At 43.6% G+C, this 71,021-nt stretch overlaps 5 protein-coding genes across 10 annotated transcripts in view; 1 reads left to right on the top strand and 4 right to left on the bottom strand.

Annotated features, from left to right (window-relative positions):
- Positions 1-23,208: 23,208 nt before the first annotated feature.
- On the bottom strand, positions 23,209-34,536 carry LOC112573588 (ankyrin repeat and KH domain-containing protein mask-like). Of its 4 annotated transcripts, XM_025254097.1 has the most exons (3): positions 29,315-29,814; positions 25,338-26,440; positions 23,209-25,301 (listed from the first exon to the last, which is right to left on the bottom strand). In XM_025254097.1, exons 2-3 carry the CDS (start codon positions 26,010-26,012, stop codon positions 24,648-24,650), a joined length of 1,329 nt encoding a protein of 442 aa, XP_025109882.1. In that variant the 5' UTR covers positions 26,013-26,440; positions 29,315-29,814; the 3' UTR covers positions 23,209-24,647. The 4 variants fall into 4 exon arrangements, with proteins under 4 accessions (XP_025109882.1, XP_025109880.1, XP_025109881.1 ...); XM_025254095.1 differs by lacking the exon at positions 29,315-29,814 and adding an exon at positions 34,324-34,536 and having other exon boundaries at positions 23,209-26,440; XM_025254096.1 differs by lacking the exon at positions 29,315-29,814 and adding an exon at positions 29,821-29,942 and having other exon boundaries at positions 23,209-26,440.
- A 238-nt stretch (positions 34,537-34,774) lies between these two features.
- LOC112573751 lies at positions 34,775-49,478 on the top strand. Its single transcript, XM_025254340.1, has 15 exons — positions 34,775-34,839; positions 38,257-39,899; positions 40,276-40,424; positions 40,546-40,617; positions 41,096-41,202; positions 41,862-42,033; positions 42,615-42,666; positions 42,963-43,047; positions 44,298-44,366; positions 45,078-45,137; positions 45,499-45,546; positions 46,240-46,359; positions 46,805-46,906; positions 47,387-47,481; positions 47,828-49,478. Exons 2-15 carry the CDS (start codon positions 38,296-38,298, stop codon positions 47,994-47,996), a joined length of 2,904 nt encoding a protein of 967 aa, XP_025110125.1. The 5' UTR covers positions 34,775-34,839; positions 38,257-38,295; the 3' UTR covers positions 47,997-49,478.
- Positions 49,479-53,821: 4,343 nt separating this feature from the next.
- On the bottom strand, positions 53,822-58,394 carry LOC112573472. The gene is made up of 4 exons (XM_025253876.1): positions 57,225-58,394; positions 57,014-57,089; positions 56,671-56,831; positions 53,822-56,510 (listed from the first exon to the last, which is right to left on the bottom strand). The coding sequence occupies exons 1-4, from the start codon at positions 57,243-57,245 to the stop codon at positions 56,412-56,414; spliced, it is 357 nt and encodes a 118-aa protein (XP_025109661.1). The 5' UTR covers positions 57,246-58,394; the 3' UTR covers positions 53,822-56,411.
- Positions 58,395-58,901: 507 nt separating this feature from the next.
- LOC112573471 (glutamine synthetase-like) lies at positions 58,902-61,962 on the bottom strand. The gene is given in 4 exon segments (XM_025253875.1): positions 58,902-60,493; positions 60,496-61,197; positions 61,503-61,698; positions 61,837-61,962. Coding segments are annotated over 3 exon segments (1,386 nt in total). The 5' UTR covers positions 61,684-61,698; positions 61,837-61,962; the 3' UTR covers positions 58,902-59,990.
- Positions 61,963-67,124: 5,162 nt separating this feature from the next.
- The window catches only part of LOC112573470 (choline transporter-like protein 1), a 19,796-nt gene continuing 15,899 nt past the window's right edge, over positions 67,125-71,021 (bottom strand). For all 3 annotated transcript variants that reach the window (XM_025253874.1, XM_025253873.1, XM_025253872.1), the window contains 7 exons: positions 70,747-70,800; positions 70,426-70,512; positions 69,110-69,225; positions 68,296-68,462; positions 68,064-68,156; positions 67,731-67,823; positions 67,125-67,585 (listed from right to left, as the gene is read on the bottom strand). In XM_025253874.1, the coding sequence (XP_025109659.1) occupies positions 67,535-67,585; positions 67,731-67,823; positions 68,064-68,156; positions 68,296-68,462; positions 69,110-69,225; positions 70,426-70,512; positions 70,747-70,800 (661 nt within the window). In that variant the 3' untranslated portion in view covers positions 67,125-67,534. The remainder of the gene's footprint in view (positions 67,586-67,730; positions 67,824-68,063; positions 68,157-68,295; positions 68,463-69,109; positions 69,226-70,425; positions 70,513-70,746; positions 70,801-71,021) is intronic.

The raw sequence follows: 71,021 nt of genomic DNA, 5'->3' as shown, positions 1-71,021 counted from the left end.
GGCCTGAACAGGTATTGACAGGGAGTCCCGGGTGAGCTCGGGTGCTGTGGCCGCGACTCCTTTATCTTGTGGATCAGCTTTCTGAAAGTATCAGAGGTGTTGTGTTGTTTCCAACACCATGTCTGCCAAACACCGAATGCCACAAGTACAGAAAGGGAAATTGTGATAATGAGAATAATGATAATGAGAATGACTGACCCACGGTCAACAGTAGACGCAAAGAAAGTTGAGGACCGGTCACCAGCCATCAATATTTCAGCCAACAAGAGGTCCATTGTATTTTTAGCAAGACAATAAGTACCAAGCATGACGACAGAAGCCATCGCAATCTATTAATCATATTTCTCGGCTGGATTATATGAACGATTGTGTTTTTATATTCAAATAAAAATTCGTTAATGGAACCTTGTAGAGCTTAGGGATATTTTCATGAAAAATGGAACTGTTTGATGGCGACAAAGGAATAAGACATCCCCAAAGTGTTTTCTTCTTTTTTTTGTTTTCAAAAGTGTTTACTACGAGTAAATTAAGCAGAAAATGGAAAATTGTGTGAGGAAAAAATCTGTTTTTCCCAACAATAGTACATGCCCGGTATACAGACAGTTAAAGCCTTTGAAGAAAAGCAGTTCCTCGCTGCTCCTTTCAACCGTCTAGACCATCATCTTCTTTGCTGGGTGATTTCAGAGAAAAAGGTGATCACTAACGTTAAGTTCTATTCACAAAGATTAATCCTCCGCACTCAAATAAAAGCAAAAAAAAAAAAAAACCAAAAACAACAAACAACAACAACGCCAGTTATAGTGCAGTCTATTTTTGTAATTGCTTGTCGAATAATAGTAATGCTAAAGTTCAAATAAATCAAAGGAATGTGCATTGAAGTCTTTGAAAACTTTGATAAAAGCACAGGTGTCGGTGTATGAAACTTGTGAAAAAGTGTTAGAGATCTCACGTTTCTGATGACCAGGTTTTGTTATTTATTTTTCCTTTTTGTTTGTCCAGTACCCATCTCTTCTCCTTCACAGAGTTTTTCTGCCTCAGCCCGTTATAAACCCAGATACCCGTTCCCATCAACAGATCCCGGAAGGGAAGTTCGCTGCCGAACACGGGTTTCGAACCGCACCGCTCCTGGGTTTGGATGCCAGTGCTCTCACCGCTCTGTTATCCACTTTTGGAAGGTTTATTGTAAAGCAAAAAATATTTAAAAAAAGGTGCGAAAGAAAGAAAAGCTAAGAGAGGACACGAACGACAGGGTAGCTAAAACAGCTAACACGACTAAATGAAGCCTCGTAAATATTTCTCCGCTTATCGTCTTGATTGCCTTCCTCAGTGACTCACGACAGCTCGCTTATCTGCTGACGGCGAGTGGCTCACCGGTATCATGGCCGCGCGCTAAATGCGAGTCGGGAGGTTCTAAAAATAGCGCCTCGTGGCCGCCATGTTCTTTTTTGCATCTCCTAGAATACTTCCACCAGACCTTGCTCCAGCCACGTGACCCTGTTCCAGCGGATGTCTTCTGACGATATCGGCGGCCGAGCGTTGAGTGCCCCTGGGTAGGCGTCTACCACGTCAGCCACCGACGCCGAGATGCTCTGCTCTTCTCGCTGTTGCCATCATCGCTTTCACAACGAAAATGTCGTGTACATAAAAAAAAATTATAAAAATAAAACAGCCAAGAAAAGTTGAGAACACGGGAAAGGACATCGCCTCTTTACGCTAACGATGGTCATCCATCAGTCCTTCCATATCTGAACATCTTCGTGGCTGTCTCGGTGTCACCGACAAAAACTGGAAGACTTTGTGAGAACAGAGCGCAACATTTTTCACAGTTTTTTTTCCCAGTCCTTTGCTAGTCAAATACTTGGTGGGAATAGTGACCCACGCGTTCTAGCCTGCTATCCTGGCCTCTGGGCATTTTCGACGGTTGCTATGGCAATATTAATGACAGTTCATTTGAAACGCGACTGCCCTTCAAAGTCACAGCTGCAGCCCCAGGACAGGGACTGAAACTGTCTTGTACTGCGATGTGTAGCCAAGACCATCAGAACCATATATATGAAATATATATATATGTAGCGTGCCTCTTATTAGCTTTCGACTTACCTCTGTCCAGTAGGTGATCCTGCAAATTCCTACAGCTCTCTTGCGGTAAAATTTAAAGGTCAAAGGTCGTCCCCTAACCTTTTCAGGTCGTTAGGGTGTGAGGTGTTAGAGATCTCGCTTGTCTCGGGACCAGCTTTATGTGAAGGCGGTGCCCAGCTCCTGTCCATCCCTGCCCTCCCTGCCTTACCTTCCCCAACCCTCTGTGGACTACCATTGCCGCCAGCTCTCAGTTCGGACGCCAGCTCTCTAACCACTAGACCATCCATTTTTTATAACTTTTAGTTTTATGATGCTTTGAGAGGGTTTCCAAAAGAATCCAGGAATAAAAACACTTCTTGGCTAATACTACGTGAGATTAGTCCTATATGAACACTTTTTGTTGGTGAGCTAATGATCGATTAAGGTCTAGTAAGGTGCATTTATTTTCCTGACTAGGTAAAACTCAAAACTATTTTCACAATTTTTTTCCTTCGTGCTTTTTAGACACACGCCTACAAACCACCATGCACTGCACGAGGTATAAACAAAGATAAACTCAGTTTAGCCGAGAACAACCACGAGTCCATGAGTATTCCGCGTACACACGTGACCTCCCGATTTTGACCGCCTTCTCTTCCTAAGTTTGTAGGAAATATCTTGAGAATGGAATGAGAATGAGAAATATTCACCCAGGCTTGGAAAAGGGTGTTTTGTAGTTATCTTTACCGGGTACTTTAAAGTCTTTCACCGCAGTAGATCTTTAAAGGTGAATATTTTGCACCTGAGGATGGAGGTGCCCGCCATATTGATTGCCACCCACACGGAGGCGGGCATCACACTATGAGCTGTGCACTGCAAGATGCTGACCTGTCCTGACCCTTCAGGTGAGACAAACACAGAGATCGATGTCTGCATGGTGTCTGTGGAATAGTCCTCCTAATGTCCTGATCCAACAGACGACGAGCTAGATGACACTGAAGGAAGGTTTGCAGAATCCCGAACTATTCTCCCTAGTAATTTCTTAAATTCAAATTAAAAAAAATATCTCGAATGTATCCATACTTAATATAATTTGCGTGTTAATGACTTCAGATTAAATCTGTTTAGTGCCACTCTCAAGGTGTGGCGACCAACGGCCACCCACCAGACTCCCGTGTTTTGGAGAAGATATCAGTAGTGGAAGGTCATTCACCGCTCTGATGATTAAAATATTATTAATAGTTTACTGTGAATATTTATTTAAAATTAACTATGAAAATGTACTAAGGTAATAAAATGTTCTTATTGACTTGCCCCTCCCAATGTTACGTTAACAGCAATTACAGATCCAACCAACGATTAAATAGACCACGATGAGTAACTTTTATGCCCTCGGGTGTGATTGTCATCATGAAGCGAGTTAACCCCAATGGGGAAATCGAGGAAAAATCAAATAAAAGATTTTTTCTCTGTACTTACGATGCACCACCCAGACCCCGCGGATATTACTTTATGTTACTGTACCCGAGGGTGTCGTGGACTGATTTATAACTGTGGTACCCGGGTGCAAAGCAACGTGTGGAGTCTTGACACCCGTTTATAGCTGCGGACACACGACGCTTGCCCTTCATTTACCCGGGACGATGACTTACCTTGACTTCGTGAATAAAGCCCCTGATTATCGTCACTCACCTGTGTGAGTAGGCTTAGTAAGACACTATCTTCAGGTGAGGGCGACTTGACGATGATGCTTTACCTCGTGGCGATGACGGTGGTCCACTTGACCCACACTTGCTGGTGGATGACCCCCGGTTATCTCTGTCTCTCTACCCGGGGTGTTGTTGTTGTTGCCACATACAGTACACAATAACAGGTCAGAGGCTAAGTTTAGATGTCGGAGAGGTTTTTATTTAGGGACTGACGTCAAAGATCTTTTGTCAATTTCGGGTAGATGAGGTCAAGACCCGTTTTCACCTGAGATCATGACGATCATGAAACTTATGTTTTGTAATCACTTCTGTGTTGACGCAAGTATTGCCATCAGACTACGATATTGTTTAAACATATTTTTCTTACTTTGAAACTGGGGCAGGTGATTTGCATGAGTATGTGCGTGGGTGTTGTTACGCACCAGTGAAAACATCTTTTCTTGAACTACTCGACCGAGCGTAACGACATTCAAAAGAGGAAAAGATTTTTAAAAAAATAATTAGCAAAGTCAATCGGCCGCCACGTAGGCTGGTGATAAAGTATTCAGTGAAAGTCAAACATTCACATCCTGCTGTGGTTTCCTCATCCACCACAAAGCGCCCCCGACATCCGGGTCACCCGTGACTAACCTCCCGTGGTGAGATCAAAGACGCCGCCAAAGTGACGTGCGCGGCGGTGTTGACACGTGATAAGAAGTTATGGTCATTGTTGTCTTCTCATTGTCGATATCATCGTCATCATGGGACACTTCTGTTGTGCCACTCAAGCGAAACCGGTTAGGAGCAGACGGTGAGGCTCTTTCCGTGTATCAAGTTCGCTTTGAGTGTCGGGTGAGCACTTACTACACAGTTATTTTAACGAGACCACAGCGAGTGTTACACCCGACATCTTGGAAAGCCACCCACCCACACACACACAAGCACATGCACACACATTTTCGTATTTTAACAGAGCTGTGTTCTTTAAACTTTTTTTAACTTACCAGAAGCCGAGCTTAATTTAATGTCTAGCTGGGTATTACTGTAAACTTTATCGGTAATTAAAGTACTTTTCTCATGTTGTCATTGGATTGAGACCCTATGTTAATTAGGCGTATCCATGGAGATTAGTGACATCTCTGTAGGCGTGAATCTCAAGGACGGAAGAGGTTTATTTACTTACAGCTAGATAAATGGTAGGTCAGGTCAGGTCAATCCCATGCCCTGTCCGGGCGTAGGGGGGACCGTCTGGCAGCAGCAACAGACAGAATTTTCCACCCGGTCCTGTCTTGAGCAGATGAGAGCAGGTCTGGCATCTCACGTTCGGTCCATTCTTTGATGTTGGTAACCCAGCTTTTCGGACGACACGAACGACGGCTCCCTTCGAGGTTCCTTGTAGGATCGTCTTGGACAGGGTGTTGTGGCGGGTGACGTGACCGAACCAGGCGAGCTTGCGCCGCTTCACTGTTGCCAGAAGGGTTCTTGTGGGCCACGAGGGAGGTTACGGTGCTCCGTACGTATGCGTTGGTCTTGTGTTCGCGGTACGAGATGCGGAGCAGCTTTCTCAGGCACTTGTTCTCAAAGGCCTGGAGTTTCTTCTCCGTTGCGGCAAGCAGCGTCCAAGTCTCGCAGCCGTAGAGAAGGATTGACACTACGAGGGACTTGTACAGCCTGTGCTTGGTACTGAAGCTGATTGAGTTGCTTCGCCAGATCCTCTCCAGCCTGGACATTGCGGATGTTGCCATACCAATCCTGATACGGATCTCTGCTGTACAGCAACCATCTCTAGTCAGGGTGGCACCCAAGTACTTGAAGCTGTTGACCTCCTCCAGTTTCTGGCCGTTCATGACGATGTTGCTGCTGTTGTCGGTGGTGGAAATAATCATTACTTTGCTTTTTCTGAGCTTATTTCCATGCCATAGGCCCCGCTCGCCTGGAGAGTCTGTCCGTCAATCCTGAAGTTCGTTGTACTGCCTGCCATGAGGTCAATGTCATCTGCAAAGCGTAGGTTGCACAGGGGTGCCACAATGGAGATTGAGGTAAGGTGGTTGTGGAGGGTTTCTTGCATGATTTTTTCAAGGAAGATGTTAAAAAGGATGGAGAGAGTAGGCACCCTTGACGGACCCCGATCGTCATCGCGAAGAACTCGCCTAGCTGGTTGTTGAGTAGCACCGCGCTGGAGGCGTTCTTGTAGAGTGCTGCTACCATCTGGATCAGTCCCTCCTCTATGTGAATGATCTCATGACCTGCCAGAGTCCATCGTGCCAGACACGATCAAAAGCTTTTTTGAAATCGATGAAGTTATGGTATAGTTCACGATGATGCTCCAGGTGTTTTTCTATCATAACACGGCAGTTAAAGATCTGTTCTACCGTGCTTCTTCCAGCCCTGAAGCCAGCCTGTTCTTCTGCCAGCAGTTCCTCTGCAATAGGTTTTAAGCGGTTGAGGATGATTCTGAGCATGACTTTGCTTGGGTGACTTATCAGACTGATGGTTCTGTAGTTCTGGCACTGCTTCAGGTTCCCTTTCTTAGGGAGTGGGATGATGATAGACTGAGCCCATTCTTCTGGCCATTTCTTCTCTTCCATATCTTTTGACACAGTGTGGTGAAGGCCTTGGTTGTTGCGTCTCCTCCATGCTTCAGCAGCTCAGCGGGTACGTTGTCACACCAGGTGACTTTCCTCCCTTCAGACTGTGCATAGCTTCTCTCACCTCATCAGTGAGGACTGCAGGTCTTCAGTCCTCTCTTGTCCCAGTCTGGTGATGCTGGAGAATGCTGTGTCTGGTTCGATCTTGTAGTTGTACAAGTCTTGGCAGTATTCAGTCCAACGGCTCAGTACAGCAGCTTTCTCCGTAAGGAGCTGTCCGGTGCTGTCTTCGATGACTGTGGCTGGTCGCTGCTGAGTCTTGGTGAGGGCCTTCAATGTTTCATATGCCTCTTGCTGTCTCCGCTTGCCCATGCCTATTTCCACGCTGCAACACTGGGTCTTCGATCCAATCTTCTTTTGCCTCCTTCATCCTTGTTCTGATCTGCTGGTTGACAAGTCTGTACTTGTCTGCTGTCGTCGGGTCTCGACCTCTCTCTTTCTTCAAGGCTCTCCTTACGTCGCAAAGTCAAGGATGTCGTCTGTTACCCAGGGTTGTTTGCGCTTCCTCTGCTTCCCAGCACTTCGTCTGCAGTAGAGAGTAGCACTTCTTGATACTTCCAGCAAGGGTGTCTATGTCGCAGTCTATAGTAGCCAGGGCTGCAAATTGCCCCCCACCTGGGCCTGAAGATCCTCTCTGTGTCCGGATCTTTGAGCTTCTCAAGGTTGAACGGATGCGAGGGCTCTTATTGTTGTCACGTCCTCAACTTCAGTTTCAACTTGAGGCTAGTGAGGACGAGGTTGTGGTCGCTGCCTATGTCAGCGCCAGGAAAGGACCTCGTTTGTGCTTTGTTGATGCTTGATTTGAAACGCTGAGGCAGCAAGATGAAGTCAATCTGGTTATGGACCAGACCTCCGGCGAATGCCACGTTACAGTTCTTGACTTCTTGTGCGGGTGGAGGGTATTGGCAATGGTGAGACGGTGACTCTGAGCGAATTCAAGTAGCCGTAGGCCTCTTGCGTTGGTGTTGCCTAGGCCAAACTTGCCGACTGTTCTGCCCATTGTTGGTAAGCGTCAGGGCCGATCGTAGCATTCCAGTCGCCAAGGACAAGCAAGATGTCTTTCTTCGGAGTTTTCTTGATGATGTTGTCCAGCTCCTCGTAGAATTCCTCAACCTCTTCATCTTCGTGTTCTGATGTTGGGCGTACACTTGTATAATGGTGATGTTGTGCGGTCGAGCAGAGATTCGGATGGAGATAAGTCTGCTAGAGACTGGGGTGCAGCTGATGACAGTTCCAGCCACCTCCTTCCTGACAATGAAAGCGACACCACGTTCATGCTTGATTGCGTCTCCGCTGAACCAGAGCTTGTGGCCTTCATCTGTAGTTGACTCCCCGAAACCAGTCCATCGGACTTCTGCAAGTCCCACTATGTCCCAGCGGTAACGCTGTAACTCTTGTGTGAGTTCTTTCACTTTGCCGCACTGATAGAGTGTGCGAACATTCCATGTTCCGATAGTAGTCCCTTGTGTAGGCAGCTTGATTGTAGACTTGGGTGTAGACTTGGTTCCAGTAGCACACTTGTCGCCCCCTCCCTGGAGACCACCAGAGGGGTGCGCGGTCGTTGGTGATCCGGGCCTCGACCGATCCGGCATGTTGTTTCTTGTCTGTTTTGCTACCATAAGTCCTTTCAGTGGGCTTTGGCGGACTTGGTGGCGCCCATCTCCTCTCCAAGTATTTTATTGACGTGCATAAGAACACGTCAGCCCCTCACAGCGTTTGGCCCGCCAGCAGAAGCGGTTGCCGGGGTGTGGCTAGGTTAAGGACCTGGAGCCAGCTGTGAGAGTTGAGTGCCATGTGAGGACCAGTGCTCCCGTCTGTCCCAGGGGACACTGCTGCCGGAAAGTCAAAGGTGCGACCTCTACATGGACACCCCAGACACAGGGGAAGGCATTTCACATATGACATAAAATGACGTAAAATAATGTGACGTCAGAACAAAATGACGGTACTCCAAGTCAAAGGTCAGCGTCTACACGCAATATGAGCACAATCCGTAGGCCAAATTATCAAACATGTCATATAAGCTGGAATGCATTTCATACGAAATATAGCTGCACATAGCACATCCAACAGACGACATCAGCCTACTGAACGACGAATGACCCTAGCACACTCAAAAATTCACCAAACCAACGGACATGATCGAAGCTCACTGAACTGTGCCGCCGATCGCCAAGTCAGAAGGTGGACAAAGAATTACGAAGAATCGCAGTCATCAAAGCGAAGAGGCACTACACTCTACACACACGATGGCAGGCCCATCAAAATCATACACAAGCACAAGTCCGACACCAGGAGGATGTCAGATAAAACAAAAAAGACGACAGAGCTCTTCCCCTTCCAGCCAGTTGGCCAGGGGACATCACATAAATGGTAACTTGTATTAATTAAGTTGACCCCAGTGATAAACAATGCATTCCCGTAGATATTTGTAGTGATGTGGGGTGCACAGTGTTTTAATGACTGGCTAACGATTAGTGCAATTTATATTTTCAGACATAAGGATGAACATCCCTTCTTTCTATCTTCAGATACATGTCTACGAACATCACTTTGCACAGAATGATGGAAAACAGGATGTCACAGTTGTATCTAATGATGTTGACAGCTCACCCACTAAGAGGGTTAAGAAAGCTGTTGAATGAACATCTGAGATATGAATGTTGTTAGTCACAGGACGGAGATTCCGCCACCAACAAAATCTGACCTGACACAGGCTGTGGGGTCAATGACGTCTTTTCCGTTGTACGAGAGTACTTCCGGTGCTGTGATCCTGGATCCTGCACCTCAGCTGTCGAAACCCAAGTTTGAACAACTTTGTTTATCTGCTCAGCGAATACCTTCATGGAATGTTGGCAATCATAGCAAGCAGCTTTCATGGCTGCTAACAATATTTTGCCGATACACATGTAAAGACGCAATTAGAATTATAATTATGATTAATTTAGGAAGATTAATTTCACATGCCGATGATCATGAACAGCAGATCATTGCACTGCTAGCTTCTGGTCCTTGACCCAGCTGTTCATCCGTTTTATCTAGAAGAATCCTGCGCCGCCATTGCGGTCAGGAAATGTGTGGGTGTGTCCGTCTGTCGGCGTGTGTGTCCTTCAGTTTGCATGTCTGTGTGCGTGCCTGCCTGCACGGGTGTTCTTACACGCACCTTTTATATGCATACATGGACACGACCCCAACTTTACACCTTGCAGATGATGATGATGTTGTTGCTGCTGTTGTTGTTGTTGTTGGTGGTGGTCGTGGTGGTGGTGGTCGTCGTCGTTTTCAATCCTAATAGTCGATTTAGGGAGGATGGCTTGGGGAGTGGATAGGGGGAGGGAGTGGATAGTGGGGAGGGAGTGGATAGAGGGAGGGAGTTGAAGAACATCGACAGCCGCTACCTACTTGTCTATCATTATTTTTAAAATCACGGCTTATCGCTCATGTCAGTCCCACGTGAAACATTGCATCAGACGGTTTCAAGTTTTCAGATGTGAAGCAAGTTTATGACATTTAAAAAAGTCCTCTAACATTTTCATTTTATTATCTATCCGGGTCATGACCCAGTCCTCGAATGGCGCTGGCAGCCACGTTGCTGTCACAACAACATCATCAGGTTCCTCCATAAAAGTTGTTTTTTTTTTTCTGGCACTGAAGTACATACCTTGATAAATGAAGTTTGTAGGACTGTGTTCAACAGAAAACGAACAGGATAATGAACTTTCGATAACATGATAGGAGGATATTTAAAGAAGTAATGATCTGTGGTAGAAGCCTTCAGACAGGATCGCAATCAGTCCTCTAGTTCATTAATTACTTTGACAAGCACCGTGGAGCGACTCGTGTTTACATTTTCCTTCACATGTTTGTTGGTATCTTTGTTGTTTTGGATTTCATCAGGCGATTGATAGTTCTTAGTTTCTTGCTGACCAAATGGAAGCCCTGGGTAATTCAGTGCCATAGGATCCAGGGATGCGGGAGATGGACAACCGCCAGCCGCAACCTCAAAAAAGATGCTGAGATGGAAACAATATCTTTTTGCTTGAGATTTGATTCTTCACTAAATATAAAAAAAGGCAGAGGAGCCGAGTGAGAAAAATGACAAATGACAAATCTTTATTTATGATGGTAACAGAAAAGCAAAAGTTATGCGTTTTCATATCTAGCTCTCAGTCTGAAGAAAATAAAAACAAACACTACTACAAAACAAAGACATTAATCAAATAAAACGCAATGGTGAGAAGGGGTCTGGCATATTAATTTGCAAACTTTGAATGTGATTAACATGATTATAAAGTTCATTTGAGTATAATTTCTTGTGATTGCGATAACCCGGTTCATCATTTTTCAATGAGTTTTGTTTGTTGTTGTGTTGCGTTGTTGTTTATCACTGAAAGCAGCAGATGTTGTGATGCTGCCCTCGTGTACCTGACTGCACTCGTGCACCCTTATTGTTTCTGTGATGTGCGAGTGTCACTGTCAGCATAGAATTCCCCTCAGAGCCAGCATCTTTCTACGCCTCCGTAATGAGGGAAAACACTCGTGAACAGAAGTGACAAACATCCAACCGCATCGCCGCAGTGAAGACGGGAAAGCGCGCACACATACACACACGCACGAACTCTCTGCTGCTCGCACGTGAGACATAACACTAACATTATAAAATATAAGCTTTCCTCCTCCTCCTCCTCCTCCTCCTCCTCCTCCTCATCATCATCATCATCATCATCATCATAATCGTCAACAGTAATAATAATTCTGAACAATGATGGCCAAAATATCCGGTCTTGATCCTTCCATCAAACTCCTGTCTTCAGTCGTCTCTTGTCTGGAGGGCGAAAGTCTGAAAGTCCATGGAAGCCATCTTGCAGCTGGCAGACGATAAAACATCAGAAGCTTCGGAGTCTTCCTCTAGTAGGTTGAGTGACTGAAGGCTGGAGGTAGGTTGAGAGCAGAATGAACTTTGAGATAACAAATAATGAACAGCGAATAATTCAAGAGCAGTGACTGTGTGAAGTGGGATAACTCATTTTCTGTCTATGCTTTACGTGCCCTGAACACGGTGAGCCACTTACCAACACTCCTCCATTCCCCTCTTCTTCCACTCCTCTGTTCCCCATATATTCTTCACCTTTATCTAATGCTATGCAATCAGATATCACAAACCAAATGATACTTAAACCAGAGTGTGTCTAAAATTCAAGCCATTTTATTCTTCTCACGCTCCAACTGCTGTAATAAAGTTTGACTACGAACTGTCCTCTTCTCTCTCTCTCTCTCCCTGTAGATGCTTTTCCTTGTTACGACCACAGTTGAGAAGGAAGATAAAAAACTAAGACAGCAAATGTGACACGCATGGCTAGCTGAGGTAATCAGATAATTTTTATGAGCTAGGTGACACTCAGTTATGTTTCGCCACAGGTGAGTAGAGCAGGCACCTGATACCTGCGTGCAAGGTGAGCGATGTGATGTATTATTATCCCTCGGGCTGTTCTACCTGTCCCTCTCATTGTATCCATCCACGGAGCAGTCGTCCTCCAACGACCTAGACAATGTAACTGTGTGACATGACTATATTCCCAGAGAAAATGTTTACATGGTTGTATCCATCCCTGCTTTACCATCTTCCCTTCTCTCGCTCCATCGCATTCGCGCTTTGAAGTTGGGACCTGCCGCCGGAGACACTTTGGTTAGTGCAAAGCTACACAACATCTTCATTGTCTTTCCGAGCGGTAGTAGACATGGATGTGTTGTATTCAAGCTGCAAGAAGATGAAATGGAGATTTTTTTCTCATTGATTTCAAGACGGTTCGATCACGTGACTCAGTATGGCTGGCCGCAGGTATATCACAGCAAACCCACAGTCCTCTCCTCCCTTGCCTGCTACCTTTGCTGGAGGGTGGAAACAGATAACACTTTCTGTCTGTCGGCAGGTGCAAATCCATGTTGCGGAAAGGCTGCCGGCAACGGTAAAAATCGAAAGGGAAAACCGATGTAGTAAAGAGAGAGAAGGAGAGATCGACAGAGTGAGGAAGTGAGAGAGTAGATGAGTGCGTGTTTATGTTTTATGTTTCGTTAAATAGTCATAATACAACCAAATGTTTTACTTCCTTTGCCAAGTCCCCATAGCCCTCATTTTTGCTGTGCTGTTAAATAATATATCCATTTTTTGTCAAATTTCATATAAATTTATTTAATTCAGTCACGAACGTGTTCCCTTGGAGATTGGCATTGACCAACAAGTCTGGACTTCTCTCACCACGAAGTTCCAGTGTCCACCACGTCCAGAACATTCATCACCTATGATCTTCATGTAAGACTTTGCCGAACATGGTCGAATGTTCGACATTTGCCCGTTTAAAAGCAGCCCCTTATAAAGGCCTCTCATGCTCACTGAACCGCCGCAAAGAACTTCACAGTTGACTGCGTTTCACATTGAGGATGGGCTTCCTTGCTTGCTGTGTATAGGGTGTAGCAATGAAATATAAGAATCTGTGTTAGACGAGCTTTTATTATGAAACCTTTTCAAATGAAAAGTCAGTCAGCCAGTAGTGCAGATGTCTTGCAGCCAATCCCTATCCCATGACAATTTTATTTTGCTCGTATGGACGCACACTTTACGGTCAAAGGTTACGGTGTAATCAATCACCATTTGCAGACCCACTTCTCCAAAATGTGATCTCGAATATACTTACTTTGGTGTTGTAGGTAAGATAAATGTAGACTGCCTAAAGTCATCAGAAATCAGGGTACCGACCATCAGGGTGGCAAGTTCATAGTAACTTGTTGCTCGTCTTCACTTACCAAGATCTGGATTTCTTCGGATTTTGAGATGTTTCTGAGTTAATTTTTATTTTGGAATCCATCGTCTGACCTGTTGTGTTCCTAGTGAATGTGCTGGACTGTCGTTTGTGATCGTGATTTTTTCTTTCACGGTTTCAGCTGCTCCATTGAATCCATCGTCTGACCTGTTGTGTTCCTAGTGAATGTGCTGGACTGTCGTTTGTGATCGTGATTTTTTCTTTCACGGTTTCAGCTGCTCCATTGAATAACACTCCTCTCTTCGACGACGGCGTTATTTTGTTGTCCAGATTCTTGTTTGTGCATGTCAACATCGAGAGGACGGAAAAACTGCTTGATGTCTCGAGGCAGCCAAACCTGGCTACAGCTTGTTTGACCCACGGACAGATATCCTGACAATTCCTGATGTGTTCTTTCTTTCTAATGACTTCCCCAACGACATAAACAACTGCCGATCTCAAGTCCTGGAGGGTGAAATGTTTAACCAGGCTGAATAAACAACGCTGGTCGTCCGCTTTCTTCTAACCTGCAGAATGTTTTTACCACAACTTATATATTTATTTTAATTTCATAGACTTGTTGGATAATGGAACACTGTGTTCAGTCAGCTGTTTATCAGATAACACCTCACTTTTTCCCGTCCCACGCTTTATCCCTTTTTCCTTCCTGTCGTTTTGGTTGTTTTTTCAGTTTTATTATTATTTTTTGTAATGATTATTATTTGTAAAGCTCCATGAGCTTGTTCATTGGCTGGCGGAATATAAATGAATATTATTGTTAATGTTTTATTGTCTTGGTTTTGGTTCTGCATCTTCCCCCAACCCTTACCTCCCACACCTCCTCTAATTGGCGCAGCACCAATCCAGGGTGGCAAGCTCACTTCGTCTTCATCCTTCCACGCTCACCCGGCTTCCTTGCATCCAGCCAACGACAAACGTTGAAGATATGAGAATGAACACGGCACTGAGGCCTTCACAGACGGTGAATCACCCCCTCTTGGCCTTATCGCCAGTCTGTTCCTGCACACATTCGAACTCAACCCCCTCCTAAGCACAGTATCCGTTTTTCCCGACTTCATACAACAAGCGAGTTGTGTTCGGAATGCCTCCGCCATCAAGCGTGTGGCTCTAACAGCTTCACGGGGCTGGGAGAGAGAGAGAGTGTTGGGGGAAGGGGAAAGGGGAGGGAAGAGATAGAACCAAGGGAGGCCACTCTTGCCGCATGCTACGTCACGCGGGTGCAGGTTCTGCTTTGTGATATTATCGATTGCTATGGCGAAGGCCGGTGGAGGTGTGTTTGTGGGGAGGTAGGAGGTTTGGACGATGTGAGGAGAGGGTGGAGGAGGGTCTGGACCCTCGATGCGAGGCGCTGTGGTTCCTGGCACTGCAGGTCTCGCGAACCTCTCGACTTTCATTGTTCTCCACCTCTTGTCATTCTTCTCTGAAGAGCAACGTGTGTTGGGGGGGGGACAGCTCTCTCTCTCCTCCCGTCGTCCGTCTGCTTTCAGACCGAACCCTTCGCCGAGGGTGAAAGCCGCTTCCTGGTCGCGCGAATGAACGCTTGAGCGCATGCGCGGACAGTCGTGCACGCCGACACACACACACACGCACGCCGACACACGCACACACACACGCACGCACTGCTAGAGATGCACAGATACAGGGACCTCCGACAGCATCCGCAGGCTTCTGGTGTTCATGTAGGACACAGATAATAAGCACTTGCTAAGTCTCTACACTTCAAGTGCTTTCGCAAAGCTGGCCACATCCTCTGAGACGACAGTCATTTTGCGACTAATTATACGTGCGTTTGTTTGTTTGTTTGAATATTTATTTGTTTGTCCAACAGTCAGATTCTGTTAATTTGTTGTATTTGTCTTCTTCATATATATACAAAGGTTGTGTTGGAATATGACGAATTGAAGCTTTTAATAACAATATGTCAACAAAAGTTCGTGTTTGCTTATTTGTTTGTATGTTTAGTAGTCAGTTTCTGCTAATTCCTTTTAAAAGTCGTTTATATATATATATTAAAATAAGTTTGTGTTGGAGAAATTGAGAAACTCTATGCCATTATTTGAGTCTGTACCTTGTCGGAATGAGCTAACGTGAGTCTTGGAATAAAATAAAGGAAGGCACAGAAGTATCCATTGTCACACCTATCACATTTCTTCCCCAGGTGTGTCACATGAAACAGGAGCTTATGTTCTCAATGTTTTTTTTTTAAATCTGGAAATGCATGTCCTATTGCGAGTTTGTTAGAATATTTGTGTAGACAAGACTCGGTACCTGTACTCAACTATTCTATGAACGACAGTTGACAATGGCAAATACTTGCTGGTGAACCTGACAAATATTGTAAAACATCTTGAGATGAATACTCACACATACAGAGCGCCTTCAGATAAGGGAAAACCCAGATACACACAGGATTGTGTAATGAGACCAACTGATAGACAGAATATACACAGGAGACCAGTCAGATGAAGGACTGGCAGTTGTACAGCATCTTCAGATGGGGGAGGCGCCTGCTCACCGATTGCTTTCAGATGAAGGTGATGCAGTTCTACATCATCTTGAGACGAAACATACAGATAGCAACACAACATTTGTTAGATGAAGTCCACCCATCTTGTGAAGAAGCCTTGAAGAGTGTCTAGTTGAGGATTCCTTTCACATGTAACACAGTGTATTTACTTATTTATTATTTATATGTGCAGACGTCTGGTTTACATGGAAAACGCGTCAAAAAATGTTTTGTTTTTTAAGACAGCCTTGTTTTGTTTTGATGTTGATTGTTTGCTTTGTCACAAAGGCATTTACATTACACGGGAAACATGTTTTGTCTACAAAAAGTTTTTTTTTCTTTGCTTCAGTTGGAGAGGGTCGCACTGATGCGTATTTTGTCGATTTGCCAAGATAACCTTTCTGGCAAAGTGTTTTCTCCACATTTTTTTGAAGTAACTCCAACATTTACTGGCTGACTTATCGTGTGATAATACGATGGTCTATAATGCCTCCATAATTTCGTACTTTTGAAGAAAGTGTTCTTAACTCCATGTTTAAACTCATGTCCCTCTCCTTCAAAGTTCATTGCCTGGGCTCAGTATGTCCATGAAGCCTAGAGCCCACCCGTGCCACGAACTAGGGTATCACTACAGCGATTTACCTGGCCGAGACAACCCTGGTGATATGTGGCTGAAAGTGTGGAGTTATTTTATTTTTATATTATTATTTTTACTGTATGCCAGCCACCAGCACAATTCCCGCTGCTCGAAAGGCAGACAACAATTCAGCCTCCCCCCCCGTGTTTCGTGGAATGATGTGAAGGTAGACAGCACCCTGCTCCTTGGTATTCTGGGAAAATCGGGTAGCAGTCTAGCATCAAAATTAATAATTTCTCTAAACCATCTTCTCTTCGTTGATAGATGCTGGTTTGTTTGCTTTTTTTATTAGGATTTTTGTAATATATACTTTTGTATATTTGGCTCGATTTTCTTCTTCATTTTCTTCTCCGTCCATCACAAAGCCATCTGTTCATTAGTTCTTTGATTAAGAGATCGTTATGGTGCCAAGGGTGTGTAGAAGCACGAGAAAAATAGTCGGGTACAGAGAGATGGAGAGAGGGGGAGATCGAGAGAGGGAGAGATAGGGAGAGGGAGAGATAGAGAGAGGGAGAGATGGAGAGATGGAGAGATGGAGAGAGGGAGAGAGGGAGAGACAGAGAGATGGAGAGAGGGAAAGAGGGAGAGATGGAGAGAAGGAGAGATGGAGAGGGAGAAAGGGTGAGAAAAAGATGAATTCGTCACAAAGCTGAAGGTGGATTGAAGGCTTTGAGCAAAGAGTCTGTATTTTACCACAACAACGTGTGTGTGTGTCGGGGGAGGTCTGCAGAGAAGAGACCCACACCACGGCCAAGACCGCAAGTCGTGGGAAAATGCCTGCCTTGCCTTCAAGTCCCACCGAAGTGAAACAAAGACTTTTTTTCTCTCACCAAAGGAGGGTTGGTTCGTTACAAAATGCTCACTCCCAAAATCTGGGGTGGGTAGGCGGGAAGTGGCAGGAAGAGAAAACAAAAATCCGTTCCGTTTGAAACACAACCGTTGAAACACCGACACACAGACAAACATTAAAACACTTTAAAACATGGATGTGGTTACACTGGGCTACAGTAGAGAGCTCACCAAGTCTGAGTTCTAAAACTGGATGACGAGTTGGACTTTCTGTACTCAGGTGAGATGGTTAGTTATTAAGGACTCCCGATCAGAATATGTGAGAGAGAGAGAGATGGTAAAACTTTTCTAGGGGTGAGAAAGGATTAGATAACAAAAGATAATGTTCTGATTGGTTGAATTGAATTGTAACTCAAATGTCTTCAGGTGTCATACATAACGAGTGCGACGAAAAGGACTAATTGCTCCGATTTTGGAAATTAGTATTTAAACTGATGTAAACTAATATCATAATCTAAACTTATAATGATCTAAGCTAAATTCTTTGGAACAAATCCCTGCAGTGGCCCTTTAAAGCTACCTGCCAGTCGCCGTCGGTCAACAGTCGCTGGTCCTTTATTCTTGCACCCCGAACATCGGACACCTGCTGCACACGGCAACAAGCGGCCAAGCGATTCTCTCCAACATCCATTGCCCACCTCAGACCAGCCAATCGCTACCCGTGTGGCAAACAAGCAGGTGCCTGCCACCCCATCCCCACCCGTAACACACACACACACAGCCTAATGGTGGTTTACCTGGCATGCTTTACCTACTGTCTTGAAATCCACAACCATAGTGATGTAAGTCAGGATTCATGTTGGTGGAAGGGTAGAGGATGGTTAGGGGTGGGATGGGGGAGACAACTTGAAGGGAGGTAAGAGGAAGGCTGGGGTGTTGTTGATTGTTAGGGTTGGGGTGGGGGAGACAACTTGAAGGGAGGTAAGAGGAAGGCTGGGGTGTTGTTGATTGTTAGGGGGGGAGTGGGGGAGACAACTCGAAGGGAGGTAAGAGGGAGGCTGGGGTGTTGTTGGTAAAGGTACTAAATTCAACGCACGACGCGTTGGTGTCTTCACTCGGGTGCTGGCTCAAAGTGCGACTGGCAGGTACACTAACGGTGTTGACTGAAGCCTACAGCCAGCAACATCCATCCAGCCAGCGAGCCTTCCAGCCCCTACCCCAGTGCACCTCGGGAAAATACCGGGCCGCGCATGCGCACAGGCCGTCGTCAAGTAAACGGGGGCCGTGCATGGATGTAAGTACTATTCTATCGTACCTGCGCGTGCAGGCCTTCACCTGCCAACAGGCCAGACTGCAGGAGAGAGCGAGGCTGGAGGTTCCCCGTGGTTGTGGGGTTAGGGTAGGGGAAAGGAGAGCGGGAGGGTTCGGCTGGCTTGAAGAGATGGAAGCTGGGAAACGTGAGAAGCGATGCTGCTGCTCGTCTGCTTCTGGTCGTGACCAGGTCTCCCAGGTAAGGTCGGTTGTACAACATCGTCGTGCGATCCTCCCAGTCCTCGCCGAACGACGGCTGAAACCTCTGATACTGACGAATGTGGTGTTTAACCCCTGCAGGTCACGCCTTTTTTATGCCTGCAAGACAGATGCGCGGTAATTGAGGGAGGATTCCACAGACCTGACGAATCAGGCAGCTACAAGCACATTACATGTGAACTCGTCTCCATTTGATACCTCCATTCTTCCGCCTTCTGCACCTGAGTCTGGCTTCGCTTCTTTCCACAGAGAATCCCCCACGGCAATGGTACAATCCACCTGGAGTTCAGGTGATATTATTCTTATAAAAAGCAAAAATAAAAATAAAAAAATAAATAAATAAAAATAAAAATAAAAAATAAATATAAAATAAATAAAAAATAAAAAAATAAATAAATAAAAATAAATAATAATAAAGTTTACAGCGAGGGTTTACAAATGGAACAGGGTTATGAAGTTAGGGGCAGCATTTAGTGCACCAACAGAAGGTTTTCAATAAGGACTTGTAGAGAGGTGAGGGACGAGTAGCAACTCCAGCGATTGAAAGCTCGACGGTTCGAAACAAAGATGGAGGAGGGAGTCCTTCGTGTGTTTGTATGGCCAGGGGAGGAATAGTACAGAGAAGGGGTTGTGAAAGACGGAGTGACCCATCCTGATATTGACTCCGTCCATCGTGGATGGGGCAACAGCAAACAAATGTTTTCAAACTGAAGAAAAGAGTTTCTGAAGTAGAAAGCAGGAGAGAACAGGTAGAGCCACAATTTTTAAAAACTAGGCAGACATTCACAGAGAACGGACAAAAGCAAGCAAGTAAAAAAGAAAGGAATTATACTCATCATACCGGTCTTAACCGAGCAAAGTATCGAAGTGTCAAACTTCTGTAGTGCTCTAAGCTGTATTGTCTTGGCTCAAGTGTTTACACTTAGCACGTGACCAACGTTTGAATGTTCCTAACGTTCGTCCTGAAACTATTGGTGTCATGTGACCCTCGCACATACTGCAACATGCGAGGAAAGTGAACACACTTGAATGTATGAGGCTAGGTTATACAATATAATAATAAAGACATTATTATTATTATTATTATTATTATTATTATTATTATTATTATTATTATTATTATTATTATTATTATTGCTGTTGTCAGTGGAGTGATAAAATATTAAGTTGCTCTTTCAAAACATGTGGAATATACACCAAGTGTGACCACGGTAAGTTGAAGTGAAAGGTAGACAGAAAAAAAAAGCATCAAGAGGAAAAGCAATGACAGACTACACAGTCATCGTGCCCAACAGTCCTACATCTGTTGACAGGGAGGAAGAAGCAGAGTATGAAGAAAGTATTACTTCGGGAACATCACATTTGTTCATGCAGAATGTGAACCGTCAGAGGCAGCAGGACGGAGGAATGCAACTCTCCAAAGGCAGAGTAAAGATGGCAGGAGCATTTCACCAATGGGACGCATATAAAGATAGTAACCTAAACCTGCTCTAACGATTGGAGGTGGAAGGTGCAAGGCTATCCCCCGAGGAAGAATAAAAAAAAAAAAGGATATAACCTATAACACCTGGCTTTAGAGACAGGGGGAGACGGGAACCTTTATGCAGCCAACCCTAAGGAGCACGCAAAACAATTCGAGCCATATACACCTGGTATACAATGTCACATTGCCTAACCCCGCATTCTGATTATTAGGTTCACATCCGTATCATTACATACAAAGCAAATATTTTGCATACAAACCAGACATATCTTATTCCATAATCAACGTCTCTCATTTCTTTTAATCGTCCAGACACATTTCGTGTAAGGGGACCAATGTAAGTTCGTTTCTTTCATACAGACTTTTCTAACCTTTCAATCAGATTTGTATATATACACCCTGATTTGTTTCTAAAGGTCAAGGTTCATTTTTTTTCTAATGACTGAGTAAAGCACAGTGCAAGACACTACCTCTTCCGTTCTCGAGATACTGGAGTACAAACTTCACCATGCACAGGAGACCAAATTCATGACATGCCTTCACATGTACTTATCATGTACAACCCTGACGTCATGTTCTTGGCCTTGACCTGTGTGTGTGGTGATGTTTGTAGAGGTCTATCTCGAGAACAGAATTTGGTAATTCACACAGATTTGAGTAAATGGAATATTGCAATTAACTTTACCAAGTCATTACAAAAAAATTGTGGACCTAACCAGACCTTTAAACAAAGTGCTTACCTTCATTAAAAAGAAATCATCGTTGTTAACTGACTAAGAATCTGCAGATGCCACTGGACGTTGCGTTTGACAAAGAATCATGTATCGATCCCACAAAAGGTAAATTTGCTCGTGAAAATGGAATATACGGGTAGACAACAAACAAACACGTCTAGGGAATGGGGGAAGGAAGAAGACACGACCAGAGTTATTTCTTTCCTCTCCACCCACCCCCACCGCAGAGAGGGTTATCAGACGAGAGAGATTCGGACAGGTAAAACCTTACAGATGTTTGCACGTGCGTGGGTGGGTGTCGGAGGTGGGTGTGCAGGTGTATTTAGCACCAGGACCTAAACACTGTCGGTTGTCAAGCGCACCCTGCCAGAGGTCGATGACGCCGCACTCAGCGGTCTGACAAGTGCACCATGGGAAACACCGCGTCCACCGTCGTTCACGTCGTCACGTAGCCAAGGTCTCGACAAAACCACTTTCGCACGTCATCCGCCACCAAGACAAGCGACGTTAAGCCCGTGACGTGTACAAGCTGCCGATGACGTCAATCAAGCACAGCGCTTGCGCAAACGATGTCTCGCGGGGTGGACGAAACTGCCGCGCAGGCGCAGTATGTACGGACATTTGTGACTGTTCTAGAACCATCATCACGAGACTTCCCCCTATGGTCGCTTTAATTAACTCTGCGAAAGGTTAGACTAAGTATAGTTCTAACAGTGCCTCAGAAACCCATTCAATCCTTTCTTCCTCCTCCTGTCGCACACGCCTACACACACCAGACCTGTGATGCATGTTTCAGTTACACCTCCCCCCAAAAAAACAAAACAAACAATAACAAAAGAAAACGTTTAGAATGTCTATTTTAGAATATTGTGGAAGCACAGGTCATGTAGTAAAGTTTATTCTCGGTTTCAGATCCTCTATTGTCAGGTGTAAGACTGTGTCAGTTGGGTGAATGTTAGGTAGAGCGAAGTGGAAGTATGCAGAAAAATAAACTGTTTCTGAGCAGTTTGCTGATGAAAGGGGGGGGGGGAATGAGCTAACCGAATCTAATTATATATAAGTTATACAAAAATAGAGAAAGACAAAGACATTAAAACATATTTTTAGAATAACTGTAGGATTTCTTTAAAAAGCGACAGAAAAGCTATATAGTCGATCACAGGATGCAAGCAAGTGCGCATACGCACGCACACACACACACACATCTTATTGTGTTAACTGGTACTGCAGTTGAGGCACTGATGAGATTGGCATATTATTTTATAATCTGATGTTTTCCTTCGCATTATAACAATGCACACTATAACAATAATGACCAAGTCTTTAATCAACATCTGTATAATACATTTTCTCATCTTTTCTGAACAATTATTTCTGCTTCCTCCCTTTCAGCGTGTTTTTCATTTGCTCACATCTGATCTTCCCTTCTGACCTGTCTACCCACCCCATCTCCCACCCACAGGTAGGTGCTAAAGGTGTTTGGAATTGACATGAGGGAGTGTAGTCAGTCATTCTTCATTCACCCTGCTTGTGTGTGTGTGGGTGTGGGGGGAATGTGCGCGCACGTGTGAAGTGAAGCTGGATTGCACGAGGAGCCCCCCTACCATCCAGTGACTGATTTCCATTCGACATTACCAGTCAGCAATCATCTACAGCAGTTTTGGTTTTAAGGCTTGAAATTATGGTAAATGTTGGCATGCTGAGCCAGACAAAAGGTTGTCTCCCCGTGCTGTCCCCCTTCTCCCACCAGACCTTCCTCCGCAATAGCATAGATAGTACTGCTGTCATCATCTCCTACCCCACCACACCCCACACCACCACACACACCAGGAGTTGAGTTTTAACCTCAGTGAACAGTATATAGGTCAGTAGACGTTGTGGTCAGATAGGAGGATGGAGCGACGAACAAAGAAAGACTTTGGGCGGAGGGTGGGGTGGTGGTGGTGGAGAGGAAGCAAAAGGTCGTAGGTCCTGTGAGTTGAAGTTTATTGTGGGCTGCTTTTATCTTTATCGGAAAGAGTTTCTGACTTTTCCTCCTCTCTCTCTGCTCAAGCCAGAGACGTTCAACCTCACACGCCGGGTTCGCTTGACAATTATTCTTTTCTCGCTGCTTGCCCGCTCTGCCCTCGAGTGTGCGCACCGTCTGTGGGTACATACCCGTCCCTAGCTACTGGTTTCAATTCGAGGACAGCGTAATACGATAGTCTCGTTTATCTCTCATTAACTTGCCCGCACACACACACACACACGAGAAAAACACACGGGTACACTCGCACACCCGTACGCACCCGCGCAGTTACAAACGCCAAAAACGGTGGAGGGTTCACAAAAATGTCATAATGATCTCTGTTAGGGAATGTATAACAAAGCTCGCGTTTATGCACAATATCGTAAAAAAATAGGTTTTTGCGTTGAAAATCGGGCGATAGAAATGTACACAGAAATGCGATCTCCCGCCCCCCGTCACTCCAGTGAGTGAGATGATCTCTGGCAGTATTGTTAATCGACACCAACACCTGAAAAGTGAGTGAAAAAACCAAAAAACAAAAAAAGGTGAATTACTACACTTATTGTGATCCGAAAAGAAGCATGCGGACGCAGGGGTTCAGGAGGTCATGCCAAGTCACTTCCGGTGAGTGCTGCCGGTAATCCGGAAGTCGGCCCCCGACAGTCGCCTTTCCACCACCTTTCGTAGCTTGAAGAGGATTTCTGCACGAGTGTTGGTGCACGGAGAAGCCGATCGCGAGCGATGACGGTTTCTTCTGTCTACGGAAAAAGCTTCCGGGGTCGACCAGGCGTCGAAGGGTTGCCCCCCGGACAGGACAATCCCACCGTCCCGCCCACCAGCACCGCCGTTGCCCCCGGCCGCCAGCCCCAAGTGGCAGTTGTCGAAACTTCCTCCCCCGTGGTCCACGAGGCTAGAATCGCTGTGACAGTGATGCAAGCTGACCAGTCCGTGGGCCTGCGGCCGCAGGCTGTTGTCCTGGAAGGAGTGTGAGCGGTGGTATCGAGGAAGGTTGCCTGGGTCACTGTCCGAAGCCAGTGCTGCTGCTGGGAGTTGCCGCCAACTTGCTGGCTCAAGCCGTACATACTCCCTGACGTGTCGTGCAGCTGCTGCACGTCGCTGCTACTGTAGGGCAGGTCGTTAGAGAAGGTCGTCCGCCACACGCCACCCGCCTGCGGCAAGAACTCGGCGCCACCCGACAGTCGCACGGCAGCGGCAAGCTCGTTCTGCCGAACTGCACCATTGCTGTCGGCGGCCGGCGGCGCGGCAAACTCCTCCGCCGCAGCCGACGGCTGTGGCAGATCAGCAGAGCTGTAGTTGAGCACGTCCGGAAGATGAACTCATCGAAATTGTCATCGCTGCGCATGTACGTCTCGTAGCTGGTGAAAGGAGTCAGGACGATGGGCGGGGTGGGCAGTTTGGGGTTGTAGGGGTTCTCCAGGGACGGGTGCAGCACCACAGACTCCTGGCTGTGAGGGAAAGGCAAGCCCGACAAGTCCGAAGGGTGTGGCCCGGCGCCAGCGCCTCCCTCTGACGACCCCCAACCTTCTGCCACGTGCTCGCCGGGGGTGGGAGTGCAGCGCCTGGACAATGTTCTACCCATACCGTTCTCCGCCACCCCGAATGCTAATCCGTCTGACGAGGAAGGGCTCTCGCCTTCTACCGACCTCCTTCCAGAATATACGTCCAGCTCGCCGACACACATCTTCATACTGTCGTCCGACTCCATTCGCGGAAGAGATGCCGATTCCTCATTCATGCCCGCGCCAGCCGGTGGCTCGGGTAAGGTGGCCTCCATGACGCTGTCCGCCAGCAGAGGGAAAGACTCGTACATGTCCGAACCCCCGCCAGTAGCCGTGGAAATGCTGTCCATGACCGTCTCTAGCGACATGAGCTCCGATACAAAACTTTGTGCTTGTTGTACAGATGACGAGCCCGAATGCTGAGGATGCGGTCAACAGCTCCGCCAACTCCGCCTCCTCCTCCCGGTACGAGTCCATCGCTGAGAAGGGGCCCAGGGTGTCCGCGGAGTTCACCAACTGCTCTAACAGCAGGTAGTTTCCAGAAGCAGAGGTAGGCATGGCGTACGTCTGTGCGTCGGATGCTGCCATTTGGTTGTCGTGGAGACCATGCAGGGAAGATATGGCGGACTCGCAGCCTGGGGACAGCGACGAGCCGGCCGGAGAAGGCACCCCTGTGCCGAGGTTCATGTCGTTTAGTTCGTCCGACACGGTGGCCGAGCTCTCGGAGTGCGTGCGAGGTCGCCGCTGCGGAGAATAGGGAGCTGGCGACTGGCGGTCCGAGCTTTTCCGAGTCGGGCTTTTTCCGATCCCCGACCGAGACCGCCGGCAGTAACCTTCACTGGCCGTTCCAGACACCTGCTGCTGCTGCTGCTGCTGCTGCTGTTGTTGTTGTTGTTGTTGTTGTTGTTGTTGTTGTTGCTGCTGCTGCTGCTGCTGCTGTTGCAACGGGAAATGTCTGAGCACTTCTAAAGGGGACATGTGGGGGCTGTTTACAGGAGACCCTTGTGTCTGAAAGGTTTGACCAGCGCTGAAAGCTACATTCTGCGCCGCGACACCTTGCTCGCTTGTGTGCGTGTTAAGATTCACTCCCAGGGTCAAATCACCGTTCATGCGGTGGGTGAAAACGGAGGGAACCGAACCGAACAGCTCCTCCCCGCCGCTCATCTGAAAAGGAGAGTTGCCTGCCATGAAAGGCTCGTCGTCCGCGGAGCCATACGAAAACCCATTTCCTGGCGACGCGTCAAGGCTCGACCCTTGCGACACTTCTGGCGATCCGATCGAAAACGAGCCTGCTGCTTCCACCACACCCCTTTGCCCACCTGCAAACGTCATCGACGCCAGCACCGCGGACATCACCTGGTTGTTGTACGCGGTGCACTGCGGGGATTTGGCAGGGCTGCCAGGGTTCATGTGAGGTGACGATGGTGGGGGTACATGTTGCTGGGAGGCGAAGTCGTGAGAGCGAGCCATCGAGAACTCGCGCAGCTCTTGCTGCGAGAGGGCGTTGTGCGGCACCAGGTTGCCAGTGCGGGGGCATTGCACTGTCGCCTCCCCCATGGCCGTCACCCAGCCTGAGTTGGAAGGCGACGGCATTGGGTAGTCGTTCAGGGGCGACAAGCATGCAGCATCGCCTGCATGACCGGCCGCCCCTCCTCCTGTAGGGCTTGCTGCTTGCTGTCTGGACGCGTGGAGGTAGCGGGGTCGGGGAACTGCAGTTCAAGCTGCCTCCGAAGGCAGAGGCGTTGGGTACCCGTGGTTGGAATACCCCGTCTGCTGGGGGTCGCCGCTGCCACCGGCGAAGGTCGGGGGGGTTCGCTGCTGGGATGGAGGTTCAGGCTGGTGCTGGCCGGTGCTTGAGAACATGGCATTTGTGTTGCAGAGAACTAGTAGGTCAGTGGGTGGACTGGTCACGGAAACCTCTCGTCAAGCTTCAGTCCTGCAGAGATCGCTGCTAATGCTTCTGCTACCTGACATTTCTTGGCTCTGAAGCTAAGATGGCGAGGGAGCGCATTGGGTCCACGCTGCAAATGGAAAAAAACAAGAACAGTGAATTCTGCAAAGTAAATACACAGGAATGACATCTCATTTGTCCAAGTCGTCGGCTTAGCTTCCTTAATGGCAGTAAGGAGGAGACAGCATAGAGGACTAAAATGGATGAGAGAAAAGAAAAAACTGAACACAATAATACTTTTCATCTGTCAATTAAAAAGGCGAGAAGCGGGATGCATTAGAGTGGATATATATATATAAGGGTTGTGATATTGTATGGTAATATTATTTTCATCGCTATGTCACAGTATGGTGTCATCTAGCGACCAGCTGTTGTTTCTTTTTTTTTTTTTTTTTGTTGCTTCTGTTGTTGGCCCACAGAAAAGTCTTTGTAGCATAGAATGGTGGACTAGAAACACTTTACAATGACACTAGCAGACAGGAACCGACAAAATAAAATCCAAGAAGTTGCGATGACCCAAATTTGCAATAATCCAACCACGATCGTCCAATCCATGGGTTACCACAGTATATCCACAGTAAAGGCTGACATAGTCAAAGATGAAATTAATATAAACATTGCTGACACCGAACAGAACATAGCAGTGATTTAAACTTGTTTTGAATGCGTTGAGACTTTTAAAACACAAAATACATATAAATTATTCCATTTCTAACTAAAGGCTGCGGACATTACGAGAGGTTCGTGCTAATGAGGCTGTATCCAGCCAGCAGACCTACTTTTGCGACATCCCGGAAAGCGAGTTCTTGGCTACCTTTCCAAAGCCCAGGTGAAAACTGCGATATCTACAGACTTGTCCCTCGTCAACGGAATCGAGTTTTATAATAATAAACTAAGCTCCCTCCTTTGAAAATAATGGTTGGCCTTTAAAGATGCAACAAAGTGGACGACAGGCAGTCCGACAGTCACCTCGCCTTCAGTGAGCCACCGACACCACCACCACCAGCAGCAGCCGCCCGACCGAATCCACCGACAGATGTCGCTGACACTCACCTTCGCATGAAAAGGTGAACCCCAGCACGGACACGACTACAGCAGCACCACCACCAACGGCGGCGAGCCGCGACTGACGACCACACCACCACCAGCACTTGTTTAGTGCAATGACAGGGGTAATGAGGCGTGATAATGTTGTTGATGGCACAAGCTGCTCTGTCTCTGTCTCTCTCACAGAGACAGCTCACGTGTATGCGGGTGTCGATGCTGCTGACAGTACAACCTGCTGTCTCTCTGTGTCCTCCTTCACAGACAGGGGCGACAAATAAGTCATTGTGTAACCAACCAAAGAATAGTTTTACAAAAGCTCTTTGGGTGAAAGGTGTGGAGGACTATCCACACTGTCTGTCCTAGAAAAAAAGTTAACTACCCGAATATTCACTAGGTGTGTGGTCGCTTACACATCAAGGGCTTCGAAAGACGATACATCTTATATATAGATAGACAGCCGTCTATGTATACAGTGAGTTGACATTATCTTCCAGCGCCCTACTGACACACCCACAGTTATTGTAATAAACCACAGAAAGATCGTTCCCCGGCTTTGTGAACACTTTGTTCACACACAAACATGAAGTTCTGCGTTCTCTACCTACCTCCTCCACACTCTACCGACACCGTCAACACACACACACACAGACCAAACCTATTTTCTCCACAGGTTTCAGCAGCAAAAGCATCACCAAAAACATCACGTGTGGGTTTTTTTCCACAAACACACAAGAGTGCTTCGTTATTCGAGCTCTAAAGAGAAGAGGGGTTCGTTTCTTAACCCTGAGAAGTTATTTTAGGGTAGGCTCCGGTGCGGTGCCGCCAGTAATGTCAGTGAACACTGAGCACAACGTTTCGCCTGCACACAGGGGGTGAGCTTGAGTTATGGCCTGCACCCGGACAATGCACTCACTTCCCCAGCCCTCGGCTGCTTTTGTACCACCGAGAGATGCTGCTTTTATTTTTAAAGCTGTGTGTTTATAATCAGATGTGATACATGAGTTCACACTGATGTAAGTAAGCGAGTGAGTGCGTGTGACAGAGAAGGGAAGAGAGAGAGAGAGGAAGAAAGGAAAACTTGTATTACTTTAGCTCTGTGACTTTATGGTAATTTAAGTCTACACGTGAATAAAAGTAACGCAGGTGGCATAGACAGTAGTGACAATATACAATAGACAATCAGCGAGTATTGTAAGCACACACCTGGGTACTTGCATGGTGATGATATTTAGAACAGTAATAAGTAGTAATAAATAGTTGAAAGGAGGTGCATCTCACCAATCTGTGCATTCTGGCGAAGAGAGGGAGGGAGAGAGTGTGCGAGAGAGAGATAGAGACCACAAATGAATGTTTTTTAACATAGCATATATGTGTTAAGAGGGATACACAGATATGGACACTTCTTTCAAACACGACCAGAAAGAGGGAGAGAGAGAAAGTTAGAATGTGAGTGTGTGCTTTACAACATAGCATACATGGGGTAAGCAGGATACACAGATACCAACACTTTCATACTCGAACAGAAAGATGGGGAGATAGAGAGTGAGGTAGTGTGCGTGAGAGAGACACAGAGAAAGAAAACGAAAGAAACATATTTTAAAACACAACTTACATGGGGTAGGAGGGATACACAAATACGAGTACGTTCAAACACGATCACAAAGATGGAGAAAAAAAAAAAAGAGATAGGGTAGAATTGGCGGTTTCTTTCAGTACATCAAACTTTACTGCTTTGAAACAACTGTTTTCTTACTGTTCTTTTAGCGAAATGACAAGCTTCCAAAGACCGACTGAGCACACGAACACGACCTCAAGCTTCTCGACAACCGTTCTGACACAAGCGACGCCGCAGCACGGACTGAAAACAACGACAAATGTCGACGGTGCTACATCTTACCTTCGTCCAGCAACGGATCAGTTCAGACGAAGCGAGTTCACGAAGGGAATATAATCCTAAAGACAGCTGCATTCGGCCTCTGGCAGTCGTCACTTGGCATGGCTCCTACAGACCTGGCAAGTCCTGATAACCGAGCTGAAACGCACGCTGGCACAGAGGACATGGCGCAGTGACTGGCCTCCCTGCCGCACATCGCTGTAACCACCATCACCGCTACCACCACCGCCACCACCCGCTATCGCCACCACAACCACGCTGCCAGTGACACTCGCCCGCTCAAGTCGCTGCTGTTTTATCAGCGTGTGCGTTGGGCTACACCATCACTACACCACCACCACGCCACCGCCGCCGACACAACAACAACAACAATCCTTACGAACCCGTCCAACGACGTGAACAACTCAAAAAGCTACACACACGCACGGCTGGGGAGTGGAGCGCCGAGTGGAGAGTACGCTGCTAGCAGACGCCAAAGGGCTGGCTGACAAACGGGTTCAAGCACCTACCTGTCTCCCCACCGCCTCACCAACCAGTGGCCTACTACTGCAACCCGAGGCTGGCCGGATGTGTGCGCCGCCGAACTAAAGGCACAACAGGAGATGCCTGCGCCTCCGTGCACCGCGCCTAGCGCTTGGTGCTGCTGCTGCTGCTGGTGCTGGCTAGATTGCAATCAAAAGACCGAACCACAACTGCTTTCGTTGTGTACAGTAAGCAAGGCATGGCCAAAGAAAAAAAAAAAAGCAACACCAGAAATGCCTGACTAGGACAACGTTCACAGAGACCTTTACGAGCTATGCCGTGATCGATAATACATCCTACTTGAAAAAAAAAAAAAAAGAGAAAAAAAAAATGTTGAGCGTGGTGTTTCTAGGCAGGACTCTGATGTATGTTAATAGTCAGATCGTGAACGAGGAAGAAAGGGAGAGGTGTTCAGGAGAATGATGTGGATGGGGGGTCGCATCGCAGCGTGTGCAACTGTGGTTTCCCTCTCATCCAACACCCTTTGACGCAGCGGACGGTGATACGGCTGCTGCTGTTGTTGCTGCTGCTGCAGCAGACACGGAGTTCTGACGCGCAGCTACGCTAGGAGGCAACGCAACGGCCCGACGCCACACCTCGTGGTCGGGGAGTGTGTGTGGTGGTGGTGGGGGGGGGGGCAAGGGCAGGCAGACGACAGTTTGGTTGCCAAGGTGCTGACGATGCTACTGTGTACGTTATTCCCCTCCCCCTTTCCCCACCCAAACAGCATGGCGAGTGCATCAACCACTCGGTGGAGCGGTCCTCAGCTCCTGTCAATTGCGTCGCAGCGCACAGGGGGCTCGCCTTTCGGGCCTGTAGAGTGTAGACCAAGCTCAGGAGAGATGTAAGCGGATACACAATGAAAAGTAAAACTATGGCTTACAAAGTTACACCCCACCCCTCTCCAGCCTCGACCCCGCAGCTTGACTCGCCCTTGGCTATGCTGTTGAAGGACGCAGGGACTGATGTAATTACATTATTATTGTTGTTTGTGCGTCTACCGCATTAGCCCTCGGCAGTTTTACAAACTTTTTTTTTTTGTAAGTTGTGCGAACAAGTGATGTCACACTATATCTGACTCTTGATTCCAGGGGGCAACTTGTCGACCAGCTTGAATCTGTCTTTCCGTCGGCACGAAGCGGAGACTTGTCTACCCGTCCCCACCCACCTCTTCTTCCGGTCCTCCTACTGGTAATGCTGCTTCTGTTGTTGCGTTGCTGCTGGATCATGACGCATCACCTTCGCCGACTGCCTCTGGCTGTTGGGCAACGCTCCGACATGGCTTTTGAGCCTGAGAGTAGTCGCCCGTTACTTTTTTGAAACGAAGAGAGGGCGCCAGCTGTGTGACGTCGCGTGACCACCACCACCCCACCCCACCTCTTGTCCCTGCCGTTTACTCTCATTTACTTACGCCTGAAGGCGCCCAAGGACGATCATATGCGACACGGTGTGACCCACCACAACTACCTCTTCATTCTTCTTCTGATGATGATTATTATCACAACGTGGCAGTCACCACTCTGCTTGCCCATGCGAAAAAAAATCAGTGATACCTCGGTTCTCGAACATAATTCGTTCCGGGAAGACGGTCGAGAACCAAACGAGAACGAAAGCAAATGAAACCCATGAAACACGAGTCTCAACAAGAAATAAAGAAATAAAAGTGTATTTATTAAAACAAACAAAAAACCAAACAAACTCTGTTATTGTTTTGCAGTTCTTTTCATTTTTTTTGCCATTGTTGCTTGTCTGCTCTTTGCAAAATTTTCGGAAAAACGTGTTGCTACCACTTTACTATCAGGGTGATGTTATTCACAAAATTTGCATTTTCTGCCCATTTTGCACACTTTCATGACTCTCTCTCTCTGCTCACACTGATGCACTGGGCCGAATGAACGCCATTCGGCTCAACTCGGCTCAAAAAGTTCCTGTTCGGATTCCAAGTCGAATTTCCTGGTCGAATACCGATTTGGTCGAAAGTCAAGGCGTTCGAGAACTAGTTAATGACGTGGTCAAAAAGTCGGATGGATTTTTTTTTTTTTTTGAGCCTCGCTTGCCTGGTACTGCTGACGCGGTGGTAAACTGCAGCGATTGCGTTTACCGAGCGAAATGCCTGGCGAAGCGAGGCACGTCGTGATCACGTAGCTCGCCCCCCCAGAGCCCAGGCAGTTGCTAGCGCGTGGAGCGTTCCCATTCCGTGCGCGAGGGGTGGTGGGCTGTGGGCTGCAGTACTTCCGCCTACTGGCTGGTGGCGCGCAGCACTTCTCGTTACGTATGCGCTGTACTGAGTGCCGTGTACGCTTGCATCCGTTGCTACAGCGCGTGCGAACGCGTACACATACACGCGCAGCCATCCTATCTCAGTACGGCACTCTCTCAATCCACGATTTAGTCTACAGCATTCCTCACTGACTTGGGCATAACAAGTCCGGTATCCTGCACATTTATATACGTTTGTGTTCTACTCTGACTTGATCACACATAGGCATTGTTACTGGCCAAGTAGAAATGTGACTACCACACCCTCAACCTCCTACTTGTTTGAAAGTCCATCACAAACGACCGGCTCTGCGTTTCCGCGTACGGACGTACGCACCTGTGTTGAAGATTATGACGACTGGGGTGTGGGCGATGACCCGTTGCCTGTCCGCCATGACCTTGTTTCCCTGGCTGCTTGCAATCCCTTCACCTCTACTCTCTCTTTCTGTACTGAGCACACCACAGGAGGAATACATTAAACTTAAAAAAAAAATAAAATACTTGGTGGGTGACGACGACTTCACTGTGACACTGTCCTCACATGAAACTATATAACGTGTGTCTGTAATTTACTTTATGAGTGAGCGTATGTTGTAGATGAGAGTGTATGTTGTAGAAGTGAGCGTGTCTGCTATATGCAATGGAGCATAGTTGTTGATGATTTAGTCTATGTATGATTTATGTAAAGGGCTATGAGCAAATCTTTGGAGAGGCGCTATGCAAATCCTCATTAATATTATTAAAATTTTATCGATGTGATGAGGTTTTTTTTATATAATGAGGATATGTCAATCGCTGATCAAAATTCAGGGAGGGTATGGTAGGGATAGGGATGCCGATGGTGTCGTGCAAGCATTGTCATGCCAATTAAAGGCAGTGGCTCGCCCACCTACCAGTTTCTTTTAGTTTGGGACGCTGAGTCAGTTACTGGCTCTATCAGTAATGGCAGGCAGATAGATAACCCGCAGGTCAACTCTGTTGGTAAGAAAAATTAGGACCAGGGTATCCCAGCCAGCTAATTCTTATCGTTGAAAAAAGTAGAACTAGGGATGGGAATGTAATTGCACGAACGCGCGCGCGCACACACACACGAGGACTCTTAAACTCTCTCAGACGACAGTCAAGAAAATCAAATCCCTGATCACATCCACGGGGGAAACGACTTCAATTTAACTGCTGGGTAACATCTGAAGTATTTAAAAAAACACACACGCAAAACTCTGATCCTTCACACAATGGATGAAGGAGTGCGCGGAGACTAAAGGCAATGCACCCACGGTCATGTCACGTGACGGTCGTGGTCATCAAGCGTGACGACTGTGTCGCGCGTCATGCTTACGATCCCAACGCCACCCAGCGACGTGCGACTTGACATGGAGTAGTAGGTAGGCTCCGCGAAGGTCAAGAAGGGCGGCGAATGAGTGTTATAATCATAAATCAGAAGTGAAATGATTAAAGTAATGGAGGGACGCTTCCTACCAACACACAATAATCATGGGACTCAGTAAATCATTGTCATATGCTCCCCACCTCTTCAGCTATCCTGACCGCCCTCCCACCCTCAAAAATGCACACCCATCCGCTAGCCCAGAACACGAAAACAGTGCCAACTCACAACACATCCCCACGCAAATAATAACGACATATCGCATTTACCTACCCGAAATTATGACACAAAAGTGTGGCGCCTGTCGACGACCTCTGTCAGGTTTCAACACCCATACGTCTGTCTTTAGATGTACATGTACCTGACTTTCTTACTAATAAATGGAACAAACAAGAACTATACTCTGATCTTTGTTTCTATGTGCTTTCGCCAAAAGCAGCTCATCCACTTGTTCAACGTCTGTGTTTAAAAAAAAATCCATACACGTGCCACACAAGACTTTTTTTTGACACAAGGACTGCCTTTATCCTCTTTCTAAGACAACAGAAGCAGTGTTTTACCCACTAACGGCAATGAAGGGCGCGGGAGCATACATTCAGTGTACAAACATTTCAGAAGCTCATGAACACGATCTGAACTCTTGCAGCCTGCGGTCACGTTATCAGACATGTTTCATGATCCTCAAGAATTTGAAAGTTACCGACTCTACAGTCACAGATGTTGCGGAATACACCAACAGGGGCGAGATATGCGCTGCAGCGTCCAGCAAGCGAGTCAGACGTGAAGAGTTAAGTGGGTGACTTCCCCCCTCCCCAACCGAAGGCACTAAATGGATGGCACCTACCTCGACCTCATGCGAAGATCCTCTTCCAAAATGGAAGGCTCCTCAAAATCCAGTCGCTGTCAATTATTTGTTGATTTATAGGTATTTTCTCGGTACGTTTTATGTGGTCTTTACGTGTCACGTAACTATTCCACTACAGAATCAACTTCCGCACCATATCGCTTCAGCGAACACACACACATGCATCGCCTCTAACGTCTGTTGTTGTTCATATAAGGGAAGGAACTTTGCTGCGCTTCGCTCGTCAAAATGAAATATGCTACGCATTACATCCCTTTACGACAAAATCGGATTTATTGTCTTCCTTGGAAGTAGAATTATAAATAATATAATCATTGACATCTTTTTCAAATAGTATATATTTTAATCTAAAAAAATGCGATAATAGAATTCATTCGGGGAAAGTCTCCTGTACATCGTTTGCCAGTTATACCTTTTACACAACCGTGATCGAATTCTCGATGTCACGTGGGACGCACGAGAATTTCGATGTGACAACTGCATAGTCTGGAAATGGTAAGTTGTTTTATTGATGCATCATGTTCATCATGCAAGCGTAATCGTGGTGCTCAAATTTACACTAATCTAACGTGTTCTGATTTTTTGGATTAAAATTACAGGCAAAAGCTTTCTAGAAACCAGAGGAATATTTGTTGTCATTTGTTATATTTAGACGGCAGTTCTCCGTAGTAATCGCAAGACTAGTGCCGCAGTGTTCGTGTTTATTTTTGGCCTTTTTGCAGTGTTTTCAACGTGAAGTATTGATCAGTGATAGGTCATAGCACAAGTTAACAAATGCAGAATTTAACTATTGATATTCATGCTTATTATTCGTTGCTGCTGATCTGCCTTCCTCATTCGAAATTGCAAGTGGCGTTCCGGGTATATTCGCAGCTTGCCAGCTGTTTTGTGCGAACATGTTTCGAAACAAAACCACTTCCGACACGGAGCGTCGAAGACACATAAGCAGAAATACAGCAGTACAAGCCATTTATGGTTAAGCTAGCCTAGAATCGCCAGGCAGGAAACATTTCAAAACAAACATATCGCACTGTACATTCCTTTGCATCTTTTTTTTTTTTTGTACTTTCGGTTACACTGCAAAGCATTTAAAGACTACAATAAACAGAAATGAAAAACATTCCTGATCCCTGAATTATAGAACAATCATTAAGCGACGTGATATGAGTTAACAAAATATGAAACATTATATTACATTTGGAAACTAAAGCAACATGTTTTATGTTTTCTGTTAAAATTTGTTTGAAAATGGGGTGTGCAATGTTTTCTTATGTTTCATAACAAATTTTGATGTGCCAAATAGAGATTGATATTATTCATTTTCCTGTTGTATTGGCGCAAGATTAGCTGAAAATAAGATCAGTTTGTGACACATTTTCTAATTGATTCTTAACTCTTTCATAGTAAACTTTGTTTTATGTTTATGCACCATTTTATGCACTGCCTCTCTTTGGACTGGTCTCCTCCATGTCTGTCTGGGTCTCCCAACCCTGCACCTCCCGTGTGAGTTCCAGCCCAGAGCTTGTCTTTTTAAATTGTTGGCCAGCTTTTGCAAGGTGTGACAGATCCAGCCCCACTTCCGCTTCTTGATGTCTTACCTGGCAGGTTTTTGATCTGTATTGGAGATCTTCTCGGACCATCTCATGTTGTTGAGGCAGTCCGGTGGCATAATGGTTAACGCCTGTCACCAGTACACTGAAGGTTGGCTATCCTGGGCTCAGTTCTTGTCTCGGGCATGCTGTTCTTTCTCTGCAAGTGGCATCTGTTTACAGGGCTGGCTGCCTTGCTATGATATAGCCTTAGTTGCTGGCTTGGCATAAAACACCAATACCTCCCCCCCCCCAATCTCATTTTGATAATGGGGCGCAAGCATTTGTTGGTGATGGTGTTAGTCACACGCCATGTCTCAAATCCATATAGCAGGACTGACTTTACATTTGTGTTGAAGATGCAGATCTTTGTGTGTAGAGATAAAGCCTTGGAGTTCCAGATAGGTTGCAGGGTGTAGAATGCAAGCCTTGCTTTATTTATTCGGCTTCTTACATCTTCATCTGCACCTCCATCTTTGCTGACTATGCTGCCAAGGTAGGTGAAATGGTCAGTCTCTGTAATACATTCCTCATGTAGTTGGAGTAGGGGTTCTTGCTTATTGTTGACCCGCATTACCTCCATCTTGATGTTGATGGTCAGGCCAGTCATTGCTTCTTCTGAGAGCTGAGTGAGCTTTGTCTGTGTTGCTGCTTATGGGACAACACGCTGATGTCATCTGCAAAGTCGAGATCCTCAAGTTGCATGGCGAAGGTCCACTGAACGCTTGTGTTGCTGTTAGAGGCTTGTTCTTCTCGTGATCCAGTCTTTGATAATCAGGAAGATTGTCAGCAAGAGCATCCAACCTTGCCTCACTCCAGTCATCACTGCGAAGGGGTCAGTCAGCTTTCCGTTGTGGATCACCTGGCATGTTGAGTTCTCATGCAGGTGCTAGATGATGGCAATGAACTTAGGTGGAAATCCGTAGTGCTACATCAACTTCTAGATAGTTGCCTGTCTACAGAGTCAAAAGCCTTCTCAGAATCTTAAAATGCCATGTAGAGTGGTGATTGCCATTTGATGGACTGTTCAATAATATTTCGTAGTGTAGCGACAAGGGTCTGTGCATGATTTACCCTGCTGAAAGCCTGCCTGTTCTTGCCTCAGTCTCTTGTCTAGGGCATTCTGCAATCTCTCCAGGATGATTCTGATTAGCACCTTGCTAGGAATGGACAATAGCATAATCTCATGCCAATTGCTGCACTGTCAGGTCGCCTTTTTTTGGGGTAGCTTTACTAGATAGCCAAGCTTCCAGTCTGCTGGAACTTGCTCCTGTTCCCAAATTTTCTGCAGCAGAGGGCGTAGCATCTCCACTGTAGCTGTTGGGTCTGCCTTGAGTCCCTCTTCAGGAATTTCATCTGGGCCTGCTGCCTTGCCAGAATTCAAGGCCTTAATGGCTTTGATGATTTCTGCCTTGGTTGGTGCGTTGGTGTTCACTTGGAGCTGTTTGGCGTCTGGGGCAATGTCCAAAGTGGTCATTGATGGTGGCCGGTTCAGTATTTCTTCAAAATATTCCGCCCATTGAGATCTTTGTCCTGCATTCCTGGTAATTATGCTGCCATTCTTATTCTTTACTGGCCTGCATGCATTGGTGTTTTACCTTCCTGACAGACTTCTTGTAATTTCATATAATCTCTTTGTGTTATTTTGCCCAGCTGCTTGTTCTGCCTCTTCTGCCATTCTGTATGCAAACTGTCTCTTGTCACCTCCTGCACTTTTTTTCACTTCTTGGCTTATCTCCCAGTACTTTGCTCTGAGCTCTTCTTTTTCCTGCTGGTCTTGACATTGGTTGATCTTCTGCTTCAGCTCTTTCCTTTCCTCTATCTTTTGCTAGGTCCCTAAAGTCAGCCATTCCTTGCGCTGTTTTTCTTTCTTTCCCATGCATATAATAATAATAGGCAAAAGAAGTCAAAATACAAGTTCACAATAAAATGATGGCAAAATCTTTAATTTGAAAGATAGTTTAAATTTAAAAAATCACTTTTATTTGCCATTGTAGGATATGTTCTCTGCATTTATATTGCCAAGCAGGCCTAGGATGATTTGACTTTTAGGTGTTGGGACAAAATGATCTTACCTGACATGAAACAGACATAGCTGGGACAATTAGACTCGGCTTGTGGGGGATGCAACTGGAGCGAAACTAAGCAGACAGTTTTGTGTGAAGGACTAGCAGAATTATAAAATGTCTTGATCAACTTCAAAAAGATACATAACTTCTTTTTGTTAGAGCTTGCTTGGACACGATTTACATTTTCATTTTATTACCATGCTATTTTTAGAAGCTCCCTGCAGCTGTGTTCAAACATTATGGCTTTGTTACAGGAAACACCATCAAGTGTGTGCTAGATGTGAAAAGCTAGTATGGATGACAAGCTCAAAATGGATGGCAGGGCACTGCCAAGAAACAGAACAACCTCAGGGAGCTCCTTCTTCTATGGCAGAAGAGCAGGACACTCAAATTTCAGGGGACCACCACCTGTGCACGAACCATATACACAGTGGACACAATTCAGTGGTATGCCCACCCACAGTGGATCACCTTCCTCTCTGCAACAAGTACTAGACTCCTTGGACACACCTGATACCTCTTCAGGATATTTGTTCAAAAACTTGTCTACAGGAGATGGGCTACACTCTACAGGTGTCCTGCCCTCAGGAAGTGTAGCAGCCAGCCATTTTGAAAACACACACATAAATTTCTCCCACAGTTCGTGCCAGCCACAAATGCAATATTCAGAGCAAGGGTGGGGTATGAATGAACTACCACAGACCAGCAGATGCCAGGCTTTTGAGTGTGGGTCACCTGCTGAAGTGGACTTTTCCATGTCTCGTTGCCAACACCTGCCCTCACATTCTCACTCTGCTCATATTCCTACATCACATCCATTTCCATTTCCTGGAATGTCTTCAGCAGTCTTGCCTTGTTCACCAGCAGCTGATCAACACCAGGTTCTTCATGCAGACTTTTCCCAGCCACCTCCTTCCAGCGATTATTTCAGGACTGTGATTGACTTCTCCCGTCCACCTCCACCAATGAAAGATGTTGCTTTCCATACATCACCTTTAGATCACCACACTTCTCTGCATCCAGAATATCTTCGCTCAGGATCCCAGCACAACATTGGTTCTGCTGTCTCTGGCTTTCCTAGTGATGCCAGACCAACATCGCAGTGGTTTGGTTCTGAAATTGATCAAAGTTTGGATCGAGATCTACCAGAATCTGATGATTGTTTCAGAAGTGATATAGGAGTAAATATTCCTCCTAGATTTAGTCCTTTCATGGGAGTTGGTGAAGGGTTGCATGGGTCAGAACCCAAGCACACTTTTGTTTCTGACTCAGTACCATGCAGTCCAGGCTTCCAAAAGGCACCCAGAAAGATTACACGGCAGTATTCCGAACCTGTCACTTCAACAGTAAAAACAACAGAAGAAGAGGCAGCATATGTAGAGGTTGTGGAACGGTCAAATTCATTTGGTCCTTCCTGCGAACAGTTAAAACAAGCCGAGGATGCACAAAAACAAAAAGACAGATGTACAGAAAATCCAGCATCAAGTACCGCTTCTGAGTGTCTACCCAACAAGCCTGTAAGAAGTGTAGCTTCAAGACCGTCTTATTCTGATGTGGCTAAATCAACAAAAATGAAAAACCCTCATCAGAAAACTGATTGTTTGTTTGGAAAGGAGCGAGAAGAAGCTGAACATGTACTCAAAAGAAAAAGTTTGGAAACAGCTCCTCCAAAACCCTTTTTCAAACCTAGTCAAAAGTCTCAGGTCCATTCCAAATCCTCAACACGGACCAGGCCAGTTTCCTCTGATACAAGCCAAAACTTTACGCTGCCTCACTCCAAGTATGGGCTGGATCAGTTTGAGGATATGGCAAGCAGTCTCTCCCGAGGTGGGTCACACAGCAGCAGCATCGAGAGCTTGACGTCTCAACACCACCATCACAAGTCAAGGAGCCCCATGTAGAAGCAGCAACAGAAGTGTGGGTGGCAGTCCCATCATGATAGAGGAGCCCCATTTCAGTGATAGGATAGGTCTAACCCACATTTTCAGAAGCTGGGAGCAGCAAACACAAGGAGAAACCTGAGATTGATGTGAAGATTCAGCATGCAAACAGCAGTGCCACAAGCAGCAGCACAGCCAGTGCATCTTACCAGCCTGGATCATCTGCGACTTTGCCCTCAACAACCCCAAAAGCCAGGTCTGATAAGCTCTTTTTTGACCCAAAGAGAATCTTTCAGACCAAAGAAAGTAGCCAGAAAACTCAGAACTTAAGAGCCGAGAGAGTGAAAGGTCTTGGGGAAGCCTTGGGGTTTGAAGAGGAGCATGTTGTCAAAGAACCATTTTGAACAATGGCAAGCCAAACAACACCAGCATCAAAGTTGCAGCAGCAGCTCATAAGAAGGCAGATTACATCAACAATGACCTGCGGGAAACAGGCAGCAGTAGCAGCAGCAAGCGCACCAACCAAACAGCTGCCCTCAATCGTGACAGCCACGGCGCTCATTCTAAGAAGGCCACTGCCTCTTCCCCAGGCTCCGTCATTCAACAGAATGGTGCACCTCTGAAAGCAAAAACAAGGGGAGTGAACACCACTCTGAGAAACAGGGCAGAGTGCTAGCACTGCTGAGGAGAACCAAGATCGATCATTTCTTGATTACTTTGACTGGGTGTTAATAGGTAAATATTTTTGACGTTGTCTATGCCTGTTGTTGTCAAAGATCTAGTGATTATATAGGTGTTAAGAAGTGGTGTCCAAATCTGTCCACATCAGACAATTGGATAAGAGCATGATGACCCAGCATGTTTTCTCTAGATGACCCAGGTGGGTGGGTGGCACCTGATGATGTGAAGTGGGGAAGATAAAGCAGTAAGCAGGAGAAGATGGGTATCGCCTTTACCAAATCTGGCCCTGCAATAAGCAAGGGCACTAACACTCACTCCCCTACAGCAAAAAGTAATGGGATTATCTTCAGCTTCTTTAAAGTTTAGATGTGCTAATTTCAGAGCATTCGTGTATTAGTATCTGTTTTGTTTCTGTTACATGTGGTACTTGTTTGGTTCTCTTCTATTTTTAAACTTTTTTTTTTCTTTACTTATTATTACAAACAACTGAGTGAAGATTTGTATGGATATGTGTGCATGTGTGTCCTGGCAGATGAGTGGTTGAAATATTTTGCAGCACGGGGCCAGATAAGTTGGGTCCAGTCTTATCTCTGCTGTCCTCACCTTGCTGCTGTACCTGCTAGGCATCATCATGTATCTGTGAGTCAAGTATACTCACATGTATCGCCATTTCCAATACCTATAATTGTTGTGATTCAACTTTGCCTATCATGGAACTATTTAGTCAGAAAACACCTGTTTCCATGTTCATAAAATGCCATTAGAGAAGACGGATCAGTTTTGATGTTATTGGAACTTCAAGCACTACAGTGTATACAAACATAAAATCTTTCATTGAAAACTGTGTTTTTTTTTTCAAACCTAGCTTACGTTTTCTTCACATCTAAAAAAAACCCCACTGATTCTACTTTACTTTTCCAGCAGGCTATTGCATTTGCTGCCACCTGGAGTTTATGTCAGGGCTATGCATGCCCCAGTTTGTATTAAACGTTATAGACATATATTTTGTGTCACTTGTGCTGACAGTATAGTTTTTTTTTTGGAGTCTGATGAGTGACAGTTTGTGTCAGTCATGCCGATGGCACAGTTTAGTTGGCTATGCTGATGATACAGTTTGTGGCAAACACATCCATCCATGGCACTCAAGTAGTTCTGTCTTTGACATTCCAAGAGTGTCATTATGCCTAGAAATGATTGAACTGCTGTGTAAATTAAATTTATTGCATGTTGTATACCAAGTCTCTCCTACGCTGTGTGTATGTTTGTATACAACGTTGTTCATTGTTCACTTTCTATAGGGTGACTGGCATGATCCACCTCATGGTAGTGAGCATCAGCAAAATTTGGGGACTTGCAAAGTCAAGCTTTTTAAAGTTGACGTGAACAGCCAGGGTGCTGATGGGTGGAACAATGGCTTTGATTCTCGAAGGCGGAGCGGACTTGAGGAAAATATAGCATTGCCTGCAACAGGTATCTTTTATGTCCTTTATACCTGTCTAAAGTAAATAATTTAAATAATAAATTTAAAGTAAATCATAAGTAATTTAAGTTCACATTAATGTTATATTTTATGAGTATTAATATTACTCCCATTAACAAGAAAAAGGAGGCTGATTTACATAGTATGATGTGGGGTGCGGATGTGTCAACACTTGTTTTTAAAGTTTAACGTTAAAATATCTGCCTTGACTGCAAATTTCTAAACATAAGTCACTCATTCCAATGTATGAAAAGACTGTTCTTTAAGTTGTGTGCTTTAGTCTTTTCTAGAATCCAATAACTGGCGTTGAATAATGAGATGCTGAAAACTGCATGAACTAAGTAATCTATCGCTGTCTTAACAAAATCACAAAAGTGGCAGTGTTGGACTTCAAGATTGTGCAAAGCCTGCCACATTCAGCATGGCTGAAGACAGGGAAACTGGAGAATGTGTATCATTGGAGCATACTATTATCAGTTAAACTCGTGTTAAATATAGATGCCATGACATCACATGGATGAAAATAACTCAGCCTAGTTCTCACAACTTTTTATTGGCTGTCTTGTTGCAGGAGAGGAGGCTATGAAAAGACTCCTTGCCTGCAAAGGGAAGGATCCCTATAGGTATATTTTTCATTTTTTTTAAACCATAAGTGTGGTATTGTTTATTGTAGCCATGAACTTCTGCAATTTTAATTGAAGCTGTTTATGCCTTTCCAAAACAGTAGTTAATGTTATCATTTCTCCCTCAGAGACACTTTAGGAGACATGTTTTGGCCTCTTGGAGTCTTCTCTCTTATTTCCTTTGGCTTGTATAATAAGCATGCATTTTTCTCATCAATATTGCACGCATATTTAACAACTGCATGAAGATACTGTTGCTTAGTAATTTGTTTAAGACAGCTTTCTTTCCTCTTTAGCATATTAGGTTTGCGATCAGATGCAACAGACGAAGATATTAAACGCTATTACCGCAAGCAAGCAGTCTTGGTACATCCTGACAAGGTAGAAAACTGGATTGCATCCTTTCATTTGTTCTTCATTCTTAGTTTTTGGCATTTACTTTGTCTGTCTCCTCTATATTTCACTTATGTACCCTTTTGTGACTATTTCTAGATGTTTATCTAGAATTTACAAGACTTGTAAAATGCACAGATCCCTTGAATACAATTCAAGGCGCTGGAGAGTGAAAGTAATTATAAAAAGGTGGGTCATGAGTTAGCTGGTTGAAAGCAGTTAAAGAGGCAGCCTGGCGGAGCAGCAGCAGAGAGGGAGACTAAGGCTCGTTGCCAGCAGGAGAGGTTGGGGGGGGGGGAATCGGTGTTTTACACCCAGCCAGCAACTAATGCTACATCAAGGCAAGGCAGCCAGCCCTGTAAACAGCAGAGCCTGGTGTGGGAAATGTGGAATCAAAGTGTATCAGCCGCTGAACAAAGTGAGGAGGTAGTATAAAGGGTGAGTCAGGACAAAGGGTAATTGAGATCACAGAGATGTTTATAGCAAAGACTGTCCAGTTTGATAACAATCGGCGAAAGGCAGCTAGTGAAGTAAGCCAAGCAGAGGAAAGACATGATAAGTTGCCAAGAATACATTAATAGTGATGAATTACTATAACATAAATACATTTTTGACAAACAAATGCTGGGAAAAGGAGGAAGAGAAAAGGTTCAAAGGTTGGAGCTTCAGAGACTATAAATAGCAATGTTATATCCAGTTTTATCAAGGCTTTTCGATATGTAGTTATCAACAAATAAAATGAATTGTTTCTGATGGCAGGCTTTAAAGGAAAAAACCTCAGTGTTTTTAGTAACCAGTCTAGAACTTATGTGAATATACACCTCTGTAAAGTTTTACTCCAATCCAAAAACCAAGCCTGTGCAAGGCTTTACATAGTTGAAGGAAGAGAATCCAGCTTAACTAATACTATTTATATGATTTGTCCTCAAAAGTAAACCATTATACTGTCTAGCAATTTTCTAACAATTGAGCGTTTCTCAAGGATTTGGATTTTGCGCGTTATAAGACTCCTTCATTCATTCATAGCAATGACATAGCTGCAGGTCAACGTGTACAACATTTTAGGGAAATTTTTAGAATATCTTAATTTATAACCTGTTTCCAATTTTTAGTTTTGTGAAGTGTTCTGTATCTGTCTTCCAGTGTGCCAGTCATCCAGACCCAGCATTCAAAAGAACAGTTTGACATGAATATGCTAGCTGTCAGCTTGTGAAATAATTGCTGTTGTTGAATTTCAGAACCAAGAACCTGGTGCAGAAGAAGCCTTCAAGATTTTAGGACATGCCTTTGAGATGATTGGTGAACCAGTAAGTGTCGGGCTGTCTCATGTATCTCAGGGGTTTTATTGTTTTGAAGATCTAAGGATGAATGACAGATTGGAAGGTGCTTGATTTTGTATGCTACTTTGAAAGTCAGCTTATTCTCATCAGGCATTCACTATTGTTATTGTATACAATGTTTAGGGATTTATGCCGAGATTAACAGATGTGTTGTAATAGAAAATTTTTGTGTTTTCATTGGAGTTTGTGGGGAGGGGAGAGAATTAAGAGTAAGACCTGCATATTGTATCTAATAAACAGTCTGTGTGGTATTGGATTGGCTGTAAAATCAACTTTACGTAGAAAGCAGCAACCCTTGAAAGGGTGAAAAGGCAGTCTTGTCAGATCCTGAGATTCAGATGTAGTTTAATAATGGTATGGGAAAGGCAGCTAGTGAAATAAGCCAAGCAGAGGGAAGACATGATAAGTCGCCAAGAATATATGAATAGTGATGAATTACTATAACATAAATACATTTTTGACAAAATGCTAGGGAGAAAATGTGTCAGAGCTTCAGAGACTATAAATACCGATGTCATATCTAGTTTTATAAAGGCCTTTCGCTATGTGGTAGTTATCAACCAACAAGTGAAATGAATTGTTTCTGATGGCAGGCTTTTAAAAAGTAACCAAGCTTTTATTTTTTAAAATCAAGATGGCCACGAGGATCATGCATAATTTGTGTATTTTGTTATTCAGGCAAAGCGCAAGCAATATGATGCTCACATTTTAGAAGCCACTGAAGCTGAAGCAGCTATGGTAAGCATTGTTCCCATCCTCAGGAGTGTGGACTGCATGGGGATTTCTTTAAAAATGTCAGTAGAAAAATTACAGTAAGAAATTTTTTAGTTCAAATTTTTAAACGTATTTTATGATACAAGGATGGGGGAGAATGCACATGTAAACTCTATTTTCAGTTTCTGCTTTATCCGTATATACTAATAGTTGTGCATGAAATTTTAAAATCATGTATCAGAAAAGTTGTTTTTATAACCTAGTGATGTTGGTATAATAGCATGGTTTCTTCCTGTATGCTACTGTATGTAGATGCTAATATTGCGAAACATGAGGATCCCAGTGTTGATATAAGGTTGACTATGGAGGCCTTGTTTGATTGCAGAGAGAGTTCTCGGATTTACTTACGAAACTCCAAGAAAAGATCCAAGAGGTAATTGAATGATGATTTTTATTTTAAATGACTGTTACGTTAGTGTCTATTTTCAGAACAAATTCTACATGATGCACCACAGTGTGTGTCATTTTGATTGATGTTAACATGTTCTGATTTAGAATTATTAATATGAACACCTAAAGGGCACCTTATACATGGTTTCCTACAGTTTGAGGTAGTTATGTTTTGTGGCATGGTGGTGTTAGTACCTAGCTAAGGATGCTAAGTAGCTTGCCTTTGACATATCTCTATCGTCAACAGCTCACTTGCTTTATGTATTTTACTCACTTGCTCCATGACAATCTTTTGTCAGACTAATTATTTGATTCAAAACTGTAAAGAAAAGAATCTTTATTATAAGCGCCCCCATAACTCACTTCTATATATTTATTTGTAGGGGAATGTATTATTGGTATTGGGTACATTAAAGGTAATTTTTTCCTGCTTTGTTGTGAGCCAATAATTTTCTAGAAAAGAAGAGGATAAAACATTTTAAAATCTTAAAAGAATATTTATGTGGGTTTTTGTTTTTCCTGTTGCAAATGTTTATTTGTGTTGTAACAATAAATTTCTGTAGACATTGCTATGTGTTTTGCGAAGGGGCAACTCAAAATGTACACTTTGGGAGTTTGGGGAGGTGGCGCAGGAGGAATTGTTACATCTTTTGTTATCTGTGTGATATTCATGCAGGCGGCTAACATGATGAGATGTGAGCATTGTGGAGGAAAACATAAGCGCATTCCTGTTGATCGTCCTTGGTGTAGTGCTCGGTACTGTGATAGATGCAACATTCACCATACTGCCAAAGAGGTTGGCTGTTGTCTGTATACTTTTCCTGAAGGGTTGTGGAAACTGCACGATAGCATTAGGAAAGGGAGGTTGTTATATCCTACAAGCTTGAAGAAAATGTTTGAAGGCTTAAAATAGTTTGAAGTACATATAAACTTTAATTGTTTATGGTTCTGGATATTCGTAAACCTATTTACTCTGTGGGCGAACAAGAAATTCAAAACTGTAAAATTTTGTAAACTGTAAACTATCTTATACTGGTTTGACTGTAAAAAATAGTAAATGTGTGTATGTGTAACCAGAGTGCTAGAGTACCAGAATTTTGGTTCCTTCGCAAGTAATTGATAAGCTTACTTTGCAAGAATGGTCTCGATTCAAATCAGATGAGTCTCTAGTTCTAGAAAAAGTAGTGTCATGGTTTTGTGCACTTTGCATAATGTGAAAGCTATCTGTTGCCTGATTTCAGGGCGATGTCTGGGCTGAGACATCTATGCTAGGATTTCTTTGGCACTATTATGCCTGTATGGAAGGCAAGGTATACGACATCACTGAATGGGTGTCTTGCCAGGTGAGTGTTGCACTGAGCGAGCCCTTGTTTGCTAAGTACCCTATTTAAAATGAAACCTATGACATAAGCAAACGCTTGCATTAAAGGATCTTAGTGAGCTTGCTGAAATTTCACACAGTACTATTTCAGATTAGAATAAATAGAAAGCTTGCAGCTTTTGTCAGCACTACAATGTCATGGATAATGTAAGGGAGAAGGTCACTGGTTGTGCTTAGTTTCAGGTTTGAAGAGTTGCTAGATTCTCTAATTTTCATCTACAGGGGATTCTGTCTTTGTCTGTTGATTGCACTTTTTAGCAATATCTTACAATTACGAACACTTCTTTTAAAAAGAAAATGCTTGCAAGAAGAAGCTAAAGGTACAGTATTTTAAGTAATTTTTACAAATCTATTTTTTATTTCAAAAGAACATTCTTTTACTTCTAGCATTTCTTTTTGGCTAGATGCTCTATGGAGTGCTCTTCATCTTGATCTGTTACAGCGTGACAGCTTTAAACACATGAAGGCCAATGCTCATCCTGTATTCTACCGAATCCAGACAGATGGAAACAGACGTCACCGGACAGGACAGTCTGGGTAAGTTTCACATTTTGGGAGATTGTTATACTCGCTGCAGTAAATTTTAACCAGGTTATTGTGTCTGTTGATAAAGTTTTTGTGTTTTAAAGATGTACATTATTATTGACTACCAGCAGACCAGTTGATGTGTTTTGCACCCTTCAGCATTCACCTGCCACAGTTAGCAGTGGCATAATAGTCTGTAGGTCTTCATGACCTAGCAATGCACTATTGCCTGGATATTTTATGATGTTGCTGATGCTTAAGGTTTTCCCTGTCTTATTTGACAGTATTTTTGTCACAAAAATTTTTTCTCTTTGTTTTGCTTTGCTGTGCATTATTTGTTGTGCGTTTGGTTTTCCAGGGAAGCACACTTAGAAGACTTTATCAATCAGCTGTTCAATAAAGCTTCCATGCAACCAGATGGCTTCTCACACCCAGAATGGCATTCTGGGACAGGGAACCAAAGTGCCTGGACTGGACCAAGTGCTGGAAATGCCAAACGCTCACGCCGAAGAAAAAGGAAAAACTAATGCAATCTGCTGTTTGAAAGTAACGGCCTGTACCGATCATGCTTGGCACCTGCTGATTGAGGAACAAGAGTGGTCACCTGATGCAATAGCTTTGTTGCACGACTTCTGTAAATCAGTCTGGAAACTGCTGTGATTTTGAGTAAAGTGTCGCTTTTGCAGAACCCTTGCATTCTTCCCATCTTGGCTGCAGTTTTGTGCAGTCATTTAATTATTGCTGGCAACGATTGCAGACTTTTTGCTAAACAGAAATTTAACTCGTCACTAACAAATCATGAACAGTACATGTGCTTCTTCTTGCTAATGCTTGCCTTTGGTTGTTATTTTTCGAGACATTTTGTGGGGAGGTGGCATTTACACTCTACTATAATTATAATGCACACCTTGCTCAGGTCTTGAGGCCAGCTCACCTTCTCATTTCGCTGATCAGCTGCTAACCAGCTGTTACTTGTGTCTCTTCATTCTAGGACTTGCTTGTGCTTTAGGCTTTAATTTCTTTTTTTTTATGTTAGTCAGCTGAGTATATGGGGTGAGGGTACTCTTTCTGCCTGCAGATCAAGCTGTGACTAGTTTTTTACTTCACCTGTATTGGAAGACAACGTTGAGATGATTACTGATTCATTTGAGTTTTGTGTACGGTAAGTGGTGATTTACAGAGAGAAACAAATTAGGATAAAAGTAATCATGAAACTGTGTTGCTGGTCATGAGGGAAGGTTTGGTAGAACATTTCATTATAATTCAAATTCCCCTTGGTTTTTGTTTTTCCTCCCTTGTTAGCAGCAAACGTATGGAAGAAGGCATAATCGACCAAGCCAGTGACTTCCCTTGTGAATTTATGACCAACCTAAACATCTCTTTTTATCCTTTGGATGCATGCCACTCTTTTCGAGAAAGTTCACCTATTTTTGATCAAGTCTACAACATTTAAGAGTCTAGCTACTCTGTATTATGATGTGGTATTGCATGCTTATCTATTTTTAGTAGTACATGATTATTTGTAAATGAAATAGCTTTTACACTTTCTAAGATTTATAATTGTACTTCATATGCTTAGAAAATTAAGAAAAGATTATATCAAATTTGCATCAGGTAGATGTTGGTAAAGATTGTGTAAGGTCACATGTTTGCTTTTGTACGACTGTTGCAGATTTAACTAACAATTATCAGGAAATAAAGATTCTGTTTTGCAGCCTGGAAGCTTTCTATCTGGATCTGGGATCCTTGTAAGAACAGTCAAATGTTAATGATCCAGCTATTTATTACACTATTTTGCACAGGTAGGGCTTGTTGCCCAGTATTCTAACACACAGATTTTACTTTCAAATTTAACTTTAAGGTGAGGTGCACTGATATTGCTCAAGTCCATGATATGTAACAACCTGTCCCGTTCTCACACCCAACAGAATATACAAGGTACACAGAAGAGCACTTAGAAATTGTACACATTAGACAGGTGTTAGACATGGATTATCTTTAAAAAAAAATCAGGAACTGTGTGATAATAAAATATACAAAAAGCTATCACAGCATGTTATGCTCTAACATCTGAACAATACTAACCCTTTGATGTCTTAAAACGAGAGAGTGATAGGAGAGGGGCTTTATAAATGTTTTAATGCTGTATGCTCATAACGGCATCTTCATGTTTTTTTGTTTGGTTTGTTTTTTAGCTTTATATCAGTAATTATAACTGGTGTTCAGTCAGAAACATGAAAGCAGTGCATGAATGCTGCATTCATCGGAAATCGTTAAAAATTAGCGGCATGCGCATCCTTCTTATTAGGTAATGCCAACAAGTCAAAGTATGAAGGTGCATGCGTCTGTCTGACGATTTTATAAATGAAAGCAGTAATCCTCCCACACCTGTTTGACAACAACATTGCATATAACTGCATAGCCTGTAACTTTCAAATAGCGAGTCAACAGGGCTGGGAATCTGTTTCCTTTATTTCTTATTTGTTGTGACATTTCGGCAACAGCTTTCCAGAACAATGTTCCATATAAGTATTAGTGACTATGACTGATACTTGTCTGCGATAAAAGATGCTAGTAATCTTTATGAAACCTGTATGTACTAGTATTACTAGGTCTTCTAAGACAAGGGCAATGTTACAGCTGAAGCAGCCCTGTTGTTGCTGTTTAGGGGGAAACTTATCACTAATCACAGTATTGGTGCTCAGACTGAAAATTTGTTGAGCTTTTCCTCTGCTTTTTGTGATGTACATTATGAGTCTAAGTCCTTTTTTTTATATATATATTTTTGCATATTTGAAGAAGTTTTTATTTTGTGATGCTTACATGTAGTCATGTGAAAAATTGAGTTCGGGATACATAATTTCAAAAGTTTTGATTGTTTCAAAGGACAGGTGGTACGTATGGTATTAGATGAGTACTCTTGCTTTAATGTTGAAGACTGATTATTACACTTGAAAATGGAGATGTGTCCCGTTCATTCATCAACTTTCTACATTTTTTAAAAAAGCAAATACTTATACATTAGGCAGCCATATTTTGTGGCATATTAAGAGCTGCATATTAACCAAACTAAAAAAAAAAAAAGAGAGAGAGAGAGAAAGGCCATATCATGTGTGCGTGCATGAATGTTTTAGAACATTGTTTTCCTGAATTTTACTTAGTTTTGATGTTCCTTTTCTTAAACTTGATATACATAATCTCTGGGTTTTCTGCTGTAATGATTACAGTTGTAAATGTCCTTGGTTCAAATATATGTAGTTGTAGTAAAGTTTGGTTTTAATATTAATTTCTTATACCTTTCAAGCATCAAAGTTGCCTAAAGTATATTCATCATAAAGGTTAAAAAAAAAAAATCTGTTTAAATCGATATATATATAGGTATTTAGTTGTTCTAAACAGTTAAACCAGCGGTTCTCAACCTTTTCCTTGTGACGCCCCTCCCTGACAAAGATACATCCGCGCGCCCCCTTAGCCAGCAATTTAAGCTAATTTCACTTATATCGGTATAAGAAACTTTAAAAAAAAATGACCACCTTTGCGCCCCCCTTGTAAGCATGTCACCCCCCACCGTTTGAGAACCGCTGTGTTAAAGTGTATTTTCTTGAAAAACCTGTTGTTGAAAAAACGTTAAAATTCAGAACTAAGCATGGAGACCAGTTATTGTTGAACAGGTGGTTAATAACTTTATACATTCGTAAACTTTTCTATGCTCATCACACATTATAGGTCTCTAGTCACTTGTTTGAAAAGGAGGAAATATGTTAATGCTTCACAAAGTCCTTTTTTTCAAGCTTTGAAGGAATTCTGTTGGGTAAAAACTTTTACCCTTCCAATTTTTTTTTTAATCTCATTTAGTTTTGTTATTTTAGTTGGTGTCTGCTAATGTATTTATTGGTATGCATATGTTTATGACTGTCAGGCATGACTTTTTTTTTAGCACAGGAGTTACTCAAAACCAGGGTATCTTGTGTGTTCCATTCAGATCACTGGATCGCTGATGTGGCCATGATTGTTGAATAAATAATCAGATAATGAAGGAAATGCAGAAGATACAAAGTATTGACTATGATGATTTGTGTACATAAAAGGACATCAAAGTTTTAAACCTACAGAATAATGGCTTGTGACTATTTAAACAAACAAACAAAAAATCCAAAAATGACCACTTGCACTATAACCACAACCATCTTCATAGTCATGTACCCATATACCTGTACCTTATACTACCTTGCTTTGCTTCCGCTGAATTTCAAATTATTTGTGAAATGAAAAGGATTGCTAAATTGTCAGAAATATTTTGATTGTGTGCTGATTGTGCAAAGCTGTGAGTATGCTTAAAGATCATGATAAAACTTTTCTGTTTGAAGGTTTTCATTGCAGCTTAGGTATATGTGATGGGTTTAGAATAATACACAAAGTTTATAAAGGTGTAAGACTTTTAGAGATTTATTTCTTCTTGTATCCTTGTCATAATTGTGCTGGTGACTTGAGCTTTGTTTCATCTAGTAGTTGCTCCAAATGTTTGATGTGCTAAATATCATATCTTCATGCTAACCTTTATTTTTGTACTTATCAGAAGACTTTTTTTAGAACTATTTTTAAAAGATTTATAAGTAACTATCTATCTATCTATTCCTCTTGTGCATCAGGTTGCACAAGGCCTCAACCAGAGTCGACCGATGTCGATCGGCTGAAAACACGCTAGGTGAATGTCAGCCCTTTCCTTTCATCTCCCTTTCACTGCTAAGTTTCTTCTATTCGGTTTCACTTCTTCGGTATCGTGGTGATGCGCCTGAGGCATCTGTTTTGGAAGACGTCAAGGCTTGTTACTGATTTGGTCATCTTCCAAGATTCTGATCCGTAAAGGAGGGTGCTGATCACATTTGACTTGAAGATTCTCAGCTTGATCTTCTGGCTGATGTTTTTTGCCTTATTTATAAGTAACATTGGAAGCATAATCTGTATGCATTCTGGTAGAAAATAGCATAATTTTTGTTTGTGGCACATGACCCACATGTAGCTCAAGACTACCTAAGACAAGTTGAGGTTTTTTGAAATTTGTATGGGCAATCATTTCTATAAACATACACAGCTGGATTATCATGCCTTGGTATTTTAGGGGTTATTTGTCCTCATAAGAGGTGTATTATACAATTTCCAAAAAAGTACAAAAATGAAAGGTACATCATAAAAAGCATACTTTTAAACTGTTTCTTCTACACACAAAAAATATTCTTTATTATCAAATATAAAAAAAGAATATTCCTCCTAATTCTACCCTATTTTATATGACATCATAAGTAGTTCATGACCCACATCTGCAGTATTATAGAAAATAGCTTTAAGAAGTGGCTTAATTGTGTCTGTTAAAAATGCTACCCTATTTGTGGACCTATCACAAGTTGTATTAACAACAATCAGTTGTCACACAAGTTATATTAACGACAGTCAGTTGTCCTTGATGTAAAGCAGTCCTCGAGTTGCTAACAGAAACATTTTGGTCATTATTCTCTTATTGAAGAAAGTTTATTCTCCTCCATATTTTTAAAGAGAAAGATGTTTTTCATTCTTTAGTCCCTTTCTTTTCTGACCTCAACCCTACATAACTGGTTTCCATACCTGCCATGTTAAAAATAGTGATTTTCATCTCCCTTATTATTCAGTTCTAAAACTACTGAAAATGAGAGATTTTAAAAAATTTATAATGGCTCTTTTTTCTGTAGACCCCACAACTGAACTAACACAATCATGACATCCTACTTAAGGATCTATCTGTCCTTAGAAGATAGTGTGTTTCACCAAAAACAGAAATAAAATGTGACTTCCATGGTAAATTGAGGACTGTATTTCCATTGCTGAATCAATTTTGGAGGTGGGGCTGGGGGTGAGGGGCTTTGTTTCTTGCAGGAATATCAGTAAATGTCTAACATTTCACGAAATATGCCAATTTTGTCATAAACATTCACCTGGTTTATCATTCCCATGAACTGACATAGTTCTGTGATGTTGGTCAGGGCACTCGGCTTTTCAGCAGCTTTTTTTTTTTTCTTTTTGCCATTTCCCATCATGATGTTGCGCAAGAAATTGTATATCGTTTTATGTCACTGGGATTTCATTTATTTAATTTTTAATTTTTTTACTTATCCCAATACTGATCATTATTCTCCTGTGTTTCTATCCTCATCGTTGTAACTGGTCTTGTGCTTGTTTTCATTTTTTGCAAATCAGTGGCTGTATTGTAGCATTTTTGCTTTGTTTTAAGCCTTTATACATGAAATTACTCTTTATGATGCTGACAGGCTTCTAGAGTATTTAGCCCATAGTTTGTTACAAAATGTGTGGGTTTTTTTTTTATATAAACATGATTTGATGAATGGAAACCTCAAGCTAATGAAGCATTGCTTAAACCGTGAATCTGCAGAAAATGAGGTCTCAACTCTTTTTTTTTTAATTTTCAAAAACACAACTAAGAATCTTGGCGTTTAAAGGTTGTATCTTGACAACAGATGTTCAGTCTGATATAAAGAATTAGTATTTTGTAGTGAAGAAAACACAATCGCATGAAAAAGTTACATATGCTCTTAGGTTAGTATGTAACTGTTTTTTTTGTTTTATCCTGCTTGCCATGTAATGTTTGCCCATAACAGCCCCTAATTTATAACCATTAACCTTAGACGTGTTGCTATGCTTCAGTTTCTAGTGTAGTGGCTTACACACCCTCCAGCAGCTCTGGGCATGATTGAATAATGAATTTGTAAAGAATTGTGGCTACAAGCTGCTGTCTTATACATTGATTTTTCTGTAGATGCATGCTGTGGTGACTTTCCCATGCATTACATTCTGAAGCAGTCATAGTTTCACACTTTTATTCAGATGGTGCTGCTTATAAAGAGCTCTTCACTGTTGTTGAAAAATTGCTTTGAAGGGCTGCTCACCTTTCCTCCCATTGTGGTGAAGTGGATGTGAACTGGAGGTGATTCTCTGGTATGAGGCATACTTTATAAATTTGAATGAGCATTCAGTTGAAGTATTCTGTGTACTGTCAGTATTAATGGAAAGTAAAATATTTTTGATTGTATTATAATTCCTGTGTTCTGTATATGCTTGTAGAAAATGTGCTAATCATTATTATGCTGGACCAAGCTCGGCTCACGTGAGTTTTGAGTTTCTTTAGGCATTATATACACTCACATACACGTATAAAACTGCAAGCCCTCAAGCACTGGACTGTGAATTTTGCACGAACTTGCCATCTACAGTTTTATGGTATTCTACATTTTTTCTCCTCAACCATCATGTCCCTTAAGAAACACATTGTACATGCAATTTTGCCAGAGACATTGCTGGTATCTGAGTGTTGATGTGAACTCTTATCTGGAAAGAGCATGCTGGGGAAGAGACATAGAATCCACTTAAATTAACTGGGCTTTTTTTATTTGGTGTGAGGTAATTTTCAGTTATTTGCAGTTCTTGCTTTCAAACTGCTTTGTAATCCTGGCATGCATTTGTATATCTCTTGGTGTCCTATCTGGGGACATAATACACACCCATTTTGTTGGTTTGACAAAATTTTGCTGTTTTATGCAGAAAGAAATTGATGGGAAGGAGAAAAAAAAATCTGTGTCAATAGGCAACTGATGCCTACTTTACCAAATATGAACATTTAGAGTGAAATTTTAAATTTGATGTCGACATACACTGTTTAACCATTATTGCCTTTGTATCAAGTGCATATACATTTTACACTTTGTCCCCCTCCCTCTATAGTATTCACATAAGGTCAGACAGTCTACACAAAGATGGCAAATTTTGCAACAGCTGCACTTCGACTCGCTCACTGGTATGCAAGGCATTCTTTTGAGAACCACTGGCCTCAGTGAGAGGCGTATGTATGCACATTTTATTTTACCGCGTCATAGGGTGTGTTTGCATAAAGAGGTTCCAATGTTACATTTTAATGCAGGCTTATTACAAAAGACTACTTTTTGTTATGGTTAGGTTTGTCTTGTAAAGCTGGGTTTCATTTATTTGCATAATGATAATGGAGTGCATTGCCTTTCATGCCAAATAAAAATGTTTCAAAGACATTTGCTTAGTAATCAGTTGAATGCAAGGAAGATGCATCTTGCGATTTTTCCGTTTCTTGAGTGATTACCACATGTGCCATCTGTCTCAGCAAATGTCAGATGCATTCTGAACACGTGAACAGCACCAGGCATGGCAGTAAATATCAACTCCTGCTGCATTGTCCTGTTTCCTCCCCTCTCTAGCCCATGTGGGCCTGGCTTCTAATGCCAGGGGTGGACACCCAACTTCTCTCTGGATGGGTGACAGAGTGGCCTGCCTCTTCCCTCCTCACAGTAATGGTTTCTGTCTCACAGGTCCTTTCACCTTTATTTGTTAAAACTCTTATTTCTTCCACTGCAGGTTTTTCATATCCTATCCTCTGCCTTTTGGTCCTTCCCATTTTCAATATTTCCCACAAATCTCTCATCATTTCTGATTTCTCAGAGGATTCTTTAGGCCCCCAGTGTTTGCCGTGCAGAGCGACCTGTGTCGGGGGAGAATGGGATTCTGGAGGTTGAGGTCACTGATGGGTTGCGGCCCATCATGGCAACATTCCTCTAGGCCCAGACCTAGACAGGAGGCTGATGCTGTCCCATGTCAATTGGTTGGTCGTGCAATGCCCTAGCTCTGCTAGAAGGTGCAGCCTTGGTCAATCTGATCCACTCTCTCGTGGGTCAGAGTGTATTTCTCCTGAAAACCTGCTGCACCCCTGCTGGATGGTACCGCTCGGCTGCATCCCATAGATGGACTCCGTGGTGGGTGGGGAACAGGAGAAACTGTCAACTTCGTCAATCTCTTACCATATGAATTATTAAATACTTTTTGCACACATTGGCGCAGATACTTGATGTCTGATAGTATCGATGGCCTTTCTGCTAGCACATTTCTTGACAAGTTGTCCCGGCTAGCACATGGTGCATGTCATAACCCATCTCAAAATAGTACGCCACACCAATGTGTAAAAGTACTCTTTCCTGCAAATTAAATTATTCAATTGTACTTTCACTATTAGATTGCAAATAAACGTACAGTGTACCTCTATACATCTAATACATATAAGTTTATAATTAAACAAAGGGGAAAAGGAATCATATACATGTGATGCTATTGTTAAAGGATGTGATGAACACTCACCATCTTCTTTAGCTGCCCCACTAGCTGCTTGATATATATTTTTCTTATCTTCCAATGTTTATGGAAGAGCAGGGGTTGCAGATTCCGTCGCCAGTGTTTTTTTTCAAGAGGTGACAGAGCTGCATATTCTGAGCTGCCTCTTGCGAGAAACATTGTATTACCTGTAAATAAATAAAAATAGTCATTTGAAAAAATTACATATTAATCATCCAAACCATTAGACTACTTTGATTTTGAGATGGATGATGGCTCAGGGAAATTGCCTGGTTTTCAACAATCCGTGTAGGTTAAAGGTCACAGTGGTATTCTTGTGCTCTTGCTAATGCTAAAATGGGATGCTTACTTTCACCCTCCTTCTGTTGCAGGCGCTTAAGAAACACCGTCAATGCTGTGCTTCTTTTAAAGCCCCAAACAGCTTTCTGAAACCAAGTTTTCAATAAAATATTTTGATATTCCGTCACTTTTCACATTATCACACAAGTCAGAAGTAACATATTTGTCCGTAAGAGTAAGGAGTTTAATGCGTAAAGTAAAACCAATTTATATTTACTTACATTTCCTCTTTTTGATTCCATTTTACCCACGCTTGATGTACAAAACTCTCGCTCCCAAAGTGTCCACTAAGAGTTACAGTCCTTGCTATAAAGCAGATTAAAAAGTTAAATTGTGTGATTGCGACATAATTCGATGAAGCGTTAATTGTATATGCTAATGAATTGCTGATATTAAAAAAAAATGCGTTATTATAAAATAATTGCATTTTGCCTTTTTTGAAAGAGATTTTATTAAAATATATTCTCGCAATTTCTTGTAAAATACGTATGGTTATGAGGAACTTTTCTCTCGACTTAAAAATATATACTTTCATGTATCCATGGTAACACTGGCGGTTTGAAAGATAATGTAAACAAAATTAAAAAGTCTATGCCAAAAGAGTCTACTAAGAGTTACAGTCCTTGGTATAAAGCAGTTCAAAAAGTTAAATTGTGTGATTGCGACATAATCCGATGAAGCGTTAATAGTATGCTATTGAATTCCAGCTGATGGTGAAAAAAAAAAATCATAAGATAATCGAATTTGCCCTCTTTTTGGAAAAGGGATTTGATTAAAATATATGTTCTCAATTTCTTGAAAAGTATGTCTAGCTGCGAGGACCTCGATTTCTTAAAATATATCACCATTATCCATGAATACGACTATGAAAAACAAAATTGGCGATATCCATGCAGCATCGATTCATTCATAAAGCCTACAAAACAACACGCCATATTGGATATCATCATCCAGTCATACAAGTTCTCTGAATTACATTTGAGTGCTTAGAAATATGGAACTGTCTCTGTCTGTTTCGGGGATCACTGACAGCACAATTCGCCACGTGAAAGATAAAAACAGACAATGAGGTAGAAGGACGGCACCTCAAGAGCCGAAGACATTGATCACTACGATGTGAAGAAAGACGGATAAGAGGTATGAGGAGTAGCATTCAGTAGCTGCTATAACACGATTATCATGGCAACTGAGAGTGACGTCATGTCACGAGGAGCGGATGACAGCGACACCTGGGTGTCGGTATCGGGTAACAGAAGCCTGGGTGGAAGGAAAGTTTAATGTTACGGAGATATTGCAGTCCTCGCTCACTGATTGGGTGATGCGGTGTCTTAGCTTTGAATCCTCGTCAACGTGGCCTTCACTATCGTCTCCTGCTCTCACCTGCCCGTCGGCTCGATCACCTCTCGATGCCAGTCGCTCTAAGTCTAAGTGCTACCTACCCTCGCTACCCTGTTATCTCATGCTAATTGCCTCTTGGACACAAAAACTCGTAAGAATACAAACACACGACTTTATAAAAATATTTTTCCTGTCATGTAAACATTTCTTGGGATGTCTTTTTGGACGGGAGACAATTCCAAAATGTACCAAGAATGTAAGGATAGACATTTTCCTTTTACTGTCATAAAAAAAATCTACTTTCTTATGTGTGTTTTATAAAGACACATCTAAGTAAATACTTCAGATAAAGAGAGACTAAAGAGAGAAGCTATAGAACAGATCGATGCGGTGCAAGAGCACGTGGACATGTAAGCACAGACCTTCATATATGACATGCTTGCACAAAACACAGACAAATGTACATGCACACAACACAGCATACACACCCAACAAATGCTAATAAGAATTCATTCTCTCTTCCTCATCTACATGCACACATAGAAACACACACACACTTGTGGCATGGAGAGTGCAGTTTAATACTCCATTTCTGAAACCTGGCGTAGCAAAAGCAGTTTACAGAAAATAAAATTAAATGAAATTTATTTATTTAATTTATTGCAAAATTGGGTAATCATATGTGCAATTATGAGTTTATATAAATATTTACACACTCAAACCAATGCCTGCGATTTAGCATGAAAAAGGCATCCACTTTTATTTTAAGAGACAAAGAGGAAGGAGGGATTGGATTTCCCAGCATTGTTTTGTTTTAGGATAAATTTATTGCACTTTACCCTCTTGGTTAGGCCAGTGTTTCTTTATCCTTGTACATTTTGATGAAAGAGATGCGCGTAGGCTTCAGTTGTAATGCTACTATCTTCACAGAAGGTTGACTTAGTTATATTTGGATGGTCGCTTACCAGAAAATAATAAATAACCAAACCAGTGTCAAATGCAAGAGCATACTTTCTTATTCTCAATCAATTGGTTCCTTTATGGACAAGCATAATTTTTTTTCACAGACCTAACACCTGAAAAAAAGTTTTATAGAAGATGTTCAAGCTTCTACATTTCACAAAAGTGGAAAAGGATGGTACTATAGTCATTTGTAAGTGAAAACAAGGCATGATTGCTACAACAAACAAAAATAAAATGTCTACATTTATTCTTCACTCATTCATCATGCCATGAGTTTCAAATGTTTTCACCATAGTTGTTGTTCTACCACATGATACAGTTAAAGAAATGTCTACAATCTAGCCAAAACAATGGAACTACTAAATGGGGCTATAGAAGTCTATGGTTCTCATGTGAAAGTAGAGAAGTAACTTTACATGCAAACATATTGCCAACCTCATGAATTCATATCAATCATATCACTGCTTGTCCCATATAGAAGTCTCTGAGTGGACATCTCAGGGAGTGTGTGTGTTTATGTGTGTGTGAAAAGAAATATGCACCTGTTCTTATCATCACACATACCTTGTGGCTATGGCTACTCTAGGATTTTAGAGAGAAGGATTAGATTGTTTACCATAAACAACTACCATCAGTTCTACCTACTAAATAAAGCTGAAGTCACGTGCATGCAGACTCATGTAGTGTTAGATATAAGGCATGTAGTATTTGGCCTCCACAGCTGTGACTTCCGCAGTGCTCATGTCCGCAGTGGTGTTGTTCTGGAAATACTTGATTTCAAAGTCGCGCTTCAGAGTGATAAAACGTTCCACGACCTTTTGACCCAGCGCGTTCTTTAAATCCACGTCCTTCTCCAGTGCGTTGAGGGCCTCGGTCAATGACGTTGGCAGGGGCACAGCGTTGTCGGGACTGACCGTCCTGCCAGGGATTCCGGGATCTGGACATGGCAGTTTGCGCTCTACCCCATCCAGACCTGCAGCTATAGTAGCGGCAATGGCTAGGTAAGGATTACAGGCGGAAGACGGCAGTCGAAACTCCAGGTAGGCACCGGACTTGGAGGCTTTGGCCCGGATCGTGCTCAGGCGGTCTTCCAGGTTCCAGTAGATGGCGCTGGGCGCCAGTCCGTCGCAAAGGCGGCGGTAGCAGTTGACGGTGGGGCACACCAGGGCTGCCAGAGCCGGTCCATGTCGAGTAGGCCGGCCACCCAGTGCCGAGCGAATGTAGACAAATGCTGAGAGTCGTTGGCGTCGTGGAAGACATCGCGGCCGTCGGAGCCCCACAGGGAGTGGTTTAGGTGCATGCCATTACTATGGCCGGGAAAGCAGGGGCGCGTCATGAATGTCGCTCTATAACCGCGCCGCTGGCAGAATGCCCGGATGCCGTACCGCAAGAAGAAAGCCGCGTCAGCCGCCTCAAGTCCTTCCGTTGGTGTCATGGTGATCTCGTACTGGCCTAGCTCCGACTCGCCGTTGAAGAACTCCACGGGGATGCCACTGCCGCGCATGACGTCCATCAGGTCCAGGTGGAAGTCCAGGTCCTGGTCCAGCAGGTCCGCGTTGCCGTACTGTAGCACACCGCCACCTAGCGGCTCCGACGTGTCCTTTCTGAAGACCATGTACTCGCACTCGAACGACGACCGCAGCTTTATCCCCATGGCCTCCAGCCGCCGCAGCTGTCGACGCAGCGTGTCACGTGGACACACCTCGTCCTGCTCGCCGTTGGCGTACAACAGGTCGCACACAAGGTTGCCGATACGGCGGGAGGGAGTGCTGCACCACATCAGCTCTCTAGCCGTCTCTTTGATGGGAAGGAAGAGGCCGTTAGGCCAGTTATTCTCGGTGTACTCTTTAATTTGTTTTGGGATTTCAAAGTTAATGCCGAAGTTTCCGATACCTAGGGAGAGAACAAAGTGCTGAAATTATATCATAGAGAATGTTAGCCAGTCTCTTTTTTCTTTTTTTTCCTACAGAAGTCCTTTAAAAGAAAACCTTCAAAAACATTGACCTTGTCTTGCATCGTCGTGAACACAGTTTTACACAAACAACGAAAGTTAAGCAAAGTAAATACTCGTCGGCTCTGTAGACGGGTACCTTTTTTTTTTTGAAATCGTGAGAAAATTGGCGACAGATTTTTATTTACTAAATCAAAACACAATAAAAGAATGCAAGCAAAACAAGGATGTATCAACTACAGCTTACCCCGAAACAGCCCAAAGCCATCCTTCAGGACCTTTTGCACCAGATGACGCGGGACCACCCGTCCATAGGGCATGCCGTGAGTACCGGGTATGGTACAGATGACATAATCAAACTTCGACAGCAGATCGTCTTCCGTCTCCTTTGCGGCCGAACAGGTAGGACACTTCTCCTGCGAGCTCATGATTCACTTTAAAAACTGGAAAAAAATGACGGTAAGAAAGGAAGTTTAAGACAAATTGAAAACCGTTATCGGGTTAATATTGACAACAAATATATTTATAAAAACGATTAATTAGTTTTAGAAAAGGAGATTCTGAGACTGAATCCGTTTTACCGGAAAGCAACATTGGCCTTGAAATTCTTCTTTACCTTCACCATCCCCTCGGATCGTCAGGTCGCGACTGGGACAAAGTGAGATATAAACTTAAAGGCCCATTCTCACGCTGCAATGTTGGGCCCCTAGCGGGGTTAGCAGCCCCTGCAAGGCCTCAACGAGTTGTGCACACGGCACACAGAAAGGCCTTGTCGCTAGGTTACGAGATACAGCACGCGGTTCTATTTTCTCGCTAGGCCAATCGGAATGCTTGAACACAGTAGGCTCCCTTCTTCCGAAGATATTTCCTTTTCCAAGACATGAATATGCTCCTAAAGCGACTCCTTCGCGTTCCCCACTCCCTCACCCACATCTCTTTTTTTTCTTTTTCTTTCTTTCCGCTTCATTTTGCAATATCACTATCGTAGCCGCAGTTGCTTCCAAAAGTATCTCGCCGTTGATGTCGTCTGCCATATTGTTGACTACCCATACTGCACTGTGCGGTTGACGTCAGCTCGAAAGACACTTGCGTTGCCTAGCTACGTGAGAATAGGACGATGGTGCTAAGCTGCATAGGCGCAAGGATTTTGTACAAAATCGCAGTGAAAATAGGCCTTTACAGCAGACGACGTTTGACGTCATATTCCAGGCTATTTTTATCCAATTCGGGGTAAAAGTCGAGGACTTTTTTCGCTGACTGTACCAACGCCTGACGTCATGCCCACGTTACGTCACGCGTCGTCTGCTTGATGCTGGGTCTGATGCTTGCTGTAGCAATGGAGGTTGGCTGTTCATTGCCCTCCAACCCTGGGAGGCTGATGAACGCAGTAGCCAGGAGTGAGCACCAGGAGCCAGTGGAAATCCGTGGGGCTGGTGTAAGTTCAGTAGAAGTAAAATTCAGCAGACGGGAGTGGGTTTCCGAAACTGTTGGTTGGGAGCGGGTGACCGCCGGCCACTTCACAAGCCGCGTGGGTGAGTGAGTAGTTCTCGATTATCGGACGACAGGCTGCGCATGTCTGTGTGTGTGTGTGCGCGAGTGTGTGTTTACTCTGTACTAGGATACAACTTCATTTGCTAAGAGAGGGGCTGTCATTAGAGATCTCACCTTTTTTGTTAAGTCATAGCTATAGGGTCTTGTTTTCTCCACATTTGACAGTTCTCTCATCTTTGTCATCTTTATCGTCATTTATATTTTTTTTTTCTCTTACATTCTTCGTGTGATCTTGTCAACCTCGTCCTGTTTCTTGTCGTCGCTGCATTTCTTCAATTTCGTCACCTCTTCTTCTTCTCCCCTTCCGCCCCCTCAACCGTTCTACGTTTCGTCTCCCTTCATTTCTTCGTTCCATCATATTCATCGTTCGGTCCTGAGTCGTGTAGTCAGCAAGGCAACTCGGACTGTGGACCAGCAAAGGGTCCCGGACAGTGTGGCTGTGGTCGAGACAGTGTCAACAGAGTACACAGTACACACAGTGTCAACAGAGTACACAGTGCTCTACATCTAACGTCAGGCCAGAAGGCATCAGGGGCAAGAGTACTCAGTGTTTTTTCCATCTCGTATTTCTGCGTGGGGTAGTCCCCAGTTTTCTTGCGTGTACGTGTAAGTGCACTTCTTTTTTATTTTTTCTTATGTTCATTTCATTTTTTTATAACTTATTATTTCGTTTTCATCAAAGGTTCGACAGGTACCTCGGGTCTCTGCCTGAGCGAGTGGGTGTGTGTACGTGCGGCTGTGTGAGCGGTTGTCAGCGTGCATCCAGCGACATCGGGGCCGATACGCGACAATATACAAAAATCATATTCACTTTGTAACAGCATAGATCAAGGTGTCAGTAAAACTACAACTATTATAATAATGAAGATGGTTAAAAAAAAAATATTGGAAGCAAGACAAAAACCGTACTAAATACGAGAGTAGATGACAAGTTATCGTGGAAAAATAGAATCTAAATCGATGCGATGGTAGAAATGGCAACCGTTAGAGTAAAACCGCCACAAACACAAAGTAGGGGCTGGGCCATCAGTCAGTGGAGGAAAACAAGAGAAACGTTAGACGAGGAAGCAGAAAAATCGTTGGAGAACAAAGCAGCCCAGCCTGTCAGGCGCAGCCTCGCCTCCCCAGTCCTTGTGGAGGATTGCAGCTGCACGTGTTACAGTTATCTGTGCGTCATCAGCTGCACACCCAGTTATTTATAGCTTGGAGATAAATAATACGTATGATAAATCGATACTTAACCTACCCACTGACACAAAGTGGTGGTCGCAGGGCGAACATCAAGTTGCTGCCTTTTTTGTTTGTTTTTTAGTAAAGACCGACTCTCTAGTAATATAAGTAACATAGATACAGGTGCATATCTATTATTTATGTCTATATATTAACGAAGTGGACATGTGTATGAGTCGTATAAATACGGGTAATTAATAGACATTAGCCATATGTCTAGAGATCTTTCAATAGTGGAATACGCACTAACTTAGCTCCATCCTACTACTTAATGATCAAATGTTTTCATTCATCATTACCTTGTGCCAATATGTGGTGATCCTACAGGCGCTGTATATTACAAATAGTTTTGTGATCCCTTCCTTGTCTTGATGTCGAAAACAGAGACAATTAACAATGTCGCGATGTCCGAAGGTGGTCATTTTTTAAAAAGTTTCTCTGGTATAGTAAATATTGTGTCGAGGTGGTGATCAAACTCAAATATCTTCTCCCTATTAAAACTGACAAAATGCTTCACTGCAAGTCAAGCGGCATCCCTCTTGAAAGGTCAAGAGGTCAGCCTATGTTTTTCAGCGGTGCAGTGCAAGGCTGATTTTTATTTTACGAGGTATTAGCTTCGCTGATCCTACCAAGTGCAGCCAGCCTGCTGTGATGGTATTTTTTACATTCGAAATACTGAGCTCAGTGGTAACAGGTTCTTCTCTAGGCAACAGCAAACAGGCTCAACCTTCCTAACAAAGTGAGTTCCATTAGCACCACAGAAGCTTTAGAAAATTTATTAACCCTTGCAGATAGTGTCGATTTCCTCGGGCGTTCAAAGTTAGCTAAGGCCCCCCCCCCCCGCTCTTCCACCTACCTAGCTGGCTCAGGGGGGTCGCCACATGTAAAAGGTTGAGAACCGCTGCTCTATGGGTTTGTCTTCTTGCTTGCACTCGTGCATCTTCGAGAGATGGCTTTGAGTACTGTCTGGGCGACTGACATCCTGGTCACCTGGATGTTTGCTGGATGTGTTTATGAACTGATGTGGCTTCCAATATATATCTCTAATTCTTTTCATCTCATGTCTTGTAAGTTATCCTTTTGAGACTTTTCATTTCGCAGGTTGTTGTTTTTATTTTCTCAACTTTGGTCAGTGTGCAAGTATGGCACTGATATTTTAAAGGTTTGTAATTATACTGATTGAAATGTGTGCCTAGGTTTCAACTAGAGTGGTGGCTCGAATGTCTTAATTAAGAGATGTGGGGAGACCAACAAGTAATTAATCTTGTATGAGTTTTGGAATCAGGTTTCTATCTCTTTGTCTATCGTGCCATCCTCTGTACAAATGTGGACCAAGATATACTTGAACTGATATTTATAACCTATACTTTTCTACCTTGTCTGTCTCCCAACCACCAATCATTTTCGAAGTTGCCTCCCTTTAGTCAACGGTTGCTTTTTCATGATGTTTTCTCGTTATCTCAGCTCGTATACACTATTCGCACATATATTTAGGCTTCTACCATGGATAGTCAACTACAAGCCACGCCCCCTTTGTAGTGCCTCCATCTCGCATCTACCCACCCATTCAGAGTCGGGTGAATGGGTGGGCGACAATCATTATTGTCGAATATCACAGCCGTGCGGTTCATTGCTTCCGACTGCAGCTGCTAGCCGGAGCTAGTAATCAAGTGGTAAATCTGTGTAAACCGGAAAATAGTATGGTGTGATATGTGACTAAACGTAGGGAACATGGCAACTTTGTGAACTACGAGAAGTTAATCATAAAAGTGAATGGATGCAGCCATGTCCTTACATCAGCTGGAGAGGAACTTTTTGTGAATCAGAAAATGGTGATTCTGGTGAAGCTTAGAATTCTCTCTGTAGACTCATATATCGTTGTGTGCTTTTTCTATAATGTCCTTCCTGTGACTAGAAGTCTCCGCGATAAACATTTTTTTTTTTATTTTGTTGTCCGTGAAAATAAAATCACCTCCATTCTCCCCCCGACCACCACCACCAACTCCACCACCTGCTGTTGAGAAAAGTTTCGAACCAAAGTCCACGAGACTATAGTGCTTGCAGGATGTGGGTGAAAACACAGCAAAGTCTAGCATCACAAGCCACAGAATTAGTTTCAACACTTACAGTTTGCTGTGGAGTTGTCCTTTGCAGACCACGCACGACCTCCGCTCGACGTTGCTGTGTGTTTCGCTCTTTAGCCAGCAAAGCGTTCCGGTTAGCGCAACCTCTGACCCACCGACGGCCTTGACCCGCCACTCACCTACCTTCGCAGCCTAAAGTAGAACGCAACCTGCAGGGTGAGCTTTGCTCTGCGGGTAGCCGAGCTCATTTGCATGAGTAAACACACAAGTGGCAGATACAGTTGGAAAGAGCAAAGAAGGGGAATAGATGGGTTACGTGTCTTCAGCATCTTGGGAAAAAGAACATCATTCTGCTGGTCGGATACTCCATCATTCGACGACATGTGAGAGGAAAGCACGGTGATGCATCTCTCTATTTTTGTCTACTCTTTCCCTCTCCTCCCCCAAGTGGTGTGAACATGGCACGAGCTGGCTCAGGTAGAAAGTCAGCGGAACTGTAACGGTGTAAAGGACACGGTGTTGGTGAGACCTGAGTTTTGACCTCTGCAGAAAGTAAACTAAGCCACTTACTGGCCTACAAACATGTCATCGTCTTCTGACCCGCACGATATTGTCGCGAGAAATGACTAATCACAGCTGTCTGGGATTGGCGATCCCCTGAAGAGAACAATTTTGGTTCTAATCGAGTCAATTAATTAGCCTTGCATACACGGACAGTCCACTCTTTATTACCAGAGTGAAAATGTTCTCTCTCTCCCTCTCTCAAACAAGTTCTAGATATTTGTTTCAAAAATAGAAATGATACACGAACATTATTGAAGACATGTGGAAATGCTAGTATGTAAAATGTTATTATAAATATTTTTTATGTATAATTTCCCCCTTGAAACAAGAGTTTGCTCAATGAAGGAATGAAAGTCACACACACACACTCTCGCGCACACAAGCAAGTATAGGCAACTACACTAACACATCTACACATAAACAACTACAAAACAGTTTTATTATATAAAAAAATTAGCTTTATTAAACCTCATCTCAAAACGTCAGATCATGATGTCTAAAATGTTTAATAGATCACAGACATGGTTGATGCTGCCACCGACAGCACCTGGACGGAAAGGTGGAACAAACGAGTAGCACTCACGTCATGTCACTGCCACAACAAGCCCCGGGTGAGATCGTGTCATTGAGAAAAGGAGATGGAGAGATTGTGCAACACACAGTTACATATCACACATCGGTCCTAGAGATCACGAAAGCCGCGAGAACCTTCTGGAATGCCTTACACTTTCCGTTGGCTTGCTTTATCTCTTCCTTGAAAGGCACGTGGAAATGAATGACAGAAACAGACGAACCACAACAGCAGGTAGGAAAGGTAATGTTCAGAACTTTGTTTTTGTTTTGTTTTTTTTCACCACATCTCCCGTTGTATATTTTCTGCGGAGCTGTTCTCCAGAAACTTCTGCAAAGCAATAAATAGTTAAGTAAATAAAAAAAAAAACCAAATAAAAGAAAATGGAACTGGATAATGTCAGACACCTAGATAGACAGCCCCGTAGTAAGGCTTATGCTCCACTAACAAACGTGTCTTTCATTTTGTGACATACCATCAGCCCCATGCTCATGAAGTAAGGCTTAGAAACGCCATCGTTCATCTCACAATCCTCGACGAAGCAGATGAAGACAGCATCGATGATCATCTGCACACATGACCATCAGTCGTAGTTGTGCGCCTGACAGACCTCTCGGGTGTGTCACGTAAAGTTACATTACGTCACGTAAACAGTTACAGTATGTAAAGCAAGCAACCTTAGGTATCAAACGAAAAGCTTGCTGACTCAAATCTCATCACAACCAGCTCTTACTCTCTTTTCGCTTCTCTATCTCCTCCGCCTTTCTCAAGTTCACCAGCCAGTCCTAGGACAAACATATGTATATACCTCATAGACTCCTAGAAAGCAGCTGGCGATGATATAGGCGACGATGCTAGCCAGCGTGATGGGGAGCCAGACGTAGTGCACCTCATCACGACCCTGTGGACAATAACTGTACCTTCAGCTAATTTATGAGTTGATAAAGATTATTGTGAAACAATAAGTCAGTGGAAGGTGAAAGCAATGTAAAGCGACACCATACAGGTGTGTTTAGGTGGGTGAAGGAATGGACCCTCACCCTGAAGAGCTCGATGCCGACGACGACGACCACCGTGACGATGCCCACTTTGGCGAGGAAGAGGACGAAGTCGCCCACGCTGTTGATGGCGGCAACGCGCAGAGCATTGGAGGCGATGACCATGAAGGCTTTGCGCGCAGCCTTGCAGAAGCCGTAGCCATAGATCGCTGTAACACGGACACACCGAGTGTAATACACAGCCGGGAACTGCTGCACCACAGACACACAGATTTGTTGTACAGAGAAAACACAAACACACTGATTGTTCTACAGAGTCGCGAACTGATTTCTACACACACGCTCACACATCCACATTCATATACGCGCACACAAACATATTTATACAGATGCCCACACACACAGATGCGCGCACACATGCTCACACATCCACATATACACGCACACAAACACATATTCATACAGATGCGCACGGGCACACACGCATCTAAGTTCGTCCATGCACTAGAGTGCCACAAACAGCCAGCGTGCAGCCAGACTGCCGTATCACAACGTTTCCAAGTCCGATAAACACCCTCCTCCCCGCTAGCATCAACTCTCACCCTCCATACCCCACAAACGCACGGACAGAACTTCCTCCCCATACCAGTGCTGGTCACAGACACACGCCCCAAGCTTCCTGCCCACGCTATTGTGTATCTCGCTATATCTCTGCTCTGTTATCACTGTGTCGCTGCCAAGCTCGCACACACACCCTCTAGTCTTCCTCCCATCAAATGAAGAGAATGAAAATGCGCCAGGCAGGCTCAAAGTCACGTGATGTCTCTCCAAACAATTCGCTACGTTACCACTGTACCTATCTCGATGTAGGCGTTGGAGCTGAGGAACTTGAGCACGTTCTCGAAACACCACAGGCAGCATATCATGCACTTCAAAAGGAACTTGGCCGGTAAGCTGCTGCTCCCCTTGAGCCTGACATAAAGTAAACACAAACGTCTGAGTCCCCCCGCTTTGTGGCGTCACACCCGTTCACAACGAGACTCGGATGAACGTATTTGAACCTGCTGGTTCTCTGCCCACCCGGGACCTCGTTGTTCCATCATTTCACACTTCACGCCCTGAAGGGATAATCTAAGACATAGACCCTCCCAACAAGCTGGCAGAACCATCAGGGAGGGAAAATACTAGCACAGAGGTCAGGGTTGTACCGACCGTTATAAAGGTTAAAGACAAGAGCGCCGTACAGATGTACTTGTTGGACTGGCTATGTCTGGGAGCCGCCATTGTGTCCTCATTTCCATCTTCCCTTTCCTCGGCCCCATCACTCTTATGCTTACTCCTCCAACCTTGGTGAGGGGGGAAACTCACCAACCACCCTCCTACCAAACGTTCATCTTCCTGCACACCCGACAAGTCTTCGTGGCCTGGGACTCTGGGAGAGTTTGGCTAAACCTGGCTGCTGGTGTTTGTCTAGCTGTCTCCTGCCCTGAAGTGTATAGTTTGCTTTCTGGGCTTCTCTCTCTTTCTTATATCTGCTCCACGCATCTTGATCTTTGTGAGAAATACACACCCATGGCATTTCCAGACATCCATTATTTCTCATATGTTAACTATCAAACCGAGTAGCATACATACCGATATGTCATACACGTATAGTCTATATAAACATTGTAAGCCTTTTAACTTACTAAGGTCTTAACCGTACAAATGTTTGTGTGTATTAGTGTTGTATAATACAGAATCTATGCGTAAGTTTTATTATTTGCATGTATATATATATATCTTGTCTATATGATTTAACTGAAATCACTCTTGGTGTTGGTGGTTCAATGCTTAACCAATAAAAGCTTTTCCCTCTCTTTTTTGTTCTTTCAGTTTCTCTTGCTTCTTCCAGTTAATCTCAAGATGCCTGCCTTAACCATTTCACATTTTATTTAATAAACACGTAAAAAGAAACCAAAATTATTAGGAAACTGAAAAAATATCAGGCAAATGCGAAAAAATATGATTATTTCTTTCTGATCTTAACATGTTCTTTCTTCTCTAAAATCTCTAGTGTACGCATCCACATGCCGATAAGCAGAAAAAACTTCTCTATTTTAATTTTTTTTTAATCTGCAAATTCGTCTGCTCTTTGCTTTTCATTGCGCTGATCTAAGTATATGTACACACCTCCCGTTGATGTATGAAAGGATCCATCGAATGAGGATGACAATGGCGATGATCAAGGAACCGAAGGCGACGGAGCCCAGATGAAACCTGATGAACACGTCAACAGACATGCCTGAGATTGTCAACACCGTCAGTGGGGGAGTCGGTAAACAACAAAAACGTTTGTGTCGCACTGTTAAGAGGAAATGCCTTTGTCAACATGTAATGCGCTTGTCAAGAAAAATTAGCTGATAAGAAAGTAACGTGTTTGTCAAGAAAGAAATGCGTTACTTAAAGCAAATCATTTGTCACGAAAGTAATGTTGAAGACAGACAAACACACCTGATAAGTCGGTAGAAAGAAGTACTGATCGGAGACGCCAGGGAAGATTTATCTCTGAAATGAAAAGAAATCTTACTTGTCAGTGCACATTGAAAAGTTGAATCACAATTAAACAATGTACTCTGATCCTATTCGACCACACATACCAAACACTGGAACTACGTGCATCTGATTCACTCGCCTGCCATCTGTTAATCAGCATCATTAGCCTCCTGACTCTGAGAATCAGCATAATACTTGATTGCTCATTAAGCTAAGTCCACACGAACCGATGA

The sequence above is a fragment of the Pomacea canaliculata genome, linkage group LG10, assembly GCF_003073045.1.
Source record: "Pomacea canaliculata isolate SZHN2017 linkage group LG10, ASM307304v1, whole genome shotgun sequence".
Taxonomy (NCBI): domain Eukaryota; kingdom Metazoa; phylum Mollusca; class Gastropoda; order Architaenioglossa; family Ampullariidae; genus Pomacea; species Pomacea canaliculata.
The sequence above is the reverse complement of the archived record's forward strand: the minus strand, read 5'-3'. Positions and strand labels throughout refer to the sequence as shown.

Bases quoted from the DNA above. Each gene is read 5' to 3' on its own strand.
- LOC112573751 (XM_025254340.1), top strand. From the start codon at position 38,296: ATGGATGACAAGCTCAAAATGGATGGCAGGGCACTGCCAAGAAACAGA. The intron at 40,425-40,545 runs GTGACAGCCACG...TCTGAGAAACAG, and splicing joins CCAAACAGCTGCCCTCAATC to GGCAGAGTGCTAGCACTGCT. The intron at 41,203-41,861 runs GTGAGTCAAGTA...CACTTTCTATAG, and splicing joins CTAGGCATCATCATGTATCT to GGTGACTGGCATGATCCACC.
- LOC112573472 (XM_025253876.1), bottom strand. From the start codon at position 57,245: ATGGAATCAAAAAGAGGAAAT. The intron at 57,090-57,224 runs GTAAGTAAATAT...ACTTGGTTTCAG, and splicing joins TGGAATCAAAAAGAGGAAAT to AAAGCTGTTTGGGGCTTTAA. The intron at 56,832-57,013 runs GTAAGCATCCCA...ATTTATTTACAG, and splicing joins GCAACAGAAGGAGGGTGAAA to GTAATACAATGTTTCTCGCA.
- LOC112573588 (XM_025254095.1), bottom strand. From the start codon at position 26,012: ATGCCGTCGCCTTCCAACTCAGGCTGGGTGACGGCCATGGGGGAGGCG.